We start from the raw sequence: 72,089 nt of genomic DNA on the forward strand, positions 1-72,089 counted from the left end.
ATGGTATCAGTTCAAATGCTTCTTGGAGTCTGGACAACGAGAAAATGAGTGAATGAAAGAACATTTATCATGTACCTATTATGTTCCAAGTATGGTGCTAGGTACTAAAGATATAAATATAAAAGTAATATAATTTCTGCCCTCAAGAAGCTTACATTCCAATAGGCAGTGACATCACAGTGGCGGCCAGCCAAAGGAGTTTTGATTTGGAGACTCAGAGGGAAAGTGAACAGAATCACAGGGCAGGTGATTGTTAGACCTTTTCCAGAGGCAATGGTAGTATTGATGTGACTACTGTCTGTAGAGTAAGAAGTGGAAAGTATCTGGGGGCAAAGCGGATGCTTGTATCAGAAGGTCACGTGGCAAGATAACCTGGGATGACCTGCTGGAAGACACTCTTTAAAAAAAGTATTTGTTTTAAATATTTAAAATAAAAATCTCTCTTGAATAAAATACGAGCTAAGAAAATAATTTGTGTAGTTTTTTTTTTAAAGTTGGGAAGGCATGGGGTGTGTGTGCGTGCGTGCATGTGTGTGTGTGTGTGTGTGTGTGTGTGTGTGTGTGTGTGTGTGTGTGTGTATGAAACCAGGGGTGGGGGGCGGGCAGAAGCATTGCTACATGAAGTTTGGAAACCACTGCCTTATTAGGTAGTCTTCATGCATTTTGGTTATTCAAACATTCATCACCTAGTGGCCAACCATCTCATGATGATATTCTCCACACTCACATGGGCTGATCTTGAGATAACAAGAGACAGGATTAGGGTGGAGCAGTTGAAGTACTGGACTTGGCATCTGGAAGATCTGGATTCAAATCCTGCCTCGGAACCTGCTAGCTGTGTGATTACTAGCAGATCACTTCTCGCCTCTGAGCCTCAGTGTCCTAATCTGTAAAATAAATGGTTTGGACTAGAAAGCTTTTGAGTCCCTCCATGATCCAGCACTATAGCTTTTGAGAACCTAGGGTCACTTTTATGACATAAAGCATTATAGTAACACTTCAATAGAATTCATCTCTTATTGTACTCAACTGCATTCTCCACACCAGCTTTTCTACTTTCCTCTGGCTCCCACTCCCACATCCCCAACACTCTTAGTGCTGTTTGGTGTTATCTCCAGATAACTTGGCTTATCTCTTAGATTACTCTTTATTTACATTTTTCATTCACTTTTTTTTGTTTGTTTCCCCCGGTGATGCTGTTTGGCTGTGATCATGGAACACCTTGGTCTCATAATAATGATAATAATAATAATGATGATGATGATGATGATGATACCTAAAGTGTTATATAGTGCTTTAAGGTTTACAAAGCACTTCACATATATTATTATGACATTTGATCCTCACAACAACTTTTGTGATATAGGTGTTATTATTCCCATTTTACAGATGAGGAAACTGAGGCTGAGAGCAGAAGTGTGTTGATGGGGTTACACAGCTAGTAAGTGTCTGAGGTAGTCTTTGAACTCACTTCTTTCTGACTTTAATCTGGAGCCCTATCTAATCTAGCTTCCTCTGAATCTAATTGTAGGTGGCTCAAATGGCAGTGGAGAGACGGATGGAAGGTATGACTAGGCTATGACATATTGCCAGTGATGACTGTGTATAACCATTTACTTCTGTTATCACAAAGTAAATCTAGGTTTTGGGTTTCAAACATGCTCATGGCCTCCACCCACTCAATTTTCCCTATTTCACATAAGTCAGGGTTTAACATGTGTTCTTAAAGTATGGTGAGAACAAAAGCCATTTACTCAAAATCAATAGTGTTATGACATTAAGATAATTCATGAACAGCAGATACTCCTAGCTCCTCCTCCAAACCACCGTGTCAATAAGAGATGAACTCTAAGAGATGATTTCCTCCTAACTTTCCAAGAATGGGATGCTGTGAGCACATCCCAGTTCCTGGCTGGCCCTGTAGTCCATCTTTTGCTTTGGAGTTAATCTACAAAAGCCATAAGAATTGCTATGAGAATTTGCCCCTCAGATGAGCATGACAAAGACTTTGTCTTGATGTTTGAGTTGCCAGACCTTGTTGCTTCATGGGCCCCTTAGTGATTAGGAATCAGCTTTCTGATTGCTAGTGGAATATAACTGAGCGGCAGGAAAAATGGTCTGTAACTAGTAAGAGATTGATTATGCTTGTTATATTTTCTCATGAGATAAATAGTCTATTTCACAAACTCTGAAGACTTGCTAGGTAACACTTTCCTTTGTACAAATTTTACAGATATCTGCTGCCATTTTGAAAGTGGAATATTATATTGGACCATAATCAATCTAACCCAAAGTATAAAAAAGCAGCTGTTACTATTCAAGACCTTCTGCTCGATGGTCACAAAGGCTTCACATGGTGGTTTTTAATACTTGGATGGAAGAAGAACCTTAGAGTGGGTGCAAAGGAGCTTCTCCTGGCTCAAGATGGCAGCAGATCTGTCAGAAGTGAGAGATTTGTGCTTGACATGTTCAAGGGAAAGACCCTTTGGAGGATGGGTCCAACGTAACCAAATTTCTGTTTTCTGATGGCACACTGTCTAACCATTCAGGAACTCTGCAATAATTTCCCATGTCAGTGGGCTGCATTTTTGTGTGTATTACACATGGCCTCTAATCCTTCTCTAGGCAGCACCATGGTTCCAGACACACAAAACTTAAGCTTTAGAGAATTTGCATCCTCATTGTCTTCTCCGGCTAGTAGTTCATGATGATCCAACTAAATAGTTATCTGACTAATAGCTGACTGATACCGAAACATCTCTGGTAGACAGCATCCAAATTAGGGCTGGTTAGACGGTCAGGAGATGGTTGTCAGTCTACACTGGGAATTAACTCAATTCATGGTCTCTGAATTTATCAGTGACAGACCACTGCAAAGCCAAGAAGTCCAATTTGTGCATGGGATAATGAGTTACAATATCAATAAGTCCTCTATTGGCAAGTGTAATAGGTTTCTAATGCCTATCATTCTCTTAGTATGAAATTACCCTCATGGATTCTAGGGCTTGCTTGGGGCTGCAGAAACCGATACGTTTATGCAGGTAAGCTAAGTTGACCAAGTCCTCGAATGCCTGCCACATTTCCAGTGATGGTGCAAGAGGGCAAAAGGCAGGTTGCCATTATTTCACTACTTTGTTTCTAAGTCTTTTTTTTTTAAACAAATTAAATTATTTTTCATCCACAAATGAAATCATTGAGACTTTGCTGTCCAAAAGACTCCTGCCTGGCTGGCACTCTCTTGTATGTTCTATCTTCTTTCATGAGAATTCTAGTTCCTGGATCTGGAGTCAAGAAGATGCCAGTTCAAATCCAGCCTCAGGTGCTTACGAGCTGCATGACTCTGGGTAAGTTTAACTGCTCTCTACCTCGGTTTCTTTATCTATAATATAGAAATAATCAATGCTATCTATACTAATTTTATCTCCTATTGCCCATGGTTATTGTGCAGTAATATTTATAAATGTTTTGCAAACCTTAAAATCCTATAGAAATACTATTGTTATTAGTCTTGATTATTTGTATTCCCAGATATTTAGCACTGTGCCTGGCACATAGTAGACACTTAATAAATTCTTTTTAGCTCATTCGTTCATTCAAGGCAGTTGCTAGCTGGTAAGATATCTCCTGTACTAGTGGTATAATAGAGAATAAATAGTAAACTGTAGTAAATTCAAGTTATGGAATGATATTTCTTAGAGGAAAGTACTTGCCCATCGAGTTAGGAATGCTTTGAATCTTGGATAGGGCATATTATTGAAAGATAAACTGAGTTCATTTCCTCTAGCATTGGTAGGACCCACTGGAGATTTTTTCCTGTTTTTTTTTTCCCTTTAAATTTTAATTGAGAGTCACAAGTTTTCCCCTTCCCTCTCCCATTGAAAATCTCTCTGACCAGACAAGTTGTGCTCACTGTACCTGATGAAGAAAAAAGGAGGAGGTTAATGGAAAGCCTCAGGGGATCCCCTTTTGATCTCTCACACTCCCTAAAAATTCAGAATCCCTGAACTTCAATTGCCGTTTTCTTCCCTCTACAACTTCTGTCTTCTCTTGCCCGCTCTTAATCTTGGCCCTTCTCTTCCCACATCTTCTCCTAACTAATCAGGAGGCAGCAGGTGCTGGAAATTTGGTAGAAGCATCCACTAAAAGCTGTGGTTAGAAAACTGTGTTTGTTGGGCAATGCGTGTATGGCTGGAGTCGATTGTTCATCTTTTAACGTGGGCATTTGCACATCAGAAATCAGCAAACTCCACAAATCAGGGCTTGATTTATTGTTTTATTGATTTTTTACACTTAAGAAAGTGATGGATAAAATGTTAATAGTGCAGATTTAATTTAGAAAGTGTGTCATGTCAAATGATCAAATGAAATAATATTTGTAAAGTACTTAGCACAGTGCCTGGCACACAGTAGGCATTTAATAAATGTTTGTTCACTTCCTCATTCCCATTATGTGAAGAAGAAAAAAAGCTTTTTCCAGAAAGCTGGTTGTTAAACATTGACCAGCACATACCTGCCTATGCCCCTTACATGCACAAGAAATGATATAGACCAGTGGTAATGGACTCTAATAAAAACAGGGGCCACAAAACCATATTGCATACTGATTTAGAAAACCACACATTAACATAGATCTACCAAAGCATTGAGGCACTGACATTTGTGGTGGTTTTAAAGATCTCTTCCATAGTTTATAGGTATAAATCAAACAATAAGCATTTACTAAGCGTCTACTATGTGCCATCATCTTGTTAGGTGCTGGGGGTACAAAGACAAAAATCAGTCAGCAAGCATTTATTAAATACCTCCTTTGTGCCAGACACTGCCAATGCAAAGAAAAAAACGGAAATGGCCCCTGCCCTCAAGGAGCTTACATTCAAATAAGGAAGCATGTAAATAAATGGGCACATACAAAATATATGCAGAATAGATAGAACACTCACTAGCAGCAGAGGGGATCATATTCCAGCAGAGAATTTAATTTGAATAGTACTTGTAAGCTCAAGGAGCTTGCATTCAATGGAATGTTAAGGGGAGACAATGTCTGTCAATATAAGTATATACAAGGCACTTATGAAATAATTACAAGGGAATGTGCAGGGGGAGGTACTCAGAGAAGGGCACTAAATTAGCTTGGCTAGAAGATCTATATTTAGTTTATGGATGAAACCTCGAGCTTAGGGATTGGACAAATGGGGAGCAAAGAGTAAGGAGAAAGGCAAGGAATGAGGGATGAAGAATCGAATCAAGTCAATAAGCATTTATTAAGTGCTTACTGTATGCAAGGCACTGTGCTAAGCACTGGGGATACAAATACAAGCAGAAAGAAAGTCAGTCTTGCATTCTAATGGAAGACAAGGAAGAATTGGAAACTAGAAAGTGGAGGGAGGGGAGGAAGAAGATGAAGGTGCCCAGTGTGGGAGCAGTGTAAAGAAAGTCTGGGAAAATCAGTCATATGGCCTGGAGAAGAATGAAGACACGGCTTACCCCACAGGAAAATAGGGGGAGAAGGGGACAAGAGAGCATGGGGATGATAGAGAGGAGAGGAGGGCAGATTGGAAAAGGGGGTAATCAAAAGTAGATACTTCTGAGGAGGGACAGGGTCAAAAGAAAGAATGGAATAAATGGGAGGGCAGGATAGGATTAAGGGAAATAGAGTTAGTTTTTCACGACATGTCTGCTAAGGAAGTGTTTTGCATAACTGCACATGTACAACGTATATTGAGTTGCTTGCCTTTTCAATGAGGGTGGGTGGGGAGGGAGGAAGAGAGAAAATTTGAAGCCTAAAGTTTTAAAAACATATGTTTAAAAAAATGTTTTCACACGCTGCTGGGAAATAAGAAATGCAGGAAATGGGGTATAGAAGTCTATCCTGCCCTACAGGAAAATAGAAGGGGAAGAGGATAAGAGAAGGGGGGAGAGATAGAAGAGAGGACAGACTAGGGGAAATGATATTCAGAATGCATGCCATCTTGCCATGGGGGGAGGGATGAGATGGGGTGAAAATTTGATACTCAAAAACTTGTGGAAGTGAATGTTGAAAACTAAAAATAAATAAATTTATATAAAAAAATAATTTAGGACAGTAAAAAGAAAAAAAAAGGAATGAAGACATGGTTGGCCTAGGCCTCCTCCTTAAAATGGAACCAGCCAATCATCGGGAGAGGCAGCAGGGGCCGAATGAGCTTCCAACGTGTGAAGTCCAGGGGGTAAACTCCAGGGATGGAGTGGACTTCCAAGGTGAAGAGGTTTCTGGGGTTTTATAAAGAAATTCCAAGACAGCCAGGAGGATGCTTAGAGAAGAATAAAGACATGGGTGGTCTGGGGCACCTCAAAGTGGAGGACTGCCAGGAACCACTTTGTCAGAGGGTGAGGCTACAGAGCAGACAGATAGCAGTGCTCAAAGCTCCCAGTTAGGAGATACTATTGTAGGTGAACCTCTGGCCACAAAGCACATATCTGTGGCCTGGCATTAAGAAAGCTGTCCTGTTTTGAAAAGATGGTTCATTCCCCTATGACCAGAGCAGCAAAGATTGGAAGCTAAATCCTGTCTGTAGAAGAAATGCTAACATTTCTACAGCCATCTCTGAAATGACTTCGTCTAAGCATCCCTTAAAACAACGGTGAGCAATCTGCACTTCGGAACGGGTAAGAAGCCAAGCGCCCTTATTACTCATCTAGCATTTTATTGGGAAGTGTAATATGGAGAGGCAGCCATTGGGGTGGGGGTGGGGTCCTGCCTGCTCCATTCTGTTGCTGTATTTACAGTCATGTCTTTGCATCAGTGTTCTATACTTAGCTAAATTGTGTGTATTATATTTGAGGCCAGTTTTGTCTTGTTCAAAGAGGTCCAAATTGGGATTAAGTATTCAGTCCATCGTCTCCTCAGTGGGCATCTGGATATTGGATTTGTATTAAGTAGAAGAGTAACTGAAATACTGTAACTTTAGCATTATTTTTCTTATATACAGTAATGACTTTTGTATTTATTTAGAAACAGGGAAAGGCATTGTATTTGCAGCCTTGTTGTAAGGCTACTTGTTCTTTCATAGGACAGTGATAAGCAAGGGCAGTGAGCGGGCAAGCTTCCTATAGAACCAGTTTTGGAACTGTGAGACAGAACAGAAGACATTCAAGCTGTGCGGGACCGCAGACATCATATAATTTGACCCCTGTCTCTTTCTTGCTGCTCCAGTCTTTGTTTCAGGAAAGGTCTGGAGAGGCAAAGTGATTTACTGAAGAATCTCCAGTGAACAAGTTCCATAAGTAATAATGAGCTTTTAGTAAGCACCTACTACATGCCAGAGATGATGTTTAGGGGCTAAAGATACAAAAAAAGAAAAACAAAACCAAACCCAAAAACCATGAAATAATCTTTGCTCTGAAGGACCTTATTTTTTAGGTGGTATCTTTGACCCAGTAGACTGGCCTTCTGGCTGTTCCATGAACCTCTCTGCTCCAGGCATTTTCTCTGTCTTTCTTTCCCCCATGCTCTCCTTCCTACTGACTACTGCTCTCCTTGGCTTTCTTTAAGTCCTAACAAAAATCCTATCTTCTACAGGATGCCTTTCCCAACCCTTCTCAATTCTAGTGCCTTCCCTCTGTTAATTATGTCCTATTTATCTGGTATATAGCTTCTTTGTATATATATATATATATATCATATATATATATTCATATATATATCATATATATATACATATCATATATATATATATATGTATATGCATATAATACATTTTGTCTCTCCCATTGGATAGTAAGCTCCTTGAGGCCAGTGACTGACTTTTGCTTCCTTTTGTATCCCCAGACAAGGGTGGGGGACCTGCAGCCTGAAGCCACTCTGGCCCTCTAGGTCCTCAAGTGTGGCCCTTTGACTTAATCCAAACTTCACAGGGCACAGTACTTGGTACATACTAGGCACTTAATAAATGTTTCCTGATGGATTGACTAGAATGCTGGACTTGGAGTCAGGAAGACCTGAATCTGAATCTTGTCTCAGATACTTAACTAGATATATGACTGATCAAGTCCCTTCACCTCTCTGAACCTCAGTTTTCTTATCTGCAAAATGGGAATAAAAGTACCCACCTCACAAGGTTGTTATGAAGATCAAATTAGATTTTATTTGTATATACATATATACATACACATGATAATAGCTAATACTTATATAACACCTGCTTTCTGCTAGGCACTGTGCTAAGTGCTCTATAATTACTATTTCATTTGATCCTTACAACAGCCCTGGGAAGTAGCTACTACTATTATCCCTGTTTTACAGATGAGGGAACTGAGGGAAACAGAAGTCAAGCTACTTGCCCGGGGTCACACAGTGAATAAGTGTCTGAGGCTGGATTTGAACTCAGATCTTCCTGACTCCAGGCCCAGTGCGCTGTATATATAACACTTTAGAAATCTTGAAGCATTTTATTATTACAGAATTGTATTTATTATTGTTGCGAGGAGGGTGTGCTTGGTACACTGGCATAGCTGGGGACCCCTGGTCCACACTCTCTGCACACTTGTGACTCTAACCAGGATTATAAAGGGGTCTGTCTTTAGACTCCTGCCCTGGTGCTCTTCCCCATACATTTTGCTCTTCGTGTCATGCTTCTCTGTGCTACTTATCCCAAGCTCTCAGGGCTTCTTTGGTCTGTTTTTTTTTTCTTGTGGGCAAGTCTAAGCTGCCATTGTTGAAATGGACTTTTCTCAGGTTCATGAGATCAGAGTCAGAAGGGATCCCAAAGGTCATTTCGTACAACCCCTTTATTTTATGGGTAAGGAAACTGAGGCCCAGAGAAATGAAGGGACTGAGAGGAAGTGGCAGAATCAGGATTTGAACCCTGATTGTCTGACTCCAAATCCGGCTCTCCTTTCATTACATTGTGTTGCTGCCCATCCCTTCAGCTGAGAGAGAGTGCGAATGCCATCCAAAACAAGTACTTCTAGGAATGGGGAAAAAATCAGCCCATTTTTTATTTAATTGATGAGTGTGTGGCTCTACTTAGTATTCCTCAAATATTGAATATGAATAATCAGAGAAGACACTCACTAGTATAAAAAACTAATAAATTTTATTTTTGTAGTACATTAAAATAAAATTCAGATAAAATTTTAAAATCCTAGCAGATCCAGAATAACCATTTGATAGCTGTATATAAATCTGTTTTAGAGATATGCAAACACAAATTATGGGATGCCAGGGCAAGTTGATTTAGGGGGCTTTTTCTCTCCTATAAATAATGCAGAGTGCTGCAAATATTCAAGTACACTTAACTGAACATAATTAAAATATTGGAATATATTTTTAAATAAATAATTAAGTAGTTAGAAGTATCAGCAACACTAATTCAAAGTGATAGTCGTGTGGTGATTACATTACGTAGTTTATCCCATACTTTGGGTTTAAAGTACAATAAAAGTTACATTTAATAAAAAAATATTGGTTTTGTAGCTTTTGAGGAGAGAGACAGGTTCAATTTTAAGGATAGAACGTCTTCCATGTTTTTTAGGGTTTAATGGAGGAGGTGTTTAGAGAAGACATTCTCAGTTGAACTTTATGCCTTGCCTGGGGACCAGGAAAAGGATCACTTTAAAGATGGGAGACTATATAATCACAGAATCTTAGAGGTGGAGGGCCCTTCAGTGGTCTTCCTGAAAAAAGGATTCCTTCTTCAATACACTTAATGAGTTATCTGCCTTCCTTCCATTTACTCTGAATATATCTTAGATGTTCCTATATTGCCTCCCTCATTAGAATGTAAGCTTCTTGAGGGCAGGCACCATTCTTGCCTTTCTTCTCAGCTGTTAGCTACTTCCTATCTAAGGTGATGTTGTATCTATTTTGTGTCTGTATACATTTACCTATTGTCTGTCCTGTTAGAATGCAAGAGCCTTGAGGGCAAGGAATGTTTAGCTTTCATCTTTCTATTACCAGCTTGGGCCCTAGATCAAGAATGGCCTCATGCCATTGATGCTTGAGCTGAGTCTTGACGAAAGTCATAGAACTGGAAAATAGTAGTAGTAGTAGTAGTAGTAGTAGCAGCAGCAGTAGCAGTAGCAGTAGCAGTAGCAGTAGTAGCAGCAAGAATTTTTTTTAGCTATTTAAGATTTGTGAAGCATTTAAAAAATATGTCTAATTTCACCCTCACAACAATAGGGCTGTGGGAAGTAGGTGCTTTTCTTATCCTTATTTTATAGATAAGGAAACAGATGTACAGAGGTTAAGTGAATCACACCCAGGATCACACAATTAAGAGTCTGAGGCAGGATCTGAACTCAGTTCTTCCAGGCCCAGCACTTCAATAATAATTACTAACATTTTTATAGTGAATTCTATGTGTCAGGCTTTGTGCTTTTTGTGAATTTGAAACTGCTCTAGAAAGGTAAAGGAGTTATGAGTTGTGTTTGGCTTCAACACCATTGGCAGCCATGTTCCCCACACCATAGTGATTTAGGATCATAGGATTAACAGCTTGGAAGAGACCTTAGAGGCCATTGAATCCAATCTCTTCATTTTATATTTGAGGAAACTGAGGCAGGCAATAGTTAAGAGACTTGCCCAAGGTCACCCTAATCCCAATCCACTCTTCCAGCTAGCTGTTTCACATCAGAAAAAAAAAATCACACAGATTGAATAAATCACAGACAAAGAAGTGTAAGCATCATGACTAGGGGATTCATATTTTTAGTCGACACCTGGAGAAAGAAAATAACCTGAGGGAGTGAATCTCTAAAAGACAGAATGGCATACATGGTGGAAATTCACTAAGCCTCCAAGTTGCAAAATAGGTGTCATTTGGCATTGGTAAAGGCAGTTTCTTCACTGTGAGTTTTCTATCCCAAAGAAATCTTAGGTCTAGTAAAGCCTCCTTCTCACCCTCCTTGGAGTCATGAGGACCTGAATACAAGTCTTAGGTCTAGGACTCAGTTGGTGATTTCAGAGATTTGAAGCACCTTAAAAACTCATCTCAAAATCACCTCATTTGAGAATTGCAAAGAACCTCAGTGACCATCTACCCTAACTCACATGGGAAGGAAATCCCCCCAGTACCATATCCAGTAAGTGGTTGTTCAGCCTTTGCCTGAAGACCTCTAAGAAGGGGGAAATGAACACTTCTCAAGGCATCTCATTCATTCCACTCTTGGACAGCTCTCATGGTTAGAAGTCTTTCTTGACTTCTAGCCTAAATTGTCTTCTCTGTACCTTCCATACCCACTGTTCTCAGTTCTGTCACTTGGGGCTAGGGGTACATGGGGTGTTCAGGGAGACCTAGCCCCTCTGGTGGGAGGGCTTGCTGAGCCCTTTTCAAGGCTGCTCAGCCACCTTTGGTATCCACCTACCACTCAACCCTACTATGGCTCCGAGAAGCTGTAACATGTGCAGCAGCCACACTCCATTAAACCATCTCAGCAGGTGGGTTAAACCAGGTTGAGGGTAACTGATGGGCCTCAAACCCTTTGACGAGTTAGCGGGGTGCCTACGCCAAACATATGAAGATTTCTCCCTGGTGGAATGGGTGGATGAGAACACTTTGTTCCAACGGCCATAAAGGTGGCTGAAGCAGCCTCTATGGAGAGCTTAGATCTTGGTCAGACATTAAAGACACCGAGGTCCTCCACTGCATCCCAGGTCATCGCCAGTCATCCTGACTTTGTCTTGCCATTGGACTTCAATGACTCGGGAAGAAAGAGTGAGGCGTATGACTTTGTGAGCTCTGCCTCACTTAAATCCAATTTAAGAGGGAGTCAAAGACATCACACATGATGTTATTGGTCCTCTTCTGAAAGGAAGGACATACAACAAACAAAAAAACAACAATACCCATTGCTCTCTGGGACCAAACAAAGTCTTCCATGTGATAGCCCTTCAAATGTTTGAAGACATTAATTATATTCCCCTTGAGGGGGAGTTAGGAAAAACTTGGAGTCAAATTCCACCTCTGATACTTAATAGCTATGTGACCATGGGCTGGTCACTTATCCTCTGATATTCAGTTTCCTCATCTATAAAATGGTGAGAACGATACCCACATTCTTATGAATGGCTCTACCTCATAGCATTGTCAGGAGGATCAGATGAAATAACGTATACAAACTGCTTTACGAACCTTATAACCCAAATGAACGTCAGGTACCATTATTATCAAACTCATTCATTTCCTCAGCTAAAATGCTTCATGGACTGCTTATTTTTGCATTACCAGTTGTGGCAAAGAAGGACAGATTTCCCTTGGCAGTCACCTTCAGAGAGTCAGTCGCGAGATTAAACTCTCTTCCTCCTCCATGTGTAAAAGGAGGTTAACCATGACAGTGCATCATTTCTTAAAATGGCTCACTCAGTTTAGATTTTTGGATTGATTTATTTCTCTGGATGCACATTTCCTTACAAAGAGCTAGGAAATGTTCATCTGGAGCCAGTGCAGGGCAACTTTCCTTGTAAACATTGTAACCATCAGCAGCTCTTTGTTTGTGTGTTACTGTTTCTTTCTGTTTCAAGACTATCATCTTCTTCCCCTTTAAACCTCATTTTCAAGGACAACCACTGAGTTAGCAAATAAAGGACTATTCATTGGAAAAAAATAATTTAATTAGTAGGAACAAAATAGCATCAGAAATAATAGGAATAGTTGCAGAAAAGGAGCAAATCTCAAATCCCCACCCCCCTTTCTCAGTAAAGTTCCATCTCTCTACTTGAAAAGAAGAAATTAGGAAATCCATTGATTTTCCATAAGCTTCCCAAGTGGCTGATGGCCCAGTGGTGGGATACTGTCTCAGTTACTGTCCCCACTTTCTAGGGAGGTTGATGACTACTAGGCTAGACTCGTGAACCAGATGCTCCCTGAATATTTGCTTATCAAATTCACTGTGATCAACACAATGGCCAGAGGGGATTTTTTTCTCTAGTTACTCCCAGCTAGAATTATCCTGATGTCATGGCATTGCAGTGTGCAAGGAGGGAGGAGAATAGAACTGTCAGTATTCATCAACCCAGGACAGAGGAGACATGGACAGTAGGAATCTTCCTGTTGTGTGGTCATTCACTCTCCCTCACCTTGGTTTCCCCCTTCATCTTTTTTTCTTGACTTGACTTCAGCACCAGGAATTCCAGTGTTATAAGTCAGTGACACCCTAAAAGTCAGCATGTGAAGACTACACCACGACCAACTGTACTTTACTTAGTCTGGGGAGTGTCCTACTAAAGCAGTCATTGGAGAAACACCAGCCAGAAACTCCAGGACTGAATCCAAAAAGATATATATTCTGCTATGCTAGCAAACAACAAAATTGGTTAAAGCAGATCTTTAAATAGCTAGAAGGAAAAGGATGACAAGAAAAAGGCTTAGATCAAGAACAGGTATAGTCTGATGTGCAACCTAGAAGGAATTCTTCCATGAATAATCAGCAATCAATATCAACTAGAAGCACGTGTTTGATATCTGTACATATTCAAAGATCATGTTCATAATCATTGTCTATGATCCCTACACAGGACAGAGCATGTAATTCTTGAAATCATTGTGGAGACCATCTGAGGAAGAGGGTAGTAGTTTAGGGGTTAGGGGATTCTGGGTAAAAACATAAACAGCAAAAGAATTTAAGATTCTATAACATCTGCCTTTTTCATCAGCATAGATATACTTTCTTTTTTAAAAAAAATATTTTATATTTTTTCTAATTACATGTTAAAACCACTTTTAACATTCACCTTAAAAAAATTTTTGAATTCCAAATTCTCTCCCTTCCTCTCTCATTGAGAAGGCAAGCAATTTGATATAGGTTTAAAGGTGCTGTCATGCAAAATATAAAGTAAAACAATATACTTTGAACTGAATTCAGACTCCATCAATTCTTTCTCTATAGGTGGATAGGATTTTCCACCCTAAGTCCTTAACAATTGTCTTAGATCATTATATTGCTGAGAATAGCTAAATCATTCACAGTCAATCATGGTACAATATTGCTGTTACTATGTACAATGTTCTGGTTCTGCTCACTTTACTTTGCATCAGTTCATGCAAGTTTTTTCAGGTTTTTCTGAAAACATCCTACTCATTGTTTCTTATAACACAATAGTATTTCATCACAATCACATACCACAACTTGTTTAGACACTCCTCAATTGATAGGCATCCCCTCAATGTCTTAGTCTTTACCACGACAAAAAGAAGTGGTATAATTTTTTTTTTTGTACAATTAGGTCTTTTTAACTGTTTTTTTTTTAAAATCTCTTTGGGATACAGACCTAGTAGTGGTATTGCTGGGTCAAAAAGATATGCACAGTTTTATAGCCCTTTGGGCATAGTTCTAAATTGCTCTCCAGAATGGTTGGATCAGTTCACAGTTCCACCAACAGTGCATTAGTGTCCCAATTTTCTCACATCATTCCTCCTCCAGCATTTGTCATTTTCCTCCTCTGCTTTATTAGCCAATCTGACAGTTGTGAGGTGGTGCTTTAGAGTTGTTTTAATTTGCATTTCTTTAATCAATGGGGATTTAGAATAATTTTTTTCATAGTACTATAGATAGCTTTGATTTCTTCATATGAAAAATTCCTATTCATGGCCTTTGAGCATTTATCAATTGCGGAATGACTTGCATTCTTATAAATTTGGCTCAGTTCTCTATGTATTTGAGAAATTAGGTCTTTATTAAAGAAACTTGCTGTAAATCCCAACCTCTGCTTTCTTTCTAATCTTGGCTGCATTGGTTTTGTTTGTGCAAAACCTTTTTAATTTAATGTGATCAAAAGTATCCATGATGTTCTCTATGTCTTGTTTAGCCATAAATTTTTCCTTTATCCATAAATCTGGCAGGAAAATTATTCCATACTCGCCCACCTTGTCTATGGTATAACCTTTTATGTCTCAATCATGTACCTATTTTGCCCTCATCTTGGTATATGGTGTGATATGTTGGTCTATACTGAGTTTCTGCCAAACTGCTTTCTAGTATTCCCAGCAATTTTTGTCAAATAGTGAGTTCTCCTCCCCAGAGCTTGGATCTTTGTATTTATCGAACACTAGATTACTATGGTCATTTACTACTGTGTATTGTGTCCTTAATCTTTTCCATGGATCTCCCAGTCTATTTCTTAGCCAGTACCAGATTGTTTCAATGATCGCCGTTTTGTAATACATCTGGCCTGACTTCCTTCACTCCCTGTCAGCTATTAATTCCATTGGTATTCTTGACCTTTTGTTCCTTCAGATGACTTTTGTTATTATTTTTTCTAGTTCTATAAAATAACTTTTGGTAGTTTGATTGGTATGGCACTGAGTAAGTATATTAACTTAGGTAGAATTGTCATTTTTATTATATTAGCTCAGCCTTCTGCTGCTGCTGCTGCTGTTGTTGTTCAATGGTTTCAGTCATGTCAGGCTCTTTATGACCCCATTTGGGTCATAGATACTGGAGAGGTTTGTCATTTCCTCCTCCAGCTTATTTTACAGATACAGAAACTGAGACAAACAGGGTTAAGTGACTTGTCCAAGGTTACACAGGTATTGTCTGAGGCTAGATTTGAAATTTGGCAAGATGAGTCTTCTAGACCTAGTACTCTCTCCACTGCACCACCTAGTAAACCTTGGGTCAGGCTATCTGTGAACAATTAATATTTTCCCATTTGTTTAGCTAACTTTATTTGCGTGAAAAGTTTTTTTTTAAAAAATAGTTGTGTTCATATAGTTCCTATCTTTGTCTTGGCAGATAGACTCCCAAGTATTTTATATTGTCTGCAGTTATTTTAAGTGGGATTTCTCTTATTGCTTCTTGCTGTTGGGCTTTGTTGGTAATATATAGAAATGCTGATGATTTATGTGAGTTTATTTTATATCCTACAACTTTGCTAAAGTTGTTAACTATTTCAATTGGTTCTTAAGTTGATTCTCTAGGATTCCCTAACTGTGCCATCACATCATCTGCAAAGAGTGATAGTTTTGTTTACTCATTGCTTATTCCAATTCTTTTAATTTCCTTTTCTTCTCATTGCTATAGCTAGCATTTTCAGTTCAATATTAAATAATAGCTAATAACGGGCATCCTTGCTTCACCCCTGATCTTATTGCAAAGGCTTCTAGCTTATCCCATTACAGATAAATCTTGTGGATGGTTTTAGTTAGATACTATTTATCACTTTAAGGAAAACTACATTTATTCCTATGTTTTTTAGTGTTTTTGAGTGTTATATTTTCTAAAAAGCTTTTTCTGCATCTATTGAGATAATCCTGTGATCTATGTTGTTTTTTTATTATTGATATAGTCAATTGTGCTGATCGTTTTCATAATATTGAACCAATCCTGAATTCCTGGTGTAGAGTCCACTTAGTCATAGTGTATGATCTTCATGGTATTTTGCCATAATCTCCTTGTTGTTATTTTATTTAAATTTTTTTTCATCAATATTCATTAGGGATATTGGTTTATAGCTTTCTTTCTCTGTTTTTGCTCTTCCTGGTTTAGGTATCAGCAGCATATTTGTGTCATAAAAGGAATTTGGTAGAACTCCTTCTTTGCCTATTTTTCCAAATAGTGTATATGGCATTGAAATTAATGGTGCTTTAAATGTTTGATAGAATTCACTTGTAAATCCATTTGGTCCTGGGAATTTTATTTTTAGGGAGTTCATTTATGGCTTGTTCAATTTCTTCTTTCTAAGATAGGGCTATTTAAGTATTTTATTTCCTCTTTTGTTAATCTGGGACATTTATATTTTTGTAATATTCATCCATTTAACTTAGATTATTAGATCTATTGGCATGTAATTAAGCAAAAAAGCTACTAATAATTGATTTAATTTCCTTTTCATTGGTAGTGAATTATCCTTTTCATTTTTGATGCTGGTAATTTGTTTTTTATTCTTTTTATTTTCAATCAAATTAACCAATGGTTTATCTATTTTATTAGATTTAAAAAAATATAACCAGCTCCTAGTTTTATTTATTAGTTCAATGATTTTCTTACTTCCAATTTTATTAATTTCTCCTTTGGTTTTCAAGATTTTCAATTTGATGTCTAATTGGGGATTTTTAATTTGTTCTTTTTCTAGTTTTTTTTTTTTTTAGTTCCATGCCCAATTCATTGATCTGCTCTTTCTTTCTTTTATTCATGTATTTGGAGGTACAATTTTTTCTCTAAGTACTGCTTTGGTTGCATCCCTTAAATTTTGGTATGTTGTCTCAATGTTGTCATTCTCTTTAATGACATTATTGATTGTTTCTATGATTTGTTCTTTGATACGGTAATTTTTTAGGATTAGATTATTTAGTTTCCAAATATTTTTAATCTATCTTTCTATGGCTTTTTATTGAATACAATTGTTATTCCATTATGATCTAAAAAGGATGCATCTAATATTTCTGATTTTCTGTATTTGGTTGTGAGGTTTTTATGTCCTAATACATGGTTAATTTTTGTGTAGGTGCCATGTTCCACTAAGAAAAAGGTATATTCCTTTCTATTTCCATTCAATTTTCTCTAGAGGTCTATCATATCTAACTTTTACAAAGTTCTATTCATCTCCTTAACTTCTTTCTTGTTTATTTTTTGGTTAGATTTATCTAGTTCTGAGAGGGAAAAGTTGAGGCCCTCTCATAAGTAGAGTTTTACTTTCTGTTTCATCCTACAGCCCATTTAACTTTTCCTTTAAGAATCTGGATGTTATACCATTTGGTGTGCATATATTTAGTATTGATATTACTTCGTCATCTATAGTACCTTTTAGCAAAATGTAGTTTCCCTGGTTATCTCTTCTAATTAGATCTGTTATTGCTTTTGCTTTGTCTGAGATCATGATTGCTACCCTTGCTTTTTTTTTTTAACTTTAGCTGAAACATTTTAAATTCTGCTCCAGCCATTTACTTTTACTTGGTGTGTCTCTCTGCTTCAAGTGTGATTCTTGTTAGCAACATATTGTAGGATTCTGTTTTTTAATCCACTTTGCTATCTGCTTCTGTTTTATGGGCAAGTTCATTCAATTCATATTCATGGTTATGCTTACTATTTACCTCCATCCTACTCCCCCCCCCATTTATCCTTATGTCTCTCTCCTTTCACCCTATCTCTCCTCAAAAGCATTTTGCTTTTGACCACCCACTACAAAGTCCATCCATCACTATCTATCCTGTATGGTACATCTTTGTCCTCCCATAAATCTGCTTATAGGCATCTTTTCCAGCAAATAGGGGGCCTTGGGATTATAAGATCATCAATTTAAAGTTAAAATGGACATCAGAAGTGATCTGGAATAATTTTCACACTTCACAAATACAGAAATGGAATAGGGAATAGGATTGTATTTGTAGCCAAGAAGACTTGAGTTCAGATCTTGTTTCTGACACTTACTAGCTGCATGACCCTGAATATGTCACATATGCAGAAGGAAATGGTAAACCACTCAAGTATCTTTGCCAAGAGAACCCCATGGACAGTATGGTTCATTGGGCCACAAAGCTTTGAACAGGACTGAATGATTGAGCAACAAATGTTGCATACTTTCAGCCTCAGTTTCCTCTTCTGTAAAGTCAGAGTAACAGTTGCAATTACTTCCCATTGCTGCTGTTAGTATCAAAATATGATAATATATGTAAGGCATGTTATCATCACCACCATCATTGTAGTCATCATTGTTGTTATTTAACTTGCCCAATGTTTGTTAAAAGGTAAATAGAAGAACTGGTATTTGAACTCAGGCTCTCCGACTAACAGTAAATGCAGTGCCTTTCCTCTAAGTCCTAATTTGGGGGATGGGGAAGGGAGAGAGCAGAGGGAGAGGAGAATTATTTTACTGGTTCTCTTTTTATTTATTTCACTGTCATTTTAAAGTACTTCCCTCTCTCTGTTAAAACCTTTTTTTTTTAACAAAGAAGTAGAATTAAACAAAATAAATTAACTCAATGACCATGTCTGAATATGTATGACTCCTTCTGCATTGTCTCTTTGGCAAAAGCTATGAAGTGGATGGCCCCCAGGCCTCAGAAGTCATGAGGGTTACTGGGATGTTCGACAGTCTTTCAGTTCTTTCAGTGTAGTTTTTGCTCCGTCATTGTCCTTCTACTTCTCTTGCTTTTGCATGGATGCCAACAGAGTATACACACATGTGTATATATATATATATATATATATATACACATATATTTATATCACCCCCCCCCCGCTCTTGACACTGAACTCTATAAGTATGGCTCAGAATATATATTAGTTTATTTGGCTGTTATATCACACTGATGATTCCTATTGAGTTGGACCTAGATGTCTGTCACAAGACTGTTATCTAGACACATACACATATAGATACAAATATACACACATGTGTATACATGCAGATGTTTATTTATTTATACATGCATATGTCCCTAGGAAAGTCATTTCATCTCTCAGTGCTCCAGGCAATGCTCTTAAGGCTGAAAGTAGCAGAGTAGGTACCGTTAGAGAGAAGCAGCTAGGTGATACAGTGGATAGAAAGCTAATGCTGGGGTCAAGACCTGAGTTAACATCCAGTGACAGATATGTCCTAGATGTGTGACTCCCATATTCTTACTCCCAAATCTTCAATAAGTACCTATTGCCTACTGACCAAAGTTCAAACTCCTCAGCTTCTTTTGTAAGACTTCCCATGATCTGAATCCAACCCACCTTTCCAAAATTATTTTACATTTTCTGCCTTCACATACATTTGCTGGACTTGGATCATTTACATCCTATAGCTCTGAAGGAACTGGTAGACATGGTTAAAGAATGGTGGGAAAAGTGATCATTTCACTTAGAATTCATGATAGGCATGGAAAATAAAGCTGGACATAGTCTGGTACCCCCAGATATGAGGAGAACAGATTTCAAAGGATTCAGAGAACAGGTTGGCAGGAAAAACTTCCTGGCAATTACAGAGTGGAATGGGTAGCCTCCAGAGATGGTAGGTTCTTCTTCATTAGAGGTCTTCAAGCAAAGGCTGGATAAAAACTTGTTGAGTATGTTACAGTGGGGATTCTTTTTCAAGTGTGGATTAGACTAGATGGATGCTGAGGTCTTCCCTAAGTAAAAAAATCTGATTCTATGAAAATTCTGCAATCCCATAATCTAAAGTTCTATACAGAATGATGACATGCTTTCAAGAATGAAATTCTTGTGGCACAAACACAGCTGATTCTTAAGAGTGAGAAAAGGTGAGGCTATTTAAAGAGACTATTTGAGAACTTACCAACTACTTTAGAATTTTAAAAGACATCTATGATATTGAAGCAAGAGCAGATATCTAAGGATGAATATAAAACTACATTATGTTCTATAAGAATAATGTCCAGTAAACTATATCCCAGAGGAAGGCTGGCAATGAATGCTAACAATAAAAAAGAGGCTGTTGATTTTTTAACTGTTGGGTAAGAGGAAGGTCCAATATTTATATCACCCCCCCCCCCGCTCTTGACACTGAACTCTATAAGTATGGCTCAGAATATATATTAGTTTATTTGGCTGTTATATCACACTGATGATTCCTATTGAGTTGGACCTAGATGTCTGTCACAAGACTGTTATCTAGACACATACACATATAGATACAAATATACACACATGTGTATACATGCAGATGTTTATTTATTTATACATGCACATATCCCTAGGAAAGTCACTCCCTAGGAGTGTTGCTTATGGTCAGATAAGATGATGAGAACAGATGAAAATGAGAAGGAAGAGCTACTCAACACTCATTTTTCCTTCTGTTTTCTCTGCCAAGGAGAACTACCTTCAGACTGAGGAACACAAAACAAAAATAGATAACAGGGAGTTTATAGAAATGGAAAAGTCCTGTGACATTGGTTAGTACAACTCCCTTGTTTTACTTATGAGGAAACTGAGGCCTGGGCAAGTGAAGTGACCTGCCTAAGAAGTAAGTGTAACAGAGATGTAACTAGAACCCAGTACTTCTGACCCCAAATCCACTTCTAGTCCCCCTAGGATAAGTGAGAAGTACCTAATTCTTCAATGACTTCAAATCATCAAGCCTAGACAAACTAGATCCCAAGGTCCTGAAAACCAAACCAAACCAGTAGTTCTTAAAGATGAATGATCATTGATTATCTCTGAAAAATTATGGTGACTAGAAGAAGTACTGTGCCATTAGAGTGTGTTATTTTCCTGTTTTTCAGAAATGGAAAAAGGTAAATTCTTCTAACTATGTAGCCCAGAAAGCTTGACTTTAATTTGTAGCAAAATTCTAGGACATATAATTAAAGAGATAATTTGTGAGTATTTAGAAAGGAAAGTAATGACCACAGACTAACCTCTTTAAAAAAATTTTTTTTTTTGACAAGGTTACTGGACTGGTAGATAAGGGGAATGGTGTGGAATTCTTACACCTCGGTTTCAGTAAGTCACCTTATTAAGTTTCTCTATTTCATTCTTTGTATTCTTTGCACCTAGTAGTATGTAGTCATTACTTAACAAATGCTTGTTCATTTGTTGATTTTGCCCACAAGATAGAGAAATCTGTAATGATAATATAGATGATTGCGTAGTTAGTTGGATTCTTACTTGGTTAAATGGTCCCAAAATGCATTGATACTGACTTGGAAAGAGATCTCTAGTGGAATGCCTCAAGGAGCTAGCTTTAGATTCATGTTGGTCATCATTCAGTTTTATCAGTGATTTGGATAAAGACTTTCATGGCATGCTTATCCAATTTCCAGATGTCATAAAGTTGGGAGACACAACTAGCATGCGGAAGGCTGGCATTCAGAGGCATTCCTGAGAGTCGGGATTTTGAATGGCCCAGAAAGATGGAAAGAAGCTTACATCTCTCCATTTCATGTTATTAAAGTCTTATGCTTTGTTTAAAAAAAAAGAAGAGAAAAGAAAAAGAAAACTCCAGAAGTGCACGATGAGAAAGATGTGCCTAGACAGCAGTTCTTAAGACAAATATCTGGGAGTTGTAAAGAACACTGTGAGTCAGCAGCTAGAAAGGCTAATGGGATCCCCAGCTGCAACAGCAGAGTTGGAGAGTCAAGAGCAAAGGAGGTGATGGTCCCATTGTATTCTGCCCTGGTCAGAGCACATCTGGAACGCCATGTTCAATTACGAAAAGCACCAAACTTGGGATCAACAATCAGCCTTACAGTAAAGGACAGGGAAAACATGGCTAGACAACAGTTCACGTGGAAAGTATTTGGGGTAGTTTTAGTGAGTGGTAACCTTAATATGAGTCAATAGTGAATTAATGGTAGCCAAGAACGTTAATGAGATCTTAGACTTCATTGAGAGGCACTGGATCCACAGATAGGGAAATGAAGGTCCTTCTCTGTTCTGCCCTGGTTGGACTGCATTTGGAAAATTGTGTTCGATTCTCAGTGCTGGATATTTAGGACTCTGTTAGGCTAGAGAGTATCAAGGGGGCGCTAATATAATGAGAGGCATGGGTGGCATAACAGATAAAGATCAAGACTGGAGTTAGGAATATCTGAATTCAAATCATGCCTCAGTCATTGGGCATGGCACTTAACCCCTCTTCACTTCGGCGTCCTCATCTGTAAAAGGGACATAATAATAACAGCTACAACACAAGGTTGTTAATAGGAATTCTCATAGGCTACCCTGCCATGCCACACTGCACTCCATCTACTTTTCCACCTGGTAAAATTCTTAAAGGAAAAGCCCAGGTTCAGCTCACCTGCTGGTCACTTTCAGGAAGGCTTTCCTGGTCTCTTTCGGGTGAAAACAATTCAAAAATGGAAGAAGGTCGTTTCTTCTAACTGTGGTACAGAAAGTTTGACTTTAATTCATAGCAAGATTCTAGAACATATAAAGAGGTAATTTTGTGAGTACTTATAGTCTTTAAAAAAAATTCTTATTGATAACATTTGTTTCCCCCATATATATATATTATATATATATACATATATATATATACATATACATACACACACATATATATACTCTATTACTTTCCATCCCTCTAGATTATATATGTATATAATATACACACTCTACAAACTCTTTGTCTCTCTAGATTATATATATGATTTCTATATATACTCTACGTATAAAATATAATATATATATAAATTATTCTCTATATATACAGGGAGCAAATATCAAGAAGAATTATATAATCAATAAGAACATATATTACATATGTATATTTATACAGAGAGAGAAATGTCATGTAGTACTTTTGCTAGACCTCTTCTTTGCTATGTAATCTGTTCTCTCTTATTATGTCTATTTGTGTATATGTCTCACCTCCTCATTAGAATGTAAACATCTTGAGCGCAGGACCTATCTTTTTCAAATCTGTAGCCCTAACGTGTTAAATGTTTGTTGGATTTAATACGTATTTTAATTTCTAAAACTTTGTTTCATTTCGTTTTGTTTTTTTCTTATAGGCCAGCTTTAACCACAAATCACTCTGGTCCCAGACCAAGCCCTACTCGGTCACTGCTTGGGCCCTGATTGGCTCAGAATGAATGTAAATAACAATTGTTTCTGTTTCGGCCAGAAAGTCTGAGGTTCTTCCCCTCCCAGATCTATATTTTTAAAGAGGTCATTCTTTGCTTCAGTCACTGAAAGGGCTCAGCTTCAGTCAAACTGAGTCCTGTTAAAGACTTTAGCTTGAAAAGGCCAAGGTCCCCCACTGCAACCTGGGCCATCTCCAGTTGTCCTGATCCATATCTGGCCACTGGACCCAGATGGCTCTAGAGGAAAAAGTGAGGCTGGTGAGGCACATCCTTACCTCACTCAAATCCAGTTCACTTGTATGTCATGGCATCAACCTCCCTGATGTCACAGTCCTCTCTGAGAATGAAGGACAAATAGAAAGCTGCAATATTTATTGAACATCTGATAGGTGTGCGGCACTGTGGTGGTGCTGGTAGGGAATTCAAAGAAGTAAAACCCTCAGGGCCTGCCTTCAGGAGACTTGCCCTTTGGCTGTGGAAATAAGCTCAAGGCTACACACACAAGGAGAAATTAACAATATAAATGTTAAGTAACAATTCAGGGTAATACAAAAAATCTTCTGTAAATTTCAAATAGTTCAAGGGAACCATGAATTTGTCCATGTAGGCACTTTCTCTGCTGATGTAGACTTCATTTCTCTCTGACTTTAGCATTTAGTCGATGAGATTTTTTTTGTGGCCTGAAAGTGTAATAGTTACCTGGTAATGACCTTCTCTGGCCTAGTTAAGCCTATTCATTCTTTTTGATGCCAATGTGTAGGCCATCCCAGGCCTCTTCTTTAGAACTTTCTTCGTACCCAAACTTGTATTATTCCTGACATCACTTTCAAGTATCTGGGTCAACTCTATGCTGTATGATATGGATAGGGCCTGGACCTGTGATTTCACTGATACAGGAAACTACTCCCTTACGAAGAAATCCCTCCACCAATGTAAATTGGCACCTTCTATGAAGCACACAGTCTTAGAGACATGCCTAAGGCAGAAATGTCAAACAGTCCACTGGGGACCAATCCTCCCAGCTGAACAAGAATAAAATACAATCAGGAAATAGTTGACAAAATAAATAAAAAGACAATAAAACATAGATAATGTTACATTTTAAAATTGAGTCATTATGTGGCCTTCAGGGCTCTTCATGTGTAGATCAGTCACCTCATTTCTATTTGAGTTTGATATCACTGGCCTAGAGCATAGAGAGGTTCAGTGGTTTGCCCAAGGTTAGACCCCAGGTATGTATCAGAGGTGAGACCTGAACCCAGCCCATGTTTCAATCCTCCACACCAGCAGTTCTCAAAGTGTGGTCTAGGGCCCCTTGGGGACTTTTTAAGTGGTTTTGGGAGGCCAAAACTATTTTCATAATAATACTAAGAGTTTTTAATTTCTAAATAAAATAAATACAAAATGATATAAACCAATTCAAGAAAAGCTTTTTGGGGATTCCTCAACAATTTTTCAGAGTATGAAGGCCTCTTGAGACTGAAAAATTTGAGAACCACTCAGGAGTGCACTGGTAGATATTAACAACAGAGTCTATTAAGAAAAATGTATGCATGTCATACTCTTCAGTTTAATTTGCATCGTTAACACTTTCTTAAGTCTAGACAGTGAACAAAATGATAAATCAACCTTGATTTGTAGCATTTGTCAATTTCTGATATATAAATTTTTGCACTGAAAATTTAACAATATTGCTCACAAGCTGGTATGACATGGTTCCAGCTTATCCCTGGAACTACTGGACTTCCATCATGGCTTCCTCTTACCAGGATACTGACCACACTCAAAATATATAACACTAATATAGTACCTTAAGGTTGGTAAAACACGTTACGTACGTTATCTCACTTTATCTGAGGAAGATTTTAGTAAAGGATGAGTTAAAAATCACAAAATAACATTGAGGAAAAACAAAATGGTAGCAATGTTTCATTCTAGATATGTTTTAATTAAAAATATTCAAATGCAGAAAAGCTGAGAGTGCTTGGATCTTAGAATCCTTATGTACATATCTTACATGAAATTTGGAACAAACTTTGGGAAACTTTTTTGCTCCCATCAAAAAATATTGGCTTATCTTTTAGCCGATCTTGGCCTCAAATTAATCTCAATGTTATTAGCTACTTTTGCCAGACACCACCCAGCATTCCTATCAAAGGCCTCTTTAAGGCCCCGCCAACCTTGGCCATGAGCAAGTTTCAAAATGAGGCAATTGAGCCCTTGTTGAAGTCAGTTCATAACCATTCTTCTGGCTCTGCTTCTAAGCCCTGGTCCAGGCTTGCACCCTGAACATTGTCTCTGTTCCTCTCTGCTTTTGGCTTTGACAACCCTCCCCCAACCCCAGCTCCTTCCTGCCCTGACTCAAGTCAACTGATTCTCTGTTTGAACTTGGATTGTATATCTGTGATTGCTCCAGTTAACCAAACAATCTCAATCCTTGCTTACCTTGTCCGTCAGATCAATCCTTGATATAAACTTCGCTCACTTATCATTCCCCAGATGTCAATTCTCATTGTACAAATCTGCTAATCTAGGGAACTCTTCTCTGTGTAATAGAACCTGATGGGATTGGGGGATGAGGTCTTGGCTCTCAAACTCACATTAGGAACCAAGCAGCAATATTTGCAGGAGGTGAGTACCCAGTAAGAATATGAACTAGCCACTACCATCTGGTGCTTGAGGTAGCTCACAAATTGAGCTAAAATCAAATTAGGAGATTCAGTTTTTTCACTTTGATTTCCATATCAACTGTGTTCCTATGATCCCCCTTGTTTCACCCAGTCATGTACTGGGGAAGAACCATTTCTTGAAGGTTTTCTTTCCTTTCCTTTTCTTTTTTTTTCTTTCTTTTTTTTTTTTAGCTAGGCAATGGGGTTAAGTGACTTGCCCAGGGTCACACAGCTGGTAAGTGTTATGTGTCTGAGGCCGGATTTGAACTCAGGTTCTCCTGATTTCAGGGCTGGTGCTCTATCCACTGCACCACCTAGTTGCCCCCTTGAAGGTTTTATTTTCATAAAAACATTATGAAGCCAACCCTGGACCATAAGAATTGATTTTTCCACTCCTCATTGTACATCATTGCCCCCAATGTACACTGTACATTAGTGGCAGCTAGGTGGTATGGTGGGTAGGTCTGGACTAAGGAATTCAAATCTGTCCTCAGATACTTACCAGTTGTGTGACTCTGGGCAAGTCAACTGAACCTTTGTCTGCTTCGGTTTCCTCATCTGTGAAATGGAGGTGGTAATAACACCTCCCTCACAGGGTTGTTGTAAGGATCAGATAAGATAATATTTGTAAAGTACTTAGCATGGTGCCTGGCACAAAGCAGGCACTAAATAGTCCTTGTTTCCTTCCTTCCTCCCTCCCTGCCACCCTTCCTCCTTCCTCCTTCCTTCCTTCCTTCCTTCCTTCCTTCCTTCCTTCCTTCCTTCCTTCCTTCCTTCCTTCCTTCCTTCCTTCCTCCCTCCCTCCCTCCCTCCCTTCCTTCCTTCCCTTTATGATGCAGCCAAACTGGCTTTGTCTTTGTTCTTCACACATTATTATCCCTGTGTCTTTGAACTGGCCCTTTCTGATGCCTGGAATGCACTCACTCTTTACCTCTTCCCTCATAGATTTCCTCTCTTCCTTCAGACACACTTGAAGCACCACCTTCTACATGAAGCCTCTCCTAATCCCTCTGATAGTCGCCTTCCCCACAATTGCTTTGTATTCATTTGTATTCTGTGTTTACTTATATGTGTACTCGTCTCCTCCATTAGAATATAAATCCTTGAGAGTAGGGGTGATTACATTTTTTGCATTTGTATTCCTAGTATCCAATACAATGCCTGGCTCACCTCATGGAAGTTTTCCTGACAAATGATCAGATAGGGATTCCTCCAGGGAAGTAATTCTCAAACTTTTTGGTCCTAGGACCCCTTTATATTCTCAAAATTATTGAGGATCCACAAAAAGCTTTTGTTTATGAGGTCTATATCTATTGATATTTACCACATCAGAAATCAAAATATCTTAGTATGAAAATAGTTTTGGCCTCATGGACCCTCTGAAAGACTCTCAGGGGACTCTCAGGGATCCCAGGGCCGTACTTGGAGAATTGCTGCTTCACTGTTGGATTAGATGGCCACGAAGGACCCTTCTCACTCTAAATCTCTGATCCTGTGATCCAGTGTTGGTCAACATACCTGAGACTACCAACAGAGGTGTACAAAGCCAGAAAATGGATACCTTCACGATCTTCTTCCTTCTCCCCAAAGAGAGTTCCATTTCAGCTGAACTTTTCTCACTTTATTTCAGGCTCTATATTCCTCCTGGGAAGAACATATCCAGATGCTCCAACCAGGGCTAAGACATTCTGTCAGTTTTACTTTTTTTCTGAAAATTTTGCAGAATTTTGCAACCTCATTTTGAATTTCTGGTGTGACGAACTCTGTTAGTACATGTGAGGTCTATGCTCAGTTCAAGAATCACAGAATTAGATAATTTTTGTTCCTCTTTACTCTTCTCCATATACTCTACAAGTCAGTGAAACTGGTCTCATTGATGTTTCTTGTACATGGCGCCCCATCTCCTAACTCGGGGCATTTTCACCAGCTGCCTTCTATGCGTGCAAATCCTTCCCTCTTTATCTCTACCTTCTGCATTCTCTGGCTTCCTTAACATCTCAGCTCAAGTCTCACCTCCTGCAGGAAGCTTTCCTGGCTTTTCCTAATCTTAGTGCCTTCTACTTGAGATGGTCTCCAATGCACCCCATCTATATCTTGTTTGTATATAGTCATTTGCATGTTGTCTCTCCCATTAGACTGAGAGTTAGCTCCTTGAGAGCAGGGACTGGGTTATTTTTATTGTTGTTATGTTTTTCTTTCTTTGTTTCTCCAGTACTTAGGACAGTGCTTGGCACTTAGCAGGTCCATATATTCCTTCCTCGTGTCAGATACTGCTAAGCTGTATGGTGAAAAAACCAAAATGAAACAGAACCTGCCTCAAGTTGCTTATATTCTTCAAGGGAAATAATATGCTTAACATATAAGTGTATGTAAAACAGGTACAAAGCTATACTGGCCCCAGGAAATTAAGATGCATTCTGGGATAGGCAAACTCCCCTATGATGGACAGAAGTAACCGTATCAACCTAGCAGGGGGATGTTTTCTCAGTGTGTACATTCAAGATGTCACAGACAACCTTCCAAGACTTATGGACTGACCATTACTCATTCCTGGTGATCCATGCTAGAAGGAACCTGAAATGAATTCCTAGGGAGTAGGAAGAGTCTCTAGCCTGAAAACCCTCAGGGTATGGTAGAACAGGTGGTGTTTTCATTACTACAACCAACTGAAGGCAAGGACTTAGAAAGTGAAAGTAGGACATAGGCAATGAACAGCTGGTTAAGAAGGCAGTATTGAAAGGAAGGGATTTGCTGTTCTGATCCTGGCACAAGATACAGAAATGATGAGCTCCTGACCAGGGTCAGAGTACATGTAGTAAAGACAGGGAGGAATCTATTTGCCTGTAGACTGGGAGCCTGATGGAAAAGATTTTAAACTGAAAAGGAAGGGGGAAAAAGAAAGGATTCCCATGTTGAGCTGCTTAGTGAAACGCTAAGAAGGCCATTAGGCATAAGGAAAAAAATAGTAGTGGAGATGGTCAGTAATTTGTAGTGGATGAGAATAAGAAAGAGTGAGAAATGATACTTAAGAGTTCAAGTGGCCAACACGACTGTTTCATTTTTGTCATTGTTGTTCTGGTGCCTAGGACAGTGCCTGGCACATAGTAGGTGCTTAATAAATGCTTGTTAATTGGTCAATGGATGGTGTGTAGATAATAAGCAAAAATCAGCTAAAGACCTTGACAAGAATAAGTAAATATGACCCTTATCTTTAAATAGAATACCTTTGAAACTTGGGATCTAATTCATAACAGCAATGGAAGTATAGAAGTTACTATATAGATATCATATGAAAATACATAAAGGTAAAGGGACTACTTTGTGTTCAGTGAATAGTGACTTGCTTGTCACAAGTACACAAACATGGCATAACCTCTGTAAGTCTACAAAACGATTCTCTGTCATTTGTGGCTTTTAATAGTTTACCACTAAAATGTTACTATGGCTCAACACGTGTGGAGGTGATCCTGGATTCTTGAAGGCCATACTAGCAAAACACAAGTTCTGGCTGGCCTAAACAAGCTGGAAAGTCTTTGAATCTGGGCCAAATGGTGAATTATATGGCTGTTGTTCAAGGGTCAGTTTCCTCAAGTTTTGAGGGATACATAACCAAATTGGCTGCTAGGTGATTAATTTTTTTTTGACCACAGCAATTCTCTTTTCTAAAAATAATATTTTATTTTCCCCCAATTACATGTAAAATCAATTTTAACATTCATTTTAAAAAAAATTTTGAGTTCCAAATTCTCTCCCTCCTTCCCTCCCTTTCCTCCTCCCTGAGACAAAAAGTAATTTGACATAGGTTACATATGTGCAATCATGTAAAACATTTTCATATTAGTCATTTTGTGGAAGAAAACTCAAAAAGAAGGAGAAGGAGGAAGAAGAAGATGAGGAGGAGGAGGAGGACAAAGAGAAGGAGAAGAAAGAAAGACAGACAGACAGAAAGAAAGAAAGAAAGAAAGAAAGAGAGAGAGAGAAAAAAAAGAAAGTGAAAAATACCATGCTTCATTCTGTATTCAGATTCCATCAGTTCTTTCTCTGGATGTGGATAGCATTTTTCCTCCTGAGTCCCTTGGAACTGTCTTGGATCATTGTATTGCTGAGAATAGCTAAGTCATTCACAGTTGTTCATTGTACAATGTTGCTATTACTGTGTACAATGTTCTCTTGGTTCTGCTCACTTCACTTTGCATCAGTTCATGTAAATCTTTCTATAACCACAGCAATTCTTGCCACGAAAATGAATAAGGCACAGTCCCTTCAAGTAGCTCTTAGTCAAGTAGGCAAGAGAAGTATATACCTAAATAGTCCTAATATAAAAGAAAATGTAACCCTAAGGAATCCTAATTTATGCTTTGAGCAAAAAGGAGTCACTGCAATTTAACCCTGGGAGCCCTTAGCCTAGTGCTTAACTAGGCTTAATCAGTTTGCAAAAGGCTCTATGACACATAAAAAGATTGAAAGACACCCTACTCAAAGAGAAGACAAATAGAACCATTAGGAAGCTGTTATTTTAGTTGTGGCATAAGGAGTGTCTTGGAATAATGAAATTGGGGAAGGTAGAAACAACATGAAGGATCAATAGGTTTACCAATTTATTCTTGACCACAGGGTATGAAAAGGGAGAAGTGAGATAAAAGCAACTAGCTCTATATTTGACAACTGCAGTAGGGCCATCTGGACAGGGAGGTAGGGCGAACGTTAGAGTGGGTTGTCAATCAGACAGAAAGGGCCGTTATCATCCTGAGGAGGGTGAGCTCTTTGGTGACCTGTGACTGATTGTCCCTCCCTAGGTAACATCTCCCACATGATTTCTCTGTACCTAACATGGTATGCATCATAGAAGGAAGTAATGAAATGGACCTCGTCTTAGCCACTACAAATTTGGGATCATAGCAATAAAAGACAGCTAGGTGGTGCAGTGAGTAGAATTCTGGGCTTGGAATCAGGAAGACCTGAGTTTAAATCTGGCCTCAGATACTTCTTAGCTGTGTGACCCTGGGTAAGTCACCTCACCCCTGTTTGCCTCAGTTTCCTCATCTGTAAAATGGAGATAATAAAAGCGCTTGCCTCCCAGGGGCATTGTGAGGCTCAAATGAAATAATCGTAAAGCACTTAACACAGTGCCTGGCACATAGTAAGCGCTATATAAATGTTAGCTGCTATAATGATGATGGTTGATGATGAGGCAATATGGATAGTGGAGTGAGGAAGGAAGGCCTGGGTTTGAGTTCTATCTCTGAGACCTATTGGCTGCAAATCATTTAACTCTCAGTTCCTCAAGCAACTCTTTGAAACTATATTATAGAAGCTACTAGTGTAGGAGTATATATAGTATATAGATAGATAGTATAGAAGTTACTATATAGATATTATATGGAAGTACAAAAAGTATATAGATCAACAGTATAGAAGTTACTATATAGATAGATAGTATACGGAAGTACATAGAGTATATAGTATCTCTCTGCCCCACCCCACTCAGCCCCACTTGAACACAATTATAGCCCATGACCAAGACTCCCATTTCCCTGTTTCCATTGAGTTGAAAGGTGGTGCTTCTTTAATCTTCAAAACTTCTCAAAGCCATCGACTAATGCAATGTCTCTTCTTTCCCTTCAGTCATAGCAAGAAAAATATCACTACTCTATAATAGGGATAATCCCTGTACTTGGCACATTGTTGTTCAGTCATTCAGTTGTGTCTGACTGGCTGTGACCCTGTGGACCCTATCTCACCAATACTGTCCATGAAGTTTTCTAGGCGAAGATACTGGTTTGCCATTTACTTATTAAGCACATTGTAAGTGCTTAATAAATGAATTTTTGCTTACTCATTCATTCAGTTTGCCTAGAAGCAAACATTCTATTTTCCCCTAAGTCTGCTGCTCATTCTATCTTCTTTGTTCCCACGTATGGTACCTAGCCATCATTTTTCTCATGCATTCATGCTTAAAACCTGGACTTTTATTCAGAGTCGTAGGGAACTTCAGAAACCATCAAGCCCGAGGGGTTTTAATCATCACCACTCATTTATACAGCCCTTTAAGGTTTTACAAAGTACTTTCCAAGAAAATATGATGTGCTATCAAATGTTAAGATCTCCCCCTCCCTTCTTTGCAGAAGTGAGGGACCATAGGTGTGGAATGTCACATATCTTGTCAAAGTTTTTAATCTAGGATCCATGGATAGATTTCAAGGGGGTCTATGAACTTGTATGAGGAAAATAATATCTTTATTTCAATGTCATTACTTTCCTTTGTAATCCTGTGTATTTTATTTTTGCATTTGCAAACCTTATTTGGAGAAGGGGTCCATAGATTTCACCAGATTGCTACAACACAAAAAAGGTTAAGAACCTCTGATCTAGTCCAATCCCCTTCATTTTATAGACAAGGGAATATCTTGAGAGAAGTAAAATGACTTATCCGCAGTCATACAGATAGGCGATGACAGATCTAGGATTTGATTCCAGGGCAACTAGGTGGCACCATAGTGCATACAGTGCTGGGCCTGGAGTCAGGAAGACTCCTCTTCATGAGTTCAAATCTGGCCTCAGGCACTAGCTGTGTGACATTGGGCAAGTCACTTAACCCTGTTTGCCTCAGTTTCCTCATCTGTAAAATGGCAAAAGAAATGGCAAACTACTCCAGTATCTTTGTCAAGAAAACCCCAAATGGGGTCATGAAGAGAGTCGGACATGGCTGAAATGATCCAATAACAACCTTTGACCCCAAATCCTGTCCTTGTTCTGTTTTTTCTCTCATGAAAGCTAGAAAGATAGGAGCCAGACCATGAAAGGCTTCCAATGTCAAACAGAGAGGCTGGTCTTTTTACATAGAGGCAATAGGGAGCTAATGAAAACTTTTTGATTGACATGATCAGATAATGGATCTTGGAGCTCCATGTAAGGGACAGCCCAGAGTGTTATGATTGGTTGGTTTTTTATTACCCTCCAACAAGTAATAGACTATTAGTAAAATAAGGTGGTATGAAGAGGCAATGGTGGAAAAACATTTCCCTCCTTTTTCATGTAGCCATTGTCTCGGCGTCAATCAATCAATCAAACAACAAGCCTCAGCAGGGCCATGAGGCTGTGGCCAAGTTGCACGTGAACCGGATCAAGGAGGGATGAACCATGACCTGGGCTTGCTTCCCAGCTTGGCCATAGCATTCCCAGCGCCATCTTGCCCTGCTGCCCCTCCACCGAGCCAAGCTGTTGCTCCTTCCTCCCCACTGGGCACAGCGGATCATGCCTCCTGCCCAGTGTTAATTCAGCAGAGCGCTTTGGCATCCATATGGATGAGAAGCCTAATGTGCCTGTGAGTTGCTATCATTACTGAGCAAGAAGGGAAGCATTTCAGGGCGTAAATGCAGACATTGTTTTGGTTCTGGAGATAGATGTGCTCCGAGTTCTAACCGAACAGTGTGCTTAAAGTCTTTTTAAAATCTGAAAGGCCTGAAGGCTTTTTCTTTCCCTTTTCTTAAATCCATTTTCCCATTGAGATGAAAAATGTAATACTTTTCAGCTTACTTTGGACTTTCTTCAAAAGTGTTTCTGGAAAAGGATCCTTCATGTGGTGCATATAAAACCTTCCCGAGTATGGCAGATAGCGAGGTTTTAAAAACACACTAATGGACAGGCATTAGACTGTAGGGAGTTCCTTGTAAGGGCAGAGAAGACAGGCTGGTGAAGGAGGGAAGGGAACAGAGCAGGAAAATGCCAGGGATGAATGTGACCCAGAGACATAGAAATAGTCCAAGAAGGGGGAGTATTTAAGGAACAAGTATAGATATGGGGAAATAATCCTGATCCACATAATAATGAAAATGAGGGAGCAGCATTATGGCACAATACAGAGAGGCTCAGGAGTCAGAGGACCTGGGTTTGAATCCCACTTTCTGGCACTTGTTACCTGTATGACTTTGGATGAGTCTTCTCCTGACCCTCATTTTTTTATCTGCTAAATGAAGGTGTCAGACCAGATGCCTCTGAGGTCTCTTCTAGCATTATATCCATGGATTTATGCTAATGATGGCTATAAAACTATTAGCTTTTCGATCACATTATTTTCAAAATATATCCCTCCACTCACCCTGTTCAGAGTGAACAAAGATTAATTTACACATTTATATAAATATTTAAGACTGGTGAAGAGTTTTTCATAGATGACCTCATTTAAGCTCACAACAAACCTATGAGGTAAGTTTTAGAGGCATTTCTGTCCATTTTATAGATGAAGAAACTGAGGCTCAAAAAAGGTTAGATAGCTTTCCCTTGGCAATGCAACTATTAAGTGGGAGAGGCAGGATTTGAATTCAGGACCAGAACACTATTCTCAATTCTGTGATAGAAATGCAAGAAAATGCTTGATGGGGTGGATATTTAGAGGGATGGATCTGGAAGAAGGAAGAAGGAACAGTGTTTGACTCCTGCTGCAGATACTTACTAGAGGGTAAACTTGGTGTACTGGAAAGATCCTTGGCTTTGGAGTTGGAGTCATGGGTTCAAATCTTGCCTCTGCTACTTCCTGCCTTTGTGGCCAGTAAATCACTTAATCTGCCTGGGCCTCAATTTTCTCATCTGTAAAATGAAAGGGTTGGAATAGATTGACCCTGAGATCTCTTCTAGCTCGATGTCTCTGATACTATGAAGCTAACCTAGTGACCTTGGGCAAATGACTTAACTTCAATGAACCTCAGTTTCTTCATCTGTAAACTGGGGATCATCATAGCACCTACCTCCCAGAGCTGTTGTGAGGATCAAATGAGGTAATATATGGAAAGTATTTTTTTCTTTTTTCTCCTTATTTTTATTGATGCCATTTTACAAATCGCATTGTTTTTAGACTATATCCCTCCACTCACCCCATTCAGAAGGAACAGAAATTTAAAGAGGAAAACAAAGTTTATCCAAACCAATCAACACACATTTTGTCTGATAGTATATGCAACATTCCGCACCCACAGTCCCTCCGTTCTGCAAAGAAGAGAGGGAAGGACCTTAGCCTTTGACAGCACCGCCATATTTTCTTGGAAAGTACTTTGTAAAAGAGGGCTATATAAATGAGTTGTGATAATTATTATCATTGTCATTATCATTATTCTAATATGTCCGCTGAATAATGGACACCAGGGTGTATGAAGACAGCTTCTGCTTTAGCCCCTCCCCAGGCTGCCACTGAAGTGTGTGCATGTATTGTGGGAAACCCTGCGGCATCCTTTCTTCCCTTCATGGAAGTAGATTAACACAAGTAATTCCATCAGCAAGAAGACCCCTGGGTAAATCCTCCCCCTCAAGGAGCCAGTGAGAAGGGGTCCATGGGGTAGTATGCCAGGAGCAAGCAGAGCCTACCAGGCATTGTGCTGTTGTTCTTAAGCTGATAGCTGCCTCTTGGTCAGTTTTCTTCCTGGAGTATTAATGGACTCATGGCCCTATTAGGACAGCCAAGCAAGAGGCCAGAGGTCTGCCCCTTCAGTCTGGGTCTGAGCCCTGGGGGGCCCCCAAAGGAGAGGGAGCCATTTAGAAAAATTAAATAATATCCACCCAAAAGGAATACTGGGCACCATGTTTCCTTTTGAACACTGTCCAATCAACCTCTGGAAAAGGTGCCATAAACCTCCCCAGAAATGAGCAAAACCCCAGACAAAGAAATCCCTGTTACAGATGTCCAGGCGGGTGAGTCTAGGAGCAAAAAAGAAAGAAAAAATTCCCCTAAATAACTTCAGAACATTACATGGCATTAACAAGCTTCCCAGGACAGGAACTCTTAGTTTATTACTTGCTCACATTGTCATCAGAAATTAATTTCGTCCCTGAAAGACAAATTGGCTGGTAGCTTATGAAGTTAAACGGGGAGAACAAGCAAGCATCTGTTTCTCATGCATTTTGTCTCCTTGGTGTCTTACATATAAATGAATCAGAGTGTTCAAACTTAAATTAAGATCTTTGGCTAGATAAACAGTTAAAACTGGTTCCCATAGCTACCTCTCACACATGGCTGTGATTGCATTATAATCCCCGAGTAATCAGGTCTAAATGAAAGAAAGATGATAAGGCTGCTATTTTCAGTTTTCGGGACTGATTTTTATTAGCTCTCAATCAGATCGGGGCTGCTTTGCCTTTCATCACATTGTGGCGGTGTTTGTAGAATCATTAGGGTAATAAAGTGTAAATCTGAGAGAGGTGCATTTTTCTGGAGGTGTTTTATAGAATGAAAAAAAAAAACCTTCCTGAAGACTGCGCACACGCATTCACTTGGGCTCCTGTGGGTGCAAGAGAGATTTGTTTCTGGCCGCCAAAGTCAGAAGGATGATGTGGGCTCAAAGAATTGCTTTTTAACCCCAGTGAGGTGATATAGATGAGTTATCCAGAGAAACGAAAATGACAAGAGCAAAAGAAAAAAAAAAGTCTAGGCGGTACTTGGCCAGTATATTGGTTGACATAACAATAATAATAATAATAACAACAACTACGCATTACTTTTAAATTTGCAAAGCATGATGTAGATTCTCTGATTTGTGCCTCTTGGTATTCCATCTCTGATGCATCCTATCTTGAAAGGTGACCTTGGGTCAATCTCCTTAAGCCTGAGATTTTTCATTCATAGTTAATAGGTTCAGTGGATGGTACCCTACACTTAAAGTCAGGAAGATGTGAACTTGAATCTGGTTTCAGACACTTACGAGCTGTCTGACCCAGGGGCAAGTCCCTTAACTGTTTGCTTCAGTTTACTTGTCTGTAACATGGGGATAATAATAGCACCTACTCACATTGTCCTAGGGTTATCGTTAGGATAAAACAAGATATTTGTAAAGGGCTTTGCTGATTTTAAAGTACTATGTAAATGCTAGCTACAATAATAATAATAATAATAGTCATTATTATTGTTAGTAATAGTAGTAAAAATAGTAGTAGTAATACTAGTTATAATAATAGTAGCAGTAGTAATAGTACTAGTACTAATAGTTATAGTAGTCATAAGAGTAGTAGTATTCCCAGTAGTAGTAGTAATAGTAGTAGTAGTAGCAGCAGCAATAGTAATAATTATAATTGTAATAGTAGTAGTAGAAGCAGCAGCGGTAATAGTAGTAGTAGCATTTTCAGTTGCAATAATAGTAGCAGCAGCAGTAGTAGTATTTGTAGTTGTAATATTAGCAGCAGCAGCAGCAGTAGTAGTAGTAATAGTAGTAGCAGCATGAGGGGGTTGAATTGGATGGCCTCTAAAGGCCCTTCCAGACCTAGGTATATGATTTATGATTCCATTGTCTAGCTGTTTCTTTTCAATTCCTTATCAATTATACCTAGTCTTGGGAGGTAGATGCTCCACTGGGTCATGTGGTCATACATTTAGAACTGGAAGCTTCCTCAGAGCCATTTAGCAGATGAGAAAATAGAGTTCCATGATGGGGTTACACGCTCTCAACAAAGTCACAAGGTAGGAAGCAGCAGGGTCAGAGGATTCAAACTCAGGCCTCCAAATCCAGAGTTCTTTTCATAATCTGTGATCTCATTGGTGTCTCTTGCTTCTAACAATGCAAATTGCCCTTTGTGTCCAATCTTTGCAATCTTTGTCCATGTCTTCTCCTAATTCTGCCACAAGGGGGCAGACCCAATGTTCTAGGAGCCTTCCTCTAGCTTAGGGGTTCTTAATTTTGCGTGTGTGTGTGTGTGTGTGTGTGTGTGTGTGTGTGTGTGTGTGTGTAGTGGGGGGCGGTCATGGACTCCTTTGGCAGTCTGGAAAAGCCTATAGGTTTCTTCTCAGAATAATGTTTTTAAATGCATAAAAGAAAATACATAGGTTTACAAAGGAGATTAATTATATTGAAATGCTGTTATTTCAATGTAATATGTATATATACGTATGTATATATACATATGTATGTATACACAAGTGTATATATATATACGTGCATATATATGTATATATATATCTCTTTCTCTACACACACACACACACACACACACACACACACACATATTCACAGACCAAAGATTAAGAATCGTGGCTCTAGTCTGTATGAGGGTCACAGAATGGAGCATGGGACTTTCTCCCACCTTCCTTTTGCAGGTACATGAGTTAGGAACTAGTGATATTTTTATCTCTGTTTTGTAAATGAGGTGGCCAAAGCTCAGAGACATAGCATGATATATGTGTAACTACACAACTAGAAAATGTCAGCCGCAGGATTTGAACCCAGGTCTTCCCTATCCCTGCGTCCATCGCTCTACTCCCCATGCCACGTTGCTACTGAATAATATATGTAGCCATTTTTTAATTTGGCTTATTAGACTCCTTCTACTCTCTGCTGGAGCAGAGCTCTCCCTTCTAGGAATGCATTACCAGCAAAACCACCAGCTTTGCTATTCCCAACATGATTTCCTTAGCAAACTAGCATAATCCAATAAAGCATCATGTCGCGGCAACATTGAAATATTTATTGCAGGATAAATTTCAACTTCAAAAACGGCACTTAGTCCTCTTCTGTCCCATATATCACAAACTTGCTGTGGCCTATGAGCAGAGGCATATCTAGGAATTTGGACACCTGGGGCAGATTTACCTGACTATTGGGCTGGGATGGGCATGTATGCTACCCCCCCCAATGGATGGTGGTGCCTGGGACAAAGTCCTGCACGCCCCATGCCAGTTCCATCTCTGTCTGCAAGGTTCATTTCACTAGGTGACCTTTCCATGGGGGTTGAGGGTTGGGGGAGGGGGGGAGGGGGAAACTAAGGACGTGGCGTTTGGAAGGCCCATTTGTAGAGAATCACCAATGAGCTTTTCTATGGGCCCATCCATAAGGCCGTTATATGGGAGGAAAGGGTCACTGACTTTTTCCTACTGTATTAAACCTCTTCACAGATACTGTAGGTGGGCTTCCCATGGACAATTAGCAGAATTCTTAATTCTATAGCATTTTTCCTTTCACATCAGCTTTATTATATTGGGAATATGTTGCTATGCATTATACTAGACAGTAGCTATAAAAGTGGCTGCCTCTTTTAAATGTCGGGTTTTATGCATTTTATGTTTGTATTAGAACTCGTGTCCTTATATTTCGATGATAGATGCTTGTACTCATCCACCAGGTAAGGCATAATCTACCCTTAGCAGTGTGCATTCTGGGCAAGAATTTATAGAAATACAGTGGGTTTAAATATGTGTGTGTGTTTAATTTGCACTTACCTTTGTTTTATTTTCAAGGCAAGCTTTGCTGGGACAGAGACTGTAGTTCTCATTCTTCATAATATGTTCATGTGCCTCTACACCCAGCTCTCTGTGACATTCAGAGGTCAGGTAGCCCAAGTAATTTTACTGTTCCACATATTTATTTTTATTTTGCTTAGTGCAGATAATAATATGTGCGAAATTGGACCACCAGGTATTGTTTTAGACAAAAAGAAAAACTCAGTTGATTAGGGAAGCTGATATGTAATAAAATCTTTTCTTTCTTTCTTTCTTTCTTTCTTTCTTTCTTTCTTTCTTTCTTTCTTTCTTTCTTTCTTTCTTTCTTTTTTCTTTCTTTCTTCCTTTTCTTTCCTTCTTTCTTTCTTCATTTCTCTTCCTTCCTTCTTTCCTTGCTTCGACTTACATAGCCAAAACCCTAGTTTAAGCATTTCTTTCCTTACTTCTCTCCTTCTTTTCTTCTCCCTTCCTTTCTTTTTTCTCTCTACTCACACAGCCAATACCCTAAAGTAGTTCCTTCCTCCTTCTCTTCCCTCCCTTCCTTTCTCCCTTCCTTCTTTTCTTTCTTTCTTTCTTTCTTTCTTTCTTTCTTTCTTTCTTTCTTTCTTTCTTTCTTTCTGTCTGTCTGTCTTTCTTTCTTTCTTTCTTTCTTTCTTTCTTTCTTTCTTTCTTTCTTTCTTTCTTTCTTCTTCCTTCCTTTCTTTTTTCTCTCTACTCACACAGCCAACACCCTAGTTTAAATGATTCCTTCCTTCCTTCTTTCTTTTCTTCCTTCCTTCCTTCCTTCCTTCCTTCCTTCCTTCCTTCCTTCCTTCCTTCCTTCCTTCTTTCTTTTCTTCCTTCTTTCTTTCCTTCCTTCCTGCCTTCTTTCTTTCCTTCCTTTCTTCCTTCTTTCTTTCCTTCCTTTTTCCTTTCCTTCCTTCCTTTTTCCTTTCCTTCCTGCCTTCTTTCTTTCCTTCCTTCTTTCTTTCCTTCCTTCCTTCCTTTTTTCCTTCCTTCCTTCCTTCTTTCCTTCCTTCCTTCCTTCCTTCCTTCCTTCCTTCCTTCCTTCCTTCCTTCCTTCCTTCCTTCCTTCCTTCCTTCCTTCTTCCTTCCCTCCTTCTTCCTCCTTCCCTTCCTTTCCTTCCTTCCTTCCTTCCTTCCTTCCTTCTCCTTCCTTCCTTCCTTCCTTCCTTCCTTCCTCCCTTCCTTCCTTCCTTCTTTTCTGCAGACACTGGAAAGACCCCAGACATTCAGCATTCAGATTTTAAAATCTCAAAGCTCCAATTCAAACACTTGGTTTATTTATTTTTTTTTTAAAAAGAGAAAATACATTTTTTTGCTGATGACTGTGCTTTTGTCCCTGTTTTCATGTTGGTACTTTAATGTAGTATGTCTGGGAGAGGCTGCTATTTCACACTACACAAAAACGAGTAAATTGTAGAGCCTGATTATCAACAGATAACAAGACATACTGTATATAAATAAATGCTCAGCATCCAAACCCATTATTGGATTAGCCATATAATCATGGCTCAGGCTGTAAGTCTGTGCTGACAAATGAACACTTTTCATTTGGCTCAAGGTCCTCATCAGCAACGGAACTAATTTTACATTCTCACCCATTAAGTGAATAAGATGTGGAAAAAGCTGTCTGCTTTTTGAAGTGTAAATTTTCTGCTACAGGCTGTGCAGACCAAAGCTCTTTTGAAGCAATGAAATGAGATCATCTCCAGGGACATGTGAACCTGACAAAGTTTAGGTCATTTAATGTTGAAGGGACGGGTGGGCAGACCCATGTTCAGGCACTTAGATATGATTTCAGGAGCGACATATGTGGGGCAGGATGGATGCGCCTCAGTGTTTGGAGCCTTTTGTCTGAATCGAAGGGAAAACGAGGAGGAGAAGTGTGGATTTTGCTTTCATCGTCTCCAAACACGAAGTTTCTGGAAAAGTTTGTCTGGGGCCCGGAGCCAGCCAGAGGCTGGAAGCACAGAGAGGCAGCATGTTTAGCCCCTGGAGAGGAACAGGTCAATCCTGAAGAATGAGCAAAGACCCCAGCCACCCTAGTGACTAATCCATGGGCCTGGTGGTTCAGCTGAGGCATACAGGCCAGACAGCAATATGCATCCGGCAAAAGGATGAGAGGCAGAGGATTTGATCAAGCATCTTCTTGTCCTCTGTACCAGGGACCTGAGATAAATACAAGTGTAGCACCTGGGATGCCCACTCACACAGAGGTACCTTCCAAAGGTACTGCAGATTTGCAACAGGTTTATGAGCTCCTGTTCAGAAAGCATTGCTTACGAGCCCCCACCAATGTGTTTACTTTTGTCGAGCAGTCAGAGGGCTCAATGGTTCAAAATAGACATTTACGAATCAATCATCAGCAAGCATTTACTAAGTATCCACTGATGAAACAGGCTGGCCTTAGACTGTGAAGGGCTTTAAATGTCAGTCAGGAGAGTTTGTGCTTTATCTCAGAAGCAAGAGCATGCCTCCGAGCAGGGGCATGACACAGTCAGACCTCCGCTTTAGAAATACCATTTTGGTAGCAGTGTGAAGGACAGATTGAAAAAGGGAAGGACTTGAGACAGAGAAGCCAATTAGGAAACTTATTTTAATAGTTCACGAGAGATTTGATGAGCTTCTAAACTAGGGTGTTGAGTAGACTGGAGGGCAGAGATTTGAGAGATGTTGTGGAAGCAGAGGTGGCAAGACTCGGCAACAAAATTGGACATGGGGGAGAGGGGGAGGAGGGAGAATGAAGAGTCAAGGATAACTCCAAAGTCGTGATCTAAGTAGGAAAGGAAGGAAAGATGATGGCTTAAAAAGAAGAAGGAAGTTAAGAAGAGGGGAGGGTTTGAATGAGGGTAGATAATGGGTTCTGTCTGGGACACATCGAGTTCAAGATGCCTATGGAACATTCAATTTGAAACAATGAATAGTTGGTGATGTGGGATTGGAGTTCAAGAAATACTAGGGTTAGATATATCGACCTGGGAGTTGTTGGTGTGGAAATGGTAATTGGATGTATGGAAGCTGATGAAGTCTCTAAGAGAGTATATGTAGAGAGAGCAGAGAGAGAGGCTCAGGACAGGTTTTGGGGACATAAGCACAGTTAGGGTTAAAATGTAGATAGTGATCCAGCACTGGAAAGGCCAGACAGGTAGGAGAAGTAAGAGAGATGATAATTAATTATAATAACAGTAAGGGCAGCTGGATGGCACAGTGGATAGAGTACCAGGCCTGAAGGTAGGAAGATTCATCTTTCTGAGTTCAAATCCAACCACAGACACTTACTAGTCATATGACCCTGGGCAAGTCTTTTAACTCTGTTTGCCTGAGTTTCCCCATCTGCAGAAAGAAATGGCAAACCACTCCAGTATCTCTGCCAAGAAAACCCCCAATGAGATCATAGAGTCAGACATGACTGAAAATGACCAAACAGCAACAAACTGTATGTTGGGTTTTGGCTCTGTTGGGGAGGTAATTTCTGCTGACTTTTTCTGCCACCATATTGCTGGGCTTCTGTTTTTTATTTTTTTTTCTGGGCTGGTTACGACTCTTTGTATTACCATCTTGTGATGACTAGGTAGCCTCTCCCTGCCGTGGAGAGCTATAGTTTTTTTTTTGACTGGGTAACCAAGAGCTATTTGACACTACCTGCTGCCAGGCAATGCCTACCAAATCCAGTAGGATAGTCAAGGACAATCTTAAATGTAGGATTTTTAACTGCCTTTGTTTGGTGGTGATTTGAAGCGGTTGGTCCTGGATGACTACCTGATTTAGGGTTAAGGAATTTGTTGCTACATATCTGTTGGGTATCCTATCACCAGGCATCCCAAACCTTATTTTGGGAACTCTTCTTAAAAAAACCCCCAAACCACAAGAGCTATATGGAGGCTGGAGATGTAAATGGGGGAGAGCCTCACTCCCAAGATTATCTTTGATTGGCCTGCCTGCAAATGAAGCAGCGGCCAAAACAAAAGCAAGGTGAAAAAGTCAAGGTCACACGCCTCAAACCCCGTTCCATAGTCTTACCTTTTTATGAATAATTGCCAACCAGCCTCGCTTGTCAGTTTTTACTCACTTCTGATCAGCACAGAGATCCCTTTTGCTATGCTGGTATTGGTTCAATTCTTCCTTTTATTTCTTATCTCCCTTGAGTGGCTGAGGGGACCAACGATAGACCATGTTTTCCTGAGGAAGAAAAATAATCTATGTGGCAAGATGACTTCTTTGGCTCCTCAAGGTAGACTCTGAAAGAAACTCAGAGCAGGACCACTCCCTGGCAAGAACCACCGCCACTGGGGCTGCATGGCTTTGATTTGGTTTGTTTGTTTGTTTGTTTTTTGTTTGTTTCTAATTTTCCTATATGAGAAATAGGCCTTAGGTTCTTCCTCAGCCAGAAATCAATTCAACAAACATTTGCTGGGCATCTGTGTTTGTCTTTAGATCATAGATTTGGTGATAGGAGACCAAATCTAGAGACTCCAAACCTGAGACCATCTAGTCCAATGCCTCATTTTACAAATCAGGGCACTGCAGGCCCAAAGAGGATGGATGGGTTGCCCAAAGTCCACCAGCCAATCAATCAGTAGGCATTTATCAAATATGTGCTATGTGCCAGATATTGCACTAGGCAGTGGGATAAAATTACAAAGAATTAAGCAATCTCTACCCTCAATTATCTTACATTATAATGGATCAAACAGTCAGTAAGCAGCAGAGCTAGAATTCAAACTCGGGCCTTCTAACTCCAAATCCAACTGTCTTTCTAACAATAACGCAGCGTCGTTGCCTTGTGCATCTTGTCTCAAGTAGCCAAAGTTGTCTATCTAGGACTAGGAAGCAAAGATGCTAAATGAAAGTCAATTCAATTCATTTCCGTAAATTTTTATTAAACGTCCATTATGCTCAAGGCACTGCAAACCATTCCTATACTCAGGAAATTCACATTGGGAGGGTGGAGTAGAGGAGTGGATAATATGTAGATATGTAGATATTTTTATTGTTGAGTCATTTTTTTCAGTCGTGTTCAAATTTTCATGACCCTATTTGGGGTTTTCTTGGCAAAGATGCTAGAGTGGTTTGCCATTTCCTTCTAACCAGCTCATTTTACAAATGAGGAGACTGAAGCAAACAGGGTTAAGTGACTTGCCCAAGGTCACACAGCTAATAAGTATCTGAGGCTGGATTTGAACTCAGGTCTTCCTGACTCCAGGACTGGTGCTCTATCCACTGCACCACCTAGTTACCCAATATAGATATGTCACTTACATATATAATATATACACACACATACACACATGTGTACACATATATATGTACACACATTTTATATATATATATACATATATACATATATATGACACACATAACTATAATTCAAAATAGGGGTTTGTATGGGTGGTAGGGGAAAGGCAAAAGAGAGAACTAGAATGCCATAGGAAAATTTGAGGAGAGACAGACAGACAGGCAGACAGAATACTTTTATTTTAGTAAGAGGCTGATTGGAGAAGGTGACAGTGAGGAGGTTTCACTTAACTGAGTTCATTTCAGGCTTGGAGGAGAGCTTATGTGAATTCAGGGAGACAGGAGACACCTTGTCAAGTTCAGGGAACAGTTAGTGATGCAGTTTGGCTGGAATGCAGAGTTCGTGAAGGAGATTGTGAGAAACATGACTGAGGAGGTAGGCTGGAGCCAGATTGAGGAGAGCCTTGAATGAGAAAATGAGCTATTTTAGCCTATAGACAATCGAGAGCCTCTGAAGGTTTTTGAGCTCTAGTCCAAATCTGTGATTCTAAGGGCTAGACTGACACCCCAATAAAATATCAAAGGCACAGAGTAAGACATCCTATGCATTGGCTAGATCCTAGATGGAGGATTCATGGGAGAATGTGAATCAGGATTATTACTCAGGATAAGAAGGCATGGATGGGTTGTGAGACTTGATGCCCGCTTATGTATCCTAGGAACCTCTGGGCTTTACCAGCCACACCACTGATGCACCCTTAGGAGGTCTGGGTTTTGGGTAGCTAGATGGCGTAGTGGATAGAGCACTGGCCCTGGAGTCAGGAGGACTTGAGTTCAAATCCAGCCTCGGATAGTTGACACTCACTGTGTGACCCTGTTAAGTCACTTAACCCCGATTGCCTTGCCAAAAAAAAAAAAAGATTTCTGGGCTTTTCCATCTGCCCTGTAGCAAAACTTTCTTTTTCATTTTGTCTCCCTCAGTTACAGTGTGGGCTCCTCTGAGAGTTAGAAGGGACTGTCTCAGTTGTTCTATTTGTATCTCTAGTGTTAAGCATGATATGGCACATAGTGAGTATGTAATAAACATTCATTCATTCATTCATTTGTTCATTCATTCCTTTCTCCAGTACTCCACTCCATCAGTCTGGCATGCTGAGATGGAGTGGGGGAGGAGGAAGAAAAGTTAGTGCTGTCAGGACAACCTGCTGTCCTCACTAAGCTGGATTTGTGCCTGCCCTTTGAAATGTCTACAATTCAGCAAACATCAAATTCAACAAACATTTGTTAAGCTCCTACTATGAGCAAAGCATAGTCAAGCAATCAGACAGCAGTTGTTAGCACAGGATACAAGATGCCTTTTTAAAAGAATTTTAGGTCAAGAGTAAGAAGGCACACTACAACCTGTTTATAAAGTAAAGGATGGATAAAGTTTATAAGGATCTATCTTTGCCAGGGTGTGATTATCTCAGCATTGAGTGAAGCCCAGAGTGGTGGAGTTCTATTTTCTCAGTGGTTTTTGCCATTATAAATCAGAAACAATAGCATATGCTTAGCATACAGAATTTGGAAGGGAGGCTTGGCCTGGTGAAATGTATCCTAAGGATCAAGTTGAGGTTCTATTAACTAGCTGACAAATGAGACGAATTCAGGGGAGCCCCCTTTTTTCTATTGTTATTTCTTTGATTGTTGTCTGAATTACCTGTTTTGTTTCTGGAATTATTTCTCTTCTTCAAGGCCCAACTGCTCTCTGCGGAGTGGAGTAAGAGGGGCAAAGACACTATCTAATCACTCCTTTTAAAGTAAAAATTCAGATCTGTGACTTCGAAATTGTGTGGAACTCCCAGTGTGAATACTCTCCCCACTAATGCAGATCAGCAACTCATCTGAAACTTGCAATCTTATAATGTCTCCCAGAGCACTGAGCTGTTTACAGCATGGCCAGTATGCATCAGAAAGACAGGACTTGAATTCAGTTCTTCCTAACTTCTAAGTCAGCCTGCTCTCCACTCAACTAAACTACCTCAGTTCCTCTTTCCTTATCAAAGGATAATGATAATTAAAAATCAGATAGGTATTTTTAAATGAAATGTCCTTATTAACTCTTTTTTTTTTTTGCAGTAGGGGTTAAATGACTTGCCTAGGGTCACACAGCTACTAAGTGTCTGAGGCTGGATTTTAACTCAGATCATCCTGACTCCAGGGCCTCTGCTCTATCTACTGTGCCACCTAGCTGCCACCCTTATCAACTTTCAAGGCTCAGTTTAGGTCCCTCCATTTCTAGAAAGTCTTCCTTGATTTCCCCACATGTGTTAAGAGTTTTCTTCTTCTTCAGATTACATTTAATCAATGAACATGCATTTCAAGAACAGCCTTTAGGGATACAAATACACAGTGAGAAAATCTCTAACCTTAAGGCAACTAGGTGGCTTAAACACTAGGCTTGGAGCCAGGAGACTTGGGTTCCAATCCTGCTTCTGCCCTTATTAGCTATGTAACCCTGGACAAGTCACTTAACCACTCTCTCCTCATCTATAGAAGAAGAAGAAGAATAGAATCAACCTCTCAGGGTTGTAGTTAAGCTCAAATGAGATAATATGTGCAAAACACTTTGCAAATCTTAAAGCACTATATAAATGCTAGCTATTATGAGTATGGTTATAGTTATTAGTCTAATAGGAAGATGTGCCACATGGCCACATAAGAGAGATTCTTTGAATATGTTACAGCACAGCCATAGGGAAATAGACAAGAAGTATTTATCTGGTGCCTACTCTGTGCTTGGGACTATGTCCTTTCCAGTAGAATTGGTATTATCGATTTGATTATTATTCTCAGAGCAAGAGCAAGAAACAGATATGAGAAGGTATAAAAGTGTGAAGGGGAGGTTTACCTGATCAGAGTCAAGGAGGAAAGGATAATGCCCATCCTGGTAGGTAGGCAGGAGTTCCTGTGGCTATCTGATGGATGTGAAGCATGGTCTGCTACTGTTCAATATCCTGGTTGAATTGAATGTCTCCTCCATTCCTTCCAGTCATGGCAGTTCATCTCTGGGTGAATGTGGGGGGAGGGGTCTTTGCTATCCCTGATGGGAAAAGAGGGGAAGTCATGTATCAGCATACAGGATGGATCTACCCAGTAGAATTCAAGCACTTTGAGGACAGGGATGATTTTGTTTTTTATCTTTGGATCTCCAGCCCCTAGGCTAGGGGGACTTTATAGATTAGGTACTTAGTATAACTTTGCTTTTGGTGTTGGGGTAAATACCAGGGACATATTTCATTTTTATCTCTGGATCTCTAGTGCCTAGACTAGGGAAACTTGTATAGATTAGGTACTTAGAATAACTTTGCATTTGGCGTTGAGGTAAATGCCAAGGACAGATGCCATGAGCTTTGAAGCTCCGCTCTCATACATCAGCAAAGGGTCTGGCTCTACCATGTACCCAACATCTCTCACCCTTCCAGGACTGGATTAGAAGTTCTCTCCGAGAACTTAGGAAGGAGGTGTAAGAGAGGGAAGGAAAAAAGGAGAGAAGTAGTACTGGTCACTAGGGAAAGATTCACCCATGAGTATTTGGTGCTTCTTCAGGTAGTAACCCAATTCTGCAAGCGGATGGATGGTGGGAGGGGAAAGGAAGCACAGAGACACAACAGTAAAGGCTTCAAGACATGGAAGGGGTTAATGTTAATCAAGGGGCCCAAACAAAATAAGGCCTTCAACAGCATATCAGGGTGGGAAGGATGAGGAGGAAGAAAGCTGGACTTTTAATAAAGGAAGACAGAGATTAATCATAACAGCAAAATGAACAAGAAGTACTTTCACATTGTTATTTAATAAGAAAAAAATGTGTAATTAACTGATAAAAATAGTCCTCCCCCCCCCCCCCCATGCAGAAGCAGGCAGCCAAATGGTCTATAAACTAAATACTCAGCCAGTCCAGATACTAACCATGCTGGGCTGTTAATAATCAGAATGCTTCTGATATGGTGTCTTTCCTTGGATAAGCTTGCCTCATCTTACTACAGACATTACCTCATTTACCTCAGAACACTGTGAACTATTTCCAGCTGGGAGAGATACAAAAAGCACTGATGCACAGATTGGGGAAACCGAGTCACAGAGATGCCAGTGAGCGGCCTGCCCACAAATGCACAGGGAGTTGTTGTTGGTGGAGCCAAGGCTGACATTCGGGCTCCCCCCCACCCCTTTTTAGCTTAGTTCTCCCAAATTGCTTCTCAGGCATTAGCTAATGAACTAAATGAAACAATCATTCCTTTATTCCAAAAGCCATCGAAAGGAGCCAGGGTTGCACAGAATGGCCGATATGATACTGATCTTCCAAAGGGGGGGGGGAGAAAGGGGATCCTGGCATTTGCCATCTGGTAAGCCTGTCTTTAATCCTTAGCAAAGTAATGGAATAGAGATTAAGAAAAAATGTGTAAGAATCAAGAGCATAATGCAACCATGAGCGAGCAGCTGTCTGGATTTTTAAAGAGCAAATTCCATGAGACAAATTTAATTGCATTTTTAATAGAATTTAAAAAAAAAAAGCCCACACACAACAACCCCACAACATTAGCGGGTGAAGGAAATGAAATGGATGCATCCAGAAATCTCACTTGAAAAGTGAATTGAAATTGACTTGGTTATGAACGCTGTCTCATGGATTGAATCCTGGCTTAAGGACCGTGCACATTAGTGATCAGCTACAAATATTTTGAGTCAGGGAAGATGGTTGGTGATGTGCAGCAGGCACTGGAGGTGGGCCAGTGTCTACCATGCATCTTTATTAATGATATGCAAGAGGTGATGAGCAGAACGTTAATTAAATTGCATATGTGGCCAAATGGGAAATTGGCGATGGCACACGGGAGAGGCGGGCACACTGTACCCAGGTACTGGTTTTCAGCCTCTGTGATTTGGCCTGTGAGAAGCAGTCTGAGTTTGCTCCTTTATCTCTCCCAACTGGCTTTCACTTGAGCTAGATTCTCACACACATGTTGGTTTTCAAGGGGAGCTAGTGAAGAGATGCTGATGAGACTGGAGACAGGGGCAGTCTTGGACACGCAATGGGACGTGATGTTCACAAGTCACACCTCTAGACGAGACTGAAGATTTGAAAAGAGGAGGCTACAAAATTAATACTGATATTAGCAAGGTAATGTAGCAGCTACCAAGCTGGTTCACAAATGTCTCACCCCATTTAATGTCATGTTTACACACTGCAAAGTGGAAGAGGAACGGGGCAGGTTTGGAGGGGAAAAGGAGAAAGGCAGCCCATCGATGGTCTCTGCATGGGCAAGTTTTCACAGGAACAGACAATTAGAGCCTTAAGGAACCTTAGCGGTCCTCTGGCACAACCCCCTCACTTTTACAGATAAGAAAACTATACAAAAAAGTGAAATAACTTAGCAAAGGTCAAGTAGGTAAGTCAGTGGCAGAATCAGAATTCAAATCTAGGTCTTCTGACTCCAAAGTCAGAGCTCTTTCCCCTGCATGAGGCTGACTTCTCTATGTCACTTTCACTTCTGAGTACTGAGAGCTTTCAGATTCTCATCACTCACTGTTGTCTCTGACTGTGCTCTTTTTCCTTCGCTAAAGGCATGCTGATTACAGTACTCAGGGTCCATAGTGCATCTTCTTACTGTTATCTTTGTCTGTTTAACAACATGGCATGAAAAAAAATTGTAAAAATAGTAAACTTGTACCTTTACAATGCTGGGCATCTTTCAGCATCTCATCAGAGAGTTCTTTCCAAGGAAGATCAGAAATGAGACGCATGAAGAGGGTAGTTTGTCCCAAATCACCAACAACATAGTAATGAACAATGACTCTTTAGCTTATATATTTGTGGGTATATGTATATGTACACACACATATATGTATACATACCCCTATATACATGTATATATGTGTATGTATGTATATATACACAAATGCATGTGTATATATATGTATTTTTGTGTGTGTATACATACAAATACAATATCTATTAAGTATTGTGCTTTGTTCAGAAGGCAGTCAGATGTTATAGTCAGGTGTCGCATGAAGATAGGAGAGCTAACCTTGAATCCTATCTTAGTCACTTTCTACCTGTGTGATCTCAGACAATTTCCTTGACCTCTGTGGACCTCAGTTTTGTTATATATAAAATGAGGAAGCTGCATTAAGGACCTTTAAGGGCCCTCCAACCTCCTAATCTATGATACTGTGAACTCCAGGATGAGTTGCCTTAGCTAACTTAGAATGTCAGCTGGAAGTAATCTAATTCAATGACCTCTCTTCCCACTTTACAGATGAGGAAACTGAGGCTGGAGAGGCTAAAGCCACTTTCTACTCATTGAGATTCACAGCCTCCGAGTCAACCTTGGCCCTCCATCTTCCCTCACCTCACCATGGATTTGGTCTGCTGCTAAGTCTTGTTCTAACTCCATAATATCTCCCACATCTACACCCATGTCTCTACTCATATGTTTACCACCATAGATAGATCAGGACCTTGTCACCTCTTGCCCTAGACTATTGCAAGATTTCTTAATCAATCTCTTTGCTTCCAGGCTCTCCTCTCTCCAAGCCAACCTTCACACAGCTGTCAAATGACCATCAAGCACAGGTCAAGACCTTGCTATTCCTCTGCTCAAGAACTTTCATTAACTCCCTGTTGCCTTTGGGATAAAATAAAATACTCCTCATCTTGGTATTTAAAACATTTCATGACTTGTGCCAAATTGTGTGAAACAAGTGATTGCAGCAAAAGGAGGACATATTGCATATTCAAAATTTTTTTAAAGATAAAAAAAAAACCCTCTTCTAGTCTGGCTCTAGCCTATGTTTCCAGACTTATTCACCGTATTCTCTCACACTCTGTTCCAGACAAACTGAGTACTTGCTATTCCCTGAAGTGTTCAGTCCATCTCCAGAGACCTGGCCCGGGATGGGTGGAGCCTCTTGGCTCTGAACTCATTGGGCCTATGCATCTGTCTTCATCTTCACCCTAACCACATCTTTAATCCTGCTGCCTTGCACAAGTCCTTTCACCTCAATTCCCTTTCTTGCTCTAAAAACTATAATCATGATAATACTCCCTCTGGGAAAGGCATATCAATAGAAAACTTGTTGCTCCATTCATTCCTCCTCCCCCCCCATTTTACTTCCCAAAGTGCCCTTTCCTGACTACCATTCCTTATATGTGTTCTCTCTCTCTCTCTCTCTCTCTCTCTCTCTCTCTCTCTCTCTCTCTCTCTCTGTCTAAGTACTCTGATATTTGTGTCCACAGCACTTAACACAGTGCTTGGCAATTAGTTTGCTAGTAATTATTAAGAACCTACTATGTGCCAGGTATTGTGCTAAGTTCTAGCACCCCAGTCTTTGCTCTCAAGGAGTTCATGGTCTAATAGAGGACAGGCATGCTACAACAGCTACAAAAAGAGATATATACAAGATAAATTGGAGGTAATGTCAGGGCAGAGACACTAATATTAAGAAGAACTGGGATAGGATTCTTGTAGAAGGTGACACATTAGCTGAGATCTGAAGGAAGCCAGGGAAGCCAGGAGGTGGAGATGAGGAGGAGAGTGTCTAGGATGGAGGACACACAGTGAAAATACTCAGAGGTGGAAGAGGGAGTGTCCTATGCAAGGAACAGCAAGGAGGCTGATGTCACCAGATCAAAGAGGCCGACGTCACATAGAGAGAAGTAAGATGTAAAAAGACTTGGAAAGGTAAGAAAGGGGGCATGAGTCAGTCCATTGTTAAATTTTCAGTGTGCCCATTTATCCCTTGGATATTAGCAAATGCTACAAATCAGAGTTTGATTTATCATTTTGTTGATTGTCTGGACTTAAAGTGATGGAGAAAATGTTAATAATGCAAATGAAACGTAAAAACGTGTCCTGTGTACATTTGCGGGGAGGAGAGCCAGTTGACAAGCATTTCTGGCTGTGAGGTTATGAAGGGCTTTGAAAGCCAAAGAGAAGATTTTCTATTTGATTTTGGAGGTGATAGAACACACCGGAGTTTATTGAATGGTGGGGGGCAGGGCGATACGGTTAGACTTCTGTTTCAGGAAGCCCAATTTAACAGTTGAGTGGAAGATGGACTGGAGTGGAGAGAGACTTGACCAGGGAGACCAACCAGAAGGCTATTTGCAATAGTCCAGGCAGGAGGTAAAGAGGGCTTGCCCTAGTGTAGTAGTTGTTTCAGAGGAGGGAAAGGAGCACATATAAGAGATGTTATAAAGGTGGGAATGACAAGGCTTGACCACTGATTAGCTATGGGGGGCAGGTGAGAAAGAATGAAGAGTTAAGGATGATGTGTAAGTTGCAGTCTTGAGTGACTGGGAGGATGGTGGGGTCCACAAAGGTGAAGTTAGGAAGAAGGGACTGTTTTGGGGCAAAGATAATGAGCCCAGTTTTGGACACTCAGAGTTGAAGATGTTTATAGAACATCCAGTTTTAGATGTCTAAAAGGCAGTTGGAAATGTGAGTCTGGAGGCTGGGAGGGAGGTCAGGGTGAGAATCATCTGTATAGAAGTAATAATTTACACTGTGGATGCTGATGAGATCACCAAGTGAAATAGTCTAGAGTTTAGAGAAGAAGAAAAGAGAGCACCCAGGACAGAGCCTGGGGGAGTCTCCACTGTTTGAAGTGATGAAGCGGAGGAAGATTCACCAAAGGAGATAGTGAAGGAGCAGTCAGATAGGTGGGAGGAGAATCAAAAGAGATCAGTGTCATGAAAATCTATGAAAAAGTGAGCATGAGAGAGAAGAGAGTGATAGAGTAAAAAACAGTCATTATGTAATAAATGCTTAGTAATTGTTCTTAGTCATTGGATTAATTAATTAATTGTCATTAATTGATCAGTGGATCAATTAATTCCAGTCTCTGTGCCTTTGCACAAGCTATGCTCTGTTTCTTCTTACCTCTATGTCTCAGAAACCCTAGTCTCCTGCAAGGCTGAGTTCAGGTACACTTCCTATGGTGAAGTCTTAACAGATTCCCCCTTCTAATCCATCTTCAATTTATCTTGTACTCACTAATCTATGTAAATGTTGTAGAATGTAAGCTCTTTCAAGGCAGGACCCCCCCCCTTAGTGTTTTTTTTGGTCCCATTTTTTTTGCACACAGTAGGAGCTTAACAAATGCTAGTTTAATTGAATTAAATTGTCTAGGGTCACATAGTAAATAGCAGACCTGGAATTTAACCTCCAGTCCTCTATCTCTAGGGTTCTTTCCATTGCTGGACATGGCAGTTCCTCATAGCTAAATTTATATTCATTTGAAAATGACTCTGGCCCTACTATTGCCAAGACAGAAACAATGGCTACAAAAGAATGCCAGATCCCTAACTTGGAACCTCTAACTCATACTGAGCAGACAAATCAGTCTTTGTGATAGTTCGATTGAGAACCATGAGCAGAACAGTGAGGTCTTAAGAACCAGGGAGGACATTATAGGGACACAGGGAACCCTACTAAAGACTGCCCCATTCTGTGACATCCTTACAGTGAGTGGCAGGTATTGCCTCAATGCCTACCTTGCATTTGGGTGCCAGAGTTTACAGAGCTATGGTTTGGCACAAGGGCTCACTCTTGGGCCACCCATGGAGCTTTAGGGAGAAAGGACCAGGAAAGACAAAGCTGCAGGTTTTGCCTTGCCAGCATGTCTGCCCTTGATTTCAGTTCATAAAGTACCTGCTAGTCCTGGATCTTGAGTCAAACTCTTGGGAAGACTCTGCTTCCTAGAAAAAGAAAAGCAGCTTTCTTCCAAGCCCAGCCGAGACTTCACCTCTAAGACGTAACCTTTCCTCACCACTTTAGTCGTTAATGTTCTTTCCCTCCTCCTTAAATTATGAAGTAGATACTCCCCCAGGAACACACTGCCCCTACTTTCCCCCCTCCTCATTTGTTTTTCATCTTGTCTTTGTATTGACAGTGTCTGAGGATGCATAGTAGGCAGTCCATAAATGCCTGTTGGGTTAGATTGTAGTTTAGCATAACCAACTAGATGTTATTCAGATATTGATCTCTATGGCCATAAATGTTTCCATGAAAGGGAAAAATACGTTTGAAAAGTAAGATGGGTAGCTCTACCTTGAGACCATGTCACATGAACACTGGTTGAAAGATTTGGAGATGTGTAGCCTGGAGAAGATTAGGGGTGGAGGTGGGGAGGGATATGATGATAATGTCTTCAAATATTTGAATGGCTAACTTGTAGTGGGGCCTCTGCTTGGCCCCCAAGCAACCAAAAGCATTGGGTAGAATTTGCAAAGAGGCAAACTTGGGTTTGGCATCAGGAAAAACCTTCCTAATCATTTGGGTTTTCCAAAAATGGAATAGGCTGCCTAGGCAGATGATGGATTTTATTTGCTTGGGAGTCTTCAAGGAGAGACTAGACTTGTCAGGGGATACCTTTCATGAATGGGTTGGACTCAGGAGTCATTGAAATCACTTCCAACTTTCAAATTTTGGGATGTTTTATGAAGACAGAAGAATGTTGGGTGGTGGAATGGGATAAAAAGAAGTGGGGGCATATCTCTGGTACTTTGGGAGGATGCTCTCTCAGGGGAAAACAAGAGATTTGTGACCCAAATCTTCTTGGCTCCTCTTTCCCTCTACTGCCTTTTCCTTCTTCCCGTGTACACTTCCTTCCTTGTTTCTTCTCTCCTAAGAGAGAATTAACAAAGCAAAAAGATTATAGTGTATCAGGAACTAGAGAAACTAAAATCTACAATATTATTTCTTATACACACAATACAAAAGCAGAAAGCCACACACACACACACACACACACACACACACACACACACACACCCTCCTTAATCAGGGAATGGTGTTTGTCTCACATATAAGTTGCTATTCCACTTTCTACTCAGTTGAACTGGCTGGAGGTGGAACCAATATCATTTCCATATGGGTCATGGCAATGGCTAATGAGAATTCTTTGTGCCCCATGGTGTGGCCTGTGTGAATTAATTAGCTTTCATGAATAGCTCAGTCCCTCCCAGATTTGATCACTGGTGAACAATCAGATTAAACAACTGTTTTCTGAGGTCAGGGCTGATTCAGATCCTTCCCAGAATTCTGAGGATGTTGGAATTTAGGGGTTCAACTGTAACTTTGCCTCTTCCTCTAGACAGAACTTCTTAACCTGGGGTCTATGAACTTGTTTTTTTTTTTTAAGTTTTGATGATTATATTTCAATATAATTGGTTTTTTGGTGCTCTCACATATTTCATTTTACTCATTTAAACACATTGATCTAAGAAGTGTCCATAGGTTTCACTAGACTGTCAAAGGCTTCCTGACACAAAGAAGGCTAAGAACCTTTGTCCTAGATGATCCTTGCCTGACATGCTGATGTTGAAGCACAAACTTATGAACAGATTTTGTAACTTGCTTCCATTCTTCCTCTGTCCCGTATCTCAGCCCTCACTTTTTTCCTACCCACCTTTCCCCACCTCTTTCCTTCTCCACTTCCTATCCTCCATCTTTTTTCATATGACCTTCTCCTTTTGCTTCTCTGCCCGACATACAAAAGCAAACAAACAGAGCAGCAAGTTTTGATAAACCCTAAACTTCAGTTTCTGGGAGAAGGGTTCACAATTTGACAAAACTATTGGGAAAACTGGACAACAGTCTGACAGCAATTAGGTTTAGACCAATACTCACACCATACACCAAGATAAGCTCTAAATAGGTACATGACCTGGTTATATAAGCAAATTAAAGAAACAAGGAAACATGACCTTTCAGACCTTTGGATAGGGAAAGAGTTCATGACTTAATAAGTGATAAAAATGATGACACAAGATGAAGCAGATGATTTTGATTACATAAAATTAAGAGCTGTTTGTACAAACAAATACAGCATAGCAAAAATTAGAAGGGAAACAGGAAAGGTGGAAAAATCTTTACAACAAGTTTCTCTGATGAAGGTCTCACACTCAAGATACATATGGAACTCATACTAATCTTAAGAGTAAGAGCCAATCCTCAATAGAAAAATGGTTGAAGGAGGTGAACAGACAGTTTTCAAGGGAAGAAATCCAAGATATCAACAATCATATGGGAAAAAATGCTTTAAATCATGAAAAATTAAAGAAATACAAGTCAATACAACTTTGAAGTGCTACCTTGCACCTATCAGACTGGCAAAGATGACAAGCTGTGGAAGGGAGGGGATGTTGTGAGAAGACAGATACACTAGTGAACTGTTGGGGGAGTTGGAAATTGATCCAACCATTCAGGAAAATAATTTGGAACTATACCCAGAGAGTTATCAAACTGCCCATACCCTTTAACTCATGTAAATCACAAGTAATAGGTCTATACACCAAAATAAATCAAGGAAAGAAGAAAAGGGGCTATAAATACAAAGATATTTACACTAGCTCTCTTTGTGCTGGCCCAAATTCAGAACCTAAGGGAATCTCCTCCTATTGGGGAGTGGTTAAATCAATTGTGGTATATGAATATAATAAAATATTATTGCGCCACAAGAAATTATGAAATGGACAGTTTCAGAGGAAACTGGAAAGACCTCTATATATTGATGTAGAGAGGAGTTAGTAGTACTAGGAACAACCTACACAATGATAGCATCATAGAGAAGACTTCAGAACATTAATCAATGTAACGATTACCCATAAGACCAAAAGAATAAAGATGAGACGTGCCACTCACTTCCTGATAGAGAGGAGAGGAACTTAAAATGCAGAAAGAGACATACATTTTTAGGTATGGCTAATGTGGGAATTTGTTTCTTGGGTCTGTCAAATTATGTTTGAGGGCATTATTATTATTATTATTATTATTATTATTTTAATTTGCTTAATGGGGGTTAGAAGGAAAAAAACAGATTAATTGAAAAAGCTCATTAATTGAAAAATTGAATTAAAAAATATAAGGAATCTGAGGTGAGACAGGCTAAATTACCTGGCAAATGTGTCATCGATCCTTGTTGATAGAGGGGGCACCCACACTGATGAAGTCAAAGTACCAAAGAAAGTAAATATACAGAATCACAGAATTTAGAAGTGGAAAGGACCTCAGTGGCTGTTTATCCCAACCCTTACCTAAAAGGAATCTCCACTATAACATACCTAGAAAATGGTCTACTTGAAGGCTGTCAAGGAGAAGGGACCCAAAACTTTTTGAGGTAACCCATTCCACTCTTGGTTGGCTCTAATATTTAGGAAGTATTTCCTCATATCAAGCCTAATACTGACTCTTTGCTACTTTTCCCCAGTGCTCCTGATTCTGCCCTATGGAATGACACATACCATGTCTATTTTCTCTCCTCTATGACATCCCTTCAAATACTTAAAGATGGTTGTCATTCCCTTCTGTCAGTCTTCTCTTCTCCAGACTAAACCTCTTTAGTTCTCTCAATCAATTCCCTTATGACAAGAATTCTAGGAAAGATGATGCATGTTCAACATGAAGGATAGCCAATCAGATAATGACTTTTTCTATCATTGGGTACTATATATTTCATTTTTTTTTTTAATGCAGAGAGTTGGCTCTTTAAAGGATAATCTAGGTGGTAATTGGTTCTGGCTGGCTTGAAGACTACTGGATTGCTGCAATAAACAGTCCAATTACGGTTTGAATTAAGCTAAGTTTAGAGTACTCTTTCATCTACCCAAACATTATATGGTTCCAGGCTATTGTATTATATAGCAAAGCATTGGAATGAAGGCCAGGAGTGGTTTCACTGGACGTAGACCCACTCTCAGAAAGATATATTCCTGCAGACATTTCTGCTGGCCTGAAAAGTAGTCTATCAGCTCTGCTCCTTGCCTCCTGTTATCTCAGAGATGATATGTTGAAGGGCAGAGAACATCAAAGCCTGGAAAGAATGATAAAACCTAATACTCTACCATCATGGTGCTCACCAGACACTCCCTGTCTGATTTTAGGCTTCATCAGGTTTCTAGATCTGGGCTGAATCATATAATTTGATGGATGGCTGTCTATTTCCTAACACAGACACTTACGCAGTACTGAATGTATGGTTAAATGCTGCCTTTGTGGGAGTGATGAAGAAAATTTTAAATCTTATAATTTTTTGTCTGTTTTTTTTTCCATCTAGATCTGTGATTTTGAGAGATGTAATTATCATGAGATAAACTCATTCTACCAATGCAAATGCAGGAGCTTTCTGTGATGTATAAATGTAGAGAGCTGCCTGGGGCATTGACAAGTTAAATTAATTCTTCTTAGTGACCCAGCCAGTATATGCCACAGGAGCTATTTGAACTCAGATCTTTTGGATCCCCAAGACTGTCTTTTTATTCACTACTTTATGTCCCCTCATAATCCTACAGTACAGTCCTTCCATTCAAGTCCTATTCATTTGGCCCAGGCCAAAAATAAAATTGAAGAATTTTTCTTATTAAATAAAAAAATAGAGAAACTGCTAGCCTATAAAACAAATGCTTTGTTTCTCTACCTCACACTGACAGAGCTTAACATGTGTGGGAATTTACAGGTGTTAAATTTGCCCCTGGAGGGAGCTTGTCTTGTTTCCTGGGGTGAAAGAAATATATTGATAATTACCAGTGAAATTAGGGTTTTTTGTTTTTAACGGAAAAATCAAATAATTATAAGGGTTTAGTATTTAAGTGAATGAGCCTAGGAGTTTTCCTTTATTTTATCTATCATTAAACTAGACAAGGACTACCTATTGCTATTATAGGATATTACTAGCATGGTTACATACTCTAGAATATTAGATCCATCCATATTTTATGTGAGCCTTGGAAGGAGTGGGAAAATAAATCCTTGTTTGGTGTATAACTTAAGTGCTCGTTTTATTTACAAATTAAAATGGCAACAGCGCAGATGAATGACAAGGTGTGGAATTAGAGGAATGATATAAAATGAAGCAGATCCCCATAATGTTAAGGACATTCCCTTGGTTCAGTGAGGGTCTTCAGTGATGCTTCCTTGTGTACTGTTGCCCACCTGGGTGGATGACAATGCTAATGGAGCAAGAGAACTATGATGGGGGCAGCTAGGTGGTGCAGTGGATAGAGCACTGGCCCTGAAGTCAAGAGTACCTGAGTTCAAATTCGATCTCAGACCAAACACTTGACACTTACCAGCTGTGTGACTCTGGGCAAGTCACTTAACCCCAACTGCCTTAAAAAATGAAAAAAAAAAAGAGAACTATGATGGCCAGGCACATTTGAACATAATATAATGTTAAAAACAAGTAAGACTTACTACAAAGGTTGTCTGACACATTTAATAATATACCTAGTGAATATTATGACTATGAATATTTTTGTAACCAAACCAAGCCTAGTGAATATCCCCTAGCTTGCTCTACCAGAGCCAACCTCTCCACATTGCTGCCTCAGGCTCTGGGCTTGGATTGGTGTATTCTCAGTTGCCATTGGGTTGAGTTCCCACTAGATGTGTTCAGGTCATTGTTAGGTGCCAGTGACAGGAAACTATTCTTAATGAAATCAGGCTGGTTCTGCTTCCTTTTCTAGCTATTACATAGACTAAACCTTTAGATTTAACTTTCTAGTACTTTTCCTAGAATGGAAGTCCAGTTCTCGGGCCAATAGGTTGCAGATTCTTATACTCTTCCCTGTTTTTGAAGATCAGGACAATGTGGGAAGTGGGGGAGGGGTAAAGGTGAATAAAGGGAGTGGGGAAGGCTGGAAGACAAATTTGAAGCCTTCACAATCTGTTCTGTGGTTGAACCAGTCTTTTTGCCTGAGATCAAACATAGCTATCATTCAACTCTTTTTGTCAAGTGCCTGCTTCTGCTCTTCTTCCCCCACCTTCTTTCTTGTCTGGAGGACTCAGGTATGCATAAGGAAATAGTGAACCAGCCATAACAAGTTACTACCCTCTTGAGGACAAATACAAGAATTTGGAGAGGCTTTGAGGGAAGAGTTAAGGATGAGTTGAGTAAGTGATAAGTAATCCTTATAGCATGTGATAGAGTAATCCTTATAGCATGTGATAGAGTAATCCTTATAGACTTGGGTTTTCTCACTGAAATGCAAAATTTAAAAGAAGTGGTCTTCTTCAGTGAGGAGATTTGTTGATAAAAGAGTGATTAACTGAGTGTTGGCTGTTAAGATAAAGAAGGGAATTTTGTAGCACTGCCCCCTCTTCAAGTCATGGACATTAAGTTCACCCTTGGATAACCAGTGAGAAGATGACATTCTGAGCCCTTGGAATGAGAGCAAAACAACTCTAGTTCTTTAACCAGCCAATTGTGGGAAAAAAATAATAAAAATAATGCCATTTTCCCTGACTTGTGATTTTTCTGCAGTCAAGAAAATTGGTATCGTCTGTCAGGCTGTTGGGTGCCTTAGCCCTCCATTGGTAAAATTGTCTCACAGCCCTGAGAAAAGAAGTAACACTTCAACCTCTATGAAAATAAGTATTTTCCCCAATTGCTCAGCCTTTAAAAACAAGCCCATTCCTCATCTGGTCTACAGGGTAGGAACGGTAATCCTGGCCAAGGTACTTCTTGGGTTTCACAGCAGTGTAGGCTCTCTTCAGGAAGAACTGGATTTTAACCAGTTCAGCCCTAGCCCAGAGTTTATAACCCAATCCAACCAGAGGGAAGAGGGGGAGGGGGAGAGGATAGACATTTATGCAGCCCCATACTATGTGCCAGACAGGCAATGTGCTAAGCACTTTACAAATATTATCTCATTTGATCCTTACAGCAACCCTGTGAAGTAAATACTGTTATCATCCCTACATTCTACAGTTGAGGAAATCGATGCAGACCGAGGTGCCATGACTTGTCGAAGGTCACACAGGTAGTAAGATCTGAAACTGGATTTGAAATCAGGTCTTCCTAATTCTATACCCAGCATTCTATCCACTGAATACCAGAGGGCTGATTTTGCATGAGGTTACAATCAATAATTACATTCTGTAATTTTGAATTAGAGATGAGAATTCCCCCAACCTCACTGGCATAGATCTCAAACTCTCTTCAGCACATAGTAATCCATCAATCACCAAGCTTTAAGAACCTTCTATGTGAACTAGGCCCTATGCTAGGTGTTGAGGATACGAATATGAAGAATGAGATAATTCCTGTTCTCATGGAACTTGGATTCTGTTGGTGGCTTTCTCCAGTAGAAACAGGCAAAATAAATGAAAAGTAGTTAAATACCATATGGGATTGGAGGGCATTAAATGTTGGGGGAATCAGGAAGGGCTTCACAAAATAACATATGGTGGTGCTTGAATTCCATTTAGAGTTAGGGTTAGGGAGATGGTTGGCCTAAGAATCTTGATGGATTTGATGAGGCAGAACTGGGTATGTGGACCTTTAAGGCAATGGGAATGGCCGGTTCAAAGTCCTAGAGATGGATGGTGAAGTGTGTGAGGAACAGATAGAGGTCCACTTTGGCTTCCATGTGGAGGAAGCTATGTATATTGAAAGGAAGGGAATTTATGTATGAGGTTGGAAAGCCAGTTTGGGGCCAAGTTGTGATGATGGCCATTGATTCATTTTGCAGCTGAGAAATCTGTCATCCTTCAACCAAGCTGGTGAAGTTAACAATTTATAGCTTTAGGACTGGGACACAGTGATTAAGTGACTTGACCAGGGTCACACTAGCCTGTATGTGTCAGAGGTGGGATTTAAACCCAAGTCTTTCTGGGCTTTGAGGCCAGCTCTTTCTCCACTAAACTACAGCTGTTGATGTTCAATTGTGTCCAACTCTACATGACCCCATGGACTTTTGTCCGTGGGGTTTTCTTGGCAAAGATACTGGAGTAGTTTACCATTTCCTTCTCCAATATGCCCCCATTTTACATATGAGAAATTGAGGCAAATAAGGGTTAAGTGACTTGACCAGGGTCACAGAATCAGTAAGGGTCTGAGGCTGGATTTGAACTCAGATATTCCTGACTCCAGGCCCACTACTCTATTAACTGCACCACCTAGCTGCCCCATGCTACCTCTTAGTAATGGGCTTTATGGCTCTTATCCAAGAACACTCCACCCTGATCCATACTTGGAGAGGTTCCTATCACCAGAGAGTTGGCCAACTAACTTGTGTGTGTGTGGGTGTGTGTGTGTGACCATAGCGACTCATAAATATTATCTGCTGATGCATGGAAGAGTTGCATGGTGTCAGTGGACTGACAGAAACTTCTGACTTCATGGAGCTTTTAAAATAGTGTATGTAGACCCATGTCCAGGGGAAATATTCAATTTAAGAAACTTTTTTTTAAAGCAACTTTTTTATGAAAAGTGCTAGATTTGGTCAGAGGACCTGGTTTAAAATACTGTGTCACCATAGGCAAGTCTTTTCTCTTTCTGTGCCTCAGTTTCCCCATCTATAAAATGGAAGAATTGGACAAACCAACCTTTAAAGTCCCCTCTTTCTCCTATGATACTATGAGCAAGGCCTGTGCTTGTGCTTGGGGATTCAGAGACAAAAAATAGAACATTCTTTTCTCTCAAGGAGCCTACATTTTACTGGGGGCATAAAGCATGTCCATACAGGACTAAATACAGTGTGTTTGGAGTGTGGAGAGAGCACGGACCATGGGGCTTCACATAGGAAGCAGTAGCTCAGCTGACTTGAAGGAAGTCAAGGTAGGCCAAAGTGAGGAGAGATGGAAAATCAGGAGTGGGGGACAGTTTGTCAAAGATATGGAGATAGGATGGGAAGCTAGGTGGCGCCATACTGCACAAATCACTGGGCTTGGAATCAGTAAGACTCATCTTCATGAGTTCGAATCCGGCCTCAGACACTTACTAGCTGTGTGACTCTGGGCAAGTCACTTAACCTTGTTTGCCTCAGTTTCCTCATCTATCAAATGAGCTGGGAAATGGCAAATCACTCCAGTATCTCTGCCAAGAAATGGCCCCCCAAATAGGGTCATGGAGAATCTGACACAACTGTAAAATGACTGAACAATAACAACAAATGGAGACAGGCCATGGGATATCAAATTCTTGGAACAAATAGGGCAGCTTGGCTAGAACCAGTGGTGTGCAGGTCAATGTTTAGCAGCCAGCTCTCCCCAAAAATGCAGGTAGGACACACTTTTAAGTTTAGTCTACGTTGTCTTCTCCATTACTTTCTTAAGTCTAGACAATCAAAGAAACATTCAATCAAGCCCTAGTGTGTAGTGATTTCTGAGACGTAAATGCTCATAATGAAAATTTAACAGTTAACTCTTGAGAGCTGGTTTGAGCTGGTCCCTGGCTGGAATGTAGAGTCTATGAAGGAGAGTAATGTTAAAATAAGCTTTTTAAAGTGAGTGGGAGCCAGAATGTAGAGGGCTTTAAAAGTCAGGACTTGAGGAGTTGGTATTTTATCCTAGAGAAATAAAGAGCCAACTTAAGATTTTTTGAATGAGGAATAACAAAGTCAGACTCGTGTTTTAGAAATATTAATTTGGCAGATATGAGTGGGATGGGAAGCCAGAAGTCATATTAGGAGGCTACCGTAATAATCCAGGCAAGAGGAGGGAGAAAGGGGAAGGGAAGAAATAAATATTTATGTAGTGCCTTCTATGTGGCAGGAACTTCACTTTGCAAATATCTCATTTGATCCTCACAACACCCAGAGAGGTAGTTGCGATTGTTATCCCCATTTTATAGATAAAGAAACAAGCAAATTGAGGTTAAATGACTTCAGAGTCACACAGCTAGTAAGTGTCTGAGGCTGGATTTGAATTCTTCTTCCTGACTCCAGGACCAGTACTCCATCCACTTTGCCACTTAGCTGATGACAAGGATCTTCCCTGGGGTAGTGACCAGAAAGAGGAGGTGCTCCGGAAGTGGAAGCAACTGCTGGATATGTGGGATGAGCGAGGTATGACTCCCAAGAAGGACAGGGAAAATGGGGGTGCCGTCCTTTGACAGAAAGCATGTTTTAAAATACAGACTTGACAATGTTAGAAATTGTGGAAGGTTGGTGTTAAGAAACAAGTAGTTTCATTTGCCAAAAGGTTCTTGTGATGTGACTTGGTAGGAAGTATGATGTGTAGGTTGGAGGGATGAGAGATCTGTATGAATAAGGGGTGATGAATCCGTAAGCTAAAGGCTGATGAATCTGCAAAGCTAAGAGCCATGTGTTTGTTCGCTGAGTAAAATGGCAGTGTGTACCTGCTGAAGTGGCAGAGGGCACGAATAAGGGAGCCAGGGATAGGCTGATGAGCCAAGAAGTCTTGTCCATCCAAAGTCTCAGTTCTGTAAAGCACATCTTATACTGGCACCAATGCCTTTACATACACCCACAGCAGAACTTCTTTGGGGGGATGGGTAGAGATTTTTTTTTTAATCTCAGAACTCAAGATAATTCTGGTTACTATAAGCTACCATCTTCAGGAGGCTGACACCATACCTCCTGCCCCACCCCCAGCATTCCCAATTTATTACCTGAAAGTGAACTCTAGCCACATTATGACCTGAAGCCTGACTTTTCTTCCTTGTGCAAAACTCTCATTGACTTCCACCAGCCGCATTCACAGCTAATTGAGGACAGAGTTAACCTCGTGAGTTTTATTTAGAACATTTTTCTTTATTTCTCCATTTCATGGGTGTGTTTTGTGGGCTGGGGATTATTTTTATGTTTTTCCACTTCCTGATTCATTTTAGGACTTGTTTATTTGGAGACCGCTTTAATAAATTTGCACAGCAGGGTGAGTGAGTAATAGAATGGTGGGCTTAACTAGGAGCTGCCTTCTATTCGGTTTGGGTTTTGGTATTTATTATTCCTGCAGTGCATAGCTAATACTTTTGTACCGTGTGCTTCTCAGGGTTCATCTTTTCATGACCCGATATGGCCACATCATAGAATATGTCGACATAAGAGCAACACGTAGGCATTTACAGGACAAAGAAGGCTCTATATACAGAATGAACAATAATGTAAATGAAAACAACCCTAGACCTATGTCCCAATTAATGAGAATAATGAATTCCATGAAGTGGTCACACATATTACAGTTTGTACTATTCGGAGTTATAATCATGTAAAATATCCTAATTGGTTCCAGTCCATTGGAAATGTGCAGTGTGAATTTGAATAATGTTACCCCCTTCATGGGATTTGTTATTGTACTCATCAGGACCTAGCTGTAAAAGACAGCTCAAGTCTAATTGATTTTAAAAAGCCAGTCTTAGTCCTGGAGAACAGAGGATGAAACACTTTCCTCTTGGTAAAGAGGTGGGGGATTAGGGGTGAAGAGTATAGCATATGCTAGAAGGTATAACCATTTTGTTGATCAGTTTTACTTGATTTCGGAACAGCTAAGTGGTATACTGGGCAGGGAGTCAGGAAAACTCACCATCCTGAATCAAAATCTGGCCTCAGACATTTACTAGCTGTGTGACCCTGGGCAAGTCACTTAACCCTGTTTGCCTCAATTTCCTCATCTGTAAAATAAGCTGGAGAAGGAAATGGCAAACCACCTCAGTATCTCTGTCAAGAAAATTCCAAATGGAAGAGTCAGACATGACTCAACAACTTTGCTTTATTTTATTTGTTAAAAGGGAGGGATAAGTAATAGGGGGATATATTGAAAAAAGGCCAGTGCTATTAAAAAAACAACAAAAAGTAGCAAAAATAAACTTTAGAAAATTCGTAATCTCTGTCCTTCCTGAGGTTTTGGCAGGAGCTCGGAGGTGGTGATGGCAAGACCCAGAAAGTACCAATAACACCTCAGTCTTCTGAGAGGAGAAAACCAGGTTCCAGGACAATAGCCAAGAAAAAGGATTGATGCAGTGGGGAAAGGAGGGGGGGGATTTGGAGTCAAAGGCCTTGGGTTCAAATTCTGATTCAGCACCCACATCAACTCGGGCAAGTAATTTAAGCAGTCCAGTCTTCAGTGTCCTCATCCGTAAAATAACAGGGCTGTACTAGATGGCTCTGGGTCTACAATCGACGGACTTCATTCCCGTTCCTGGGCCGACTCCTTGTGTCCCCATGCAGGATGAACTTTAGGAAACTGGGGTCAAGGAAATAGGGCTCAGGGGAGGCTTCAAGTTCAAGGGGTTCTGATCTCCGGGGGAAGCAGACAGAGGTGGAGCCACTCGTAAAGGGAAGACTCAGTTCTAGCAGAACGTGATGAGACGCCCACCAGGGTCGGGCAGAACCGCAGCCCGGGGAGTAGCAGCTAGAGGAGGAAGGCGCAGAGAAGTCATCGCTTGTTTAATAGAGGGTGCATTGCGGCAGTATCAGCACCGAGGAGTGGATCTGGGGCAGCAAACGCCGCATACCGGAACTTCTTTAAAGAGGCTATTGTAAAAGTCTGCGAGCCGGTTAATTACCAGTTTTTGTTATGTCAGGAACTCCTTGAGTTAGGGCGGAAAGAAACTATTCATGAGTATGTTCCAGGCCTGTAGTTTAATGGGACTAGTAAAAAAAAAAGAGAAAAACTGATAAAATGATTTAGCTCATGGAAGGATTGAAAACCCTCACAAGAAAAGCTGAAATTACATATTGTGTGGCCATCTTCTCTCACAGGAGCTGGGGAAATGGTTTCAGGCTTAATTGGACTAATGACCCATTGCCGTCATGCATGGCTCAGGGTGTCCCAAGAGAAGAGGCGGCCCTGAGGACTGGCCCGTGAATAGGTGAACAGGCAGATCGCGGGGCAATGGGACGGCCTGTTTTAAAGCGGTGGCCCCAGAGACAGGCAGGAGACCTCTCTGCGTGGCAAGTTCTCTGTGTAAGATGAGGCAGTGTGGTGCAATGGATAGCATGCCGACCTTGGACTCAGGAAGACTTGGCATCAGTTCCTCCTTCGGGCGGTGTATATGTCAAGTATAAGCCATTTTGGCTGAGCTTCGGTTTACCCATCCGTAAAACAGGGATAACAACACCGTAAAGCACCTACATCACCAGGGGTGTGAGCAGAGCTGAACCCTATGAACATGAGGCCCTGTGTGGTGAGGCAGCCTCGTCACAGGGACATGGAGAAGCCACTGATGGGGAAGCCCTTGCTTGAGGAGGGATGGGGCTGATCCACCTTGGGTGTAGCTGAGAGGGGGGAGAAAGCACCCGAAACCACCTGATTATTCTTATTAACCCGATATTCAGCCCCGTTATTTTCCCTTGTTAATAAGTGCTCTCCACTACCTCTAAATTTCAGTGGCCTGAAGCAAAGCTCCATCCAGCCTACCTCTTGTGACTCTTAAATGAGATAACACATGTAAAGTGTTTTGAAATTTTAAAGCTATATTTTAAAGGTTAAAGTGTTGTTATTATTAATTAGTGAAATAATTATATTAATCAAAAGAGAAACATTTTCATCAGAAGCATGCTGGAGAAGCAAGAGGGAAAGATAGGATAAAAATGCTTGAGGAAAATGAATAATCTAGAATAATTCAGGGGTGTGGAACGTGTGGCCTTCTAGGTCTTTGGGTGCAGCCTTTTGACTGAGTCCAAGTTTTCCCCTTTTGTTGAGGGGATTTGTTCTGTGAAGTTTGGATTCAGTCAAAGGTCCTACATGAAGAGTAGAGGGCCATGTGTGGCTTTAAGAGGCTGCAGGGTCCCTACCCTTGATGATGTAGCTGAACTTTCTAGGAAACAAGTTTAAGCCATGTAGCATTGAAAATGGCAGTAAAGAAGCTGTATCCCCATCTGCTTTGCCACTGTGCCCTTTCCATCTGACTTGCTGCTCCTCCTAGGTGTTGTTTTCTCTTTATTAGAATGAAAGATTGTTGAAGGCAAAGACTCTTATTTTTTCTATTCCTGTTCCAGGGCTTAGCACATTGCTTTGTGTATCGAAAGCACTTAATAAATAAATAATAATGTTTACTTGTTCATTCATTAATTCAACCATTCATTCATGTAATCTGTATCTGAAATAAAACTGAAATAGACCTAAAAGTTCTGCCTCTTCTAGAGTTTTCTTGATGTCAGATCTACTCATTTCTTAGCTCAGATGTCTGGGGAATCACTGGTCCTGGTCAATGGGAAATGAGGAAGGACTGTCTGCTGCTTTACGACACTGAGTGAAAGACTGTCCTGGAAAGGAAAAGGGTAATGGGAGCAGTATGAGCTAAGGGCCAGAGATCTCCCCTGCCCATCCCACCTGCAGGGGAGGGAAAGAGGGCGTGTCTTGCCGGAGAATGGTCTAGGATCTCAGACTGAATACTACAGAGATGGTTTTTGTATCAGAATTTCTAAACACGTGTGCCAGCTAGCACTTAATAGCTTGTGAAGGTCTCTCTGGACAGTCTGGAAGGAGGGACCCCAAGTCCTTGAAGAATCATTAGAATAGCAAAGTTTTCCTTTAAATTTTAATCTTGATAATTATGAGAGGGTAAAACTGATGGAGGAAAGAAAAATGTCATTTACAGCTATGAGGGAAAGAGTGGATATTTTAATTAACTGCCCCAGGGAAGGTTTTTTTTTTTTTGAAGGGGGTGGGCAGAATTGGGAAACAGCCTGGTCTCTAATGGACCATTCTGGGACCTAGGGGAGTTTATGACTCTGCAATTGATGATAAAAGGGTGAAAATGTCATCCATGACTGGGCCTTCCAGGGAATTAACAGCACTCCAATGAAAACTTAAGAGGACACTAAATTGAGGGGGTTTTGTAAACAATAGTGAGATCAAGGGACAGATCTGAAGTGACCAAATGAAGATATGAGAGGAAGAAATGCCTTGAAATTCGGGGAAAGAGATTTCAGGGGGTGAGGATGAGGAAGACAAACCTTTCCTTGAGAAATCCGTAAGCCAGATTATAAAATTTGTGGGAGGAATATGTTGCAGCCATGGGGCTATTCTGTCTCCCCTCCCCTCACCCTCACCCTACCCTCAGTACTTAGCACAGTGCATGGCACATAGTGCTTAATAGATGTATTTTTCTTTCATTCATTCTTTTTGCAGGAATTTTGTATTAATAAGCCCCACCCCCCTCTGAAATCATTATGGAGCACTTAGGTATGAGTAATTTCAGTTAGGGGTCTAGGCATCCCCAAATGAGATTAAACCCTCAGAGTTTCCATGCCATTATGACCTTGGCTTTAGGAGAGCTAGAGGTGGTGATGAATAACTAATCAGGCAGAATTGTTCTTTGTGCTATATGACTCAACATAGGAAGGGATCCTTGTTCAATGATCTTGAAATAGGGCTAGATGAAAAATCTGAATGACTGGCTCAGAAACAGCTGTGAAGGATTCCTCAAGGATTCTGTGGACCTAACCAGGGTAGGTGTTCCTTCATCCTGGGAATCACAAGCCATCACATCCCTTCTCCTCCCTGGGGACTCTTCCTCCCATAACTTCTCCCCAGGAACTCAGCTCTACACGTTGGGGGAAATTTTCCATTGGGTCTCTGGACACTGCAAGGTAACCAATAGAATGTATGGACTGTCATCAGATCCTATTTCTAGAGTTCAAAGGAATCTTGAGGACCATGTAGGCCAGTGGTTTCAAACTGTAAGGGAAACAGGGGTCACCAAACCACACATAAGGACTCCTGTGAGCTACATAGAAAATGAGTGATTAGAAAATCACTCATGCTTATATATTTCCTTTTTTTTTTATTAATACATTAAAATCAGGTAAGAGTTTTAATCTGGTTTGGTCTGAATTTGGGAGTGTTGCAGGCTGCTTTTTTTTTGACTCCTTTGGTCTAGTCCTAGCCCATTATTAATGGATGAAGAAACTGAGGCCCAGAGAGATTAAATGACTTGTCCAAGACAGTCAAGTAACTTCAAGGTAATTATAATAATAACAATAATAATGTGTTGATAAATGTTTAACAACCAGCTCTGGGGGGGAAAGTATAAGCATGGTACTCTATTAAATTTAATTTACATTATTTACATTTTCTTCATCACTTTCTTAAATCTAGACAATCAACACAGCAAAAAAATCAAGCTTTGATTTGTAATGTCTGCCAATTTCTGATGCGTAAATACTCACACTGAAAATTTAATAATCAGCTCTTCATGAAGAAAGATGCTGTTTGAATCCAGTAAGGAATATTGCTGTGGTGTAGGAAATGATGAGCTGGTTGATTTAGAAAAACATGGGAAGAATTAGGCTTATGAAGGAAGATGCCATCTACCTTCAGAGAAACAGATGATAGGAAGAAATAGGCACAGTATGGTCTTACATGTATGTGTATGAGTGTATATATGTCTATGTTTATAGATATCAATGATATATATGCATACATACATACATACATACATACATATATATATATATATATATATATATATATATATATATATATATATATATATATATATATTTAGCCATGCTTAATTATAGCCTTTTTAGGATGGAGGCTGGGAGAGAGGGGAAAAAAATAAAGTAAAAAGTTCACAGCAGAGAACAAAAATAGTCAGCAAGGAAGCACAGAAAAGTTAGGCAGCTTTGAAAACCATGTGTAGTATTTATTATACAGTTTTCTTGAAATGGAAATTTATTGTTTTATACTAATCCTCTCTTATGGTAAAAAAAAAAAACCCAAAACATTCAGCTCTTGGGAGCTAATACAAGCTGGCTCTAGCACATCTCTGATAATTGATTATAATAAATAATAATAAAAAAAATGAGATTTACATAGTGCTTTAAGCTTTGCAAAGGGCTTTGCATTTATTATAGGTTTATTTTTATATATTTACATATGTTATATTATTATATATTTATGTATATGGATTTGGACTCAAAAGACCTGAGTTTGAGTTCTGACTTTGTCCCTTGCTACCTAAATAGTCAATTGTGCTTGGAGTCAGAAGACCTGTGACCTCAGACACTTAACAAGCTGGTGACCCTGGACAAGTCACCCAACTACTCTGAGTCTCAGTTTCCCTGTCTGTAAAGTGAGGGGGATGGACTCGGTGGTCTCCAAGGTCTCTTTCAGCCTGCATCTATGACCATCTGACCCTATCCCATTTGATCCTCACAGCAACCCTGTAGGGCAGGTGATGTTACTTTTATACAAATGAGGAAACTGAGAATCAGAGAAAGGATAATCCTTGCCTTGCTGAGTCCCAGGAGCAGATTGTCCCCTGGCTCTCACCCCACTAGTGTCTCACCTCATCTCCAGCCCTGCAGACGATCTCCCTAATGTTACTTCCTGCTGGGCAATTCTTCATGGGTAATCTATGGCCGTATGTTTTCCAATACTCTTCCACTAGGTGATGTTGCCAGAAGGTTGTGAATCGTGGTCTCTGAAGATTTAAAGTTGCCGGTCACCCAAAGGGTAGTGGGAAGAGGGATATAATGAGAGACCTTACTCTGATTTATAATCTGATGATTATAAATCCTGAGAAAGGTGAGAAACTTACAGAGCCTGGATCCAGATAGGAGAGTAGAATCCTGATGTGTTGCTGGCTTTAGCAGCAATGCCTTCATGAGCACATTCTCTGAAATCCAAGTTTCTTCTATGGTTGGTCTGGATGTGAAGGGCACTGGGTCAGGACTGGTGGCTGCTGACTCAAGGACTCTGTCTCGGGTAAAGGTGCCCCCTAAAAAGGCCACAATTCAGGAGAGGAATTGTGGAATTGTGGAATTGTCAGGCTCTGCCTTCGGAATGAGAGGGGTGCTGAATGTGGCTGCCA

This window comes from Phascolarctos cinereus, unplaced genomic scaffold, assembly GCF_003287225.1.
Source record: "Phascolarctos cinereus isolate Bilbo 61053 unplaced genomic scaffold, phaCin_HiC Scaffold_5;HRSCAF=322, whole genome shotgun sequence".
Classification (NCBI taxonomy): Eukaryota; Metazoa; Chordata; class Mammalia; order Diprotodontia; family Phascolarctidae; genus Phascolarctos; species Phascolarctos cinereus.